The 72,089-nt window shown below is 43.3% G+C and overlaps 1 protein-coding gene across 2 annotated transcripts; it reads right to left on the bottom strand.

The window, feature by feature from the left end:
* Positions 1-26,432: 26,432 nt before the first annotated feature.
* Positions 26,433-62,634, bottom strand: SYT4 (synaptotagmin 4). 2 transcript variants are annotated; one of them, XM_083155361.1, is made up of 4 exons: positions 61,925-62,634; positions 58,203-59,014; positions 57,407-57,527; positions 26,433-28,947 (listed from the first exon to the last, which is right to left on the bottom strand). In XM_083155361.1, the coding sequence occupies exons 1-4, from the start codon at positions 61,962-61,964 to the stop codon at positions 28,640-28,642; spliced, it is 1,281 nt and encodes a 426-aa protein (XP_083011487.1). In that variant the 5' UTR covers positions 61,965-62,634; the 3' UTR covers positions 26,433-28,639. The 2 variants fall into 2 exon arrangements, with proteins under 2 accessions (XP_083011487.1, XP_083011488.1); XM_083155362.1 differs by having other exon boundaries at positions 58,203-58,960.
* Between the last annotated feature and the right edge of the window lie 9,455 nt (positions 62,635-72,089).

Genomic DNA, 72,089 nt, shown 5'->3' with positions numbered 1-72,089 from the left:
AGGCCCCATCTAAAAGGGGCAAAAAAGGGCCCAAATGAGACCTGGGTCACTTCCTCTGTGGTTAGAGGCCAAAGGTTTAAATTGCACTGGACATCCGCTTCCTGAGTTGCCCATCGATCCATTTGCGTGCCATGGGCATGAAAGTTCGTATTTTGACCTCTACAAATGCAGGTTTTTTTTTTTGGTGGTGTGTATCTTGCTTAGTAGTCACCCTGGTTGTTGCAGTACGTATTCTGGTGTCCCCATTTCTTTCACCATTGCATTTGCAGGGTAACACATGTTTGGAGATATGCAACCTCTTGTTCTGGCTGTTTTATTATTTGTGTGTCTATTTTATTTGTTTTTTTTTTATTTCTCACATTAAAGTGTCAAGCTGTGATGCTGAACAGCAAATAAATTTATTTTACAAATTAAATCTAAATTGTGGTATGTGTCATTTCTTGTGTGAAACAAATACTAGATTTATGTGTACTTACTGACCAGGGTATTTTTGAACATTTGTTGAAGTGTGGTGGAAGTTTCCCATGTGTAACCCTCTCCATGGCCATTCCCATGTTCCTATCCAACTTTTCCCTGCTAATTAGTTTGTGTCAGCACATGTGCAGAGCAACTTAATAGGTGAGAAAGCAGTTTGTGTGCAGGTGAGGTAGCTCCTACAGTAGTAGGTAAAAGCAGGTCCAGAACAATGCTTTCCTCATGGAGTGGGTGAGGCAGACAAACAAGGGGGAAAAGGTACATTTGTGTAGGAATTCATATGTGTCCTCCCTAAAAAAAGATGTGTGAATGGGCCAAACATGATAAATTAGCTTGTGAACAAACATGCATAACTTTTAAAATATATATGATTTGACAGTGTCATAAGCAGATGTAGGAATCCTTTGTTAGAGAGATGAGAGTGCAATAATGTGATTGGTGGCATCTTACATCCAGAGTGTAGTGAAATCCAAATCATAGCAGATGAGATAGTGGTACAGGTCATAATTTGGGGTACTATACAAAGATTGTGTTGAAAATAGTGGTCATGTGCTTCAAACATTGCAGAAACATCGTTTGTAGGTGTTAGATGTGGTTTATGTTCTTGTATCCTAAATACAAAACCTATGTTAGTATTAGAGTGAACACGTTGACACATGTCGACTTGTGTAGATTGAGTGTGCTACTGCGTAAAGTCTATGAAAGCAGGTAGTGAATGTGTCTGTTTATCAAATACCTACCTTAGCGTATAAAAAGATTCTTACCTTAAATTAAACAAACCTTTAAATGTGGAGAAGTATAGAAACATAAGCTTCCAATGTGTTTGCGTGCTGCATGTGTGGCTTGCAGGCAGTGAAATCATGGTTTGGAGTTAATAGACTGCAGCATTGCTTATTACATTCAGGTGTATGTGTTTAAGTACTAATCAGCGTTAATTAGCCAACTCAGGCGCACGCTGGCAAGCGGTATCTGTAGGAGTGGTTTTAGCTGGCGGTTGGCGGCCGCCTGTTTGGTGTCCGAAACGAACGGTGCCTTAGTCGATCGTGCGGTAGTAGCACCGCTCATTTCTGGTGCACACCCCCGTGTACGCCCATATTTACGCCCATTTTCCCTCATTATTTCGGCCGCTCCCATCAACACGCCCCTATGCCGCCCCATTACCCGTACGCTCGCGTACAGGTTTTTTCGCACGTTGAGACACCGGCCGTAAGCATTGTGGAGTGTTCGCGCCGGCGCATTAGCGTATTTGCACATGCGCAGATCGTGAAAAACCCCGGGACGTACGCGTACGGCCCGGACGCTCCAAGCAGAATAAGGCCCTAAATTACATAATTTAACTCTGCCAAAAACAAAAAAAAAAAAGTACTGTTACAATGCAGGCCATATCCAAGGGCCAGATGAAGCCTTGGGGTTGCTCGGCGCTCTTAAAACAGTGGGATTGTGATGGAAGGTTGGGGGGTTTATATTAAGAAGAATTGTGTATATCTCCAAACATGACCCATTCTAGTAGCGACAAATGCTCTATACCTGGACTTCCCTTTCAATATTTGATTGGCATCACCTGTTTTTAACTACTTAATTGATATTAATGAAGGAAGTGCAGGTAGAGAGCATTTTGTTCCTCCTGGAATAGGTCATATTAGGAGGTATGGATTGTGTATGTTACATTTTTGTGCATATTAGTTATTAACCAATCGTTAATAGTGCCCAGACACCCAGGTGGGGAGGAGGAGAAGCTGGGTTCCCTATGTCACTTCCAGCTCTGTAATATCTACTTCACAATTATGCTCCCTAAATCTGGAAAAGGACAAAAACTGTCGCTCAGACACGGTACTGTAGTTGAACCTGTTTGATTTAAAAAATTTGACTGAATGTTTTTGTCTGTTTTCCTGGGTTTGTGAGCACATTTCTGATTGTCATTTGCTCCCATACAGTACCATATTTTTATTCCATCCAAGCAACTAGTTGGATGGTTGGAGGAAAGTTGGTCTGATGTGTGGCCAACATTAGGAGTGTTAGATAAGAGCAGCTACTGCATGTGTTAGGAGTGTTAGATAAGAGCAGCTACTGTAAGTTTAAGGAGTGTTAGATAAGAGCAGTTACTGCATGTGTAAGTAGTGTTAGATAAGAGCAGCTACTGCATGTGTAAGGAGTGTTACATAAGAGCAGTTACTGCATGTGTTAGGAGTGTTAGAGCAGTTAATGCATGTGTAAGGAGTGTTACATAAGAGCAGTTACTGCATGTGTTAGGAGTGTTAGAGCAGTTACTGCATGTGTAAGGAGTTACCATATGGTTGAGGGTTGACACTGGCAGGTTAATGAATTTATGAAGTGCAATTGCGAACGTACATGTTATTATACTTACCGCTTATTCTTACCGCTCGAAAGCAAATAAATGTTTGGTTGGCTGTGCTCCGAAAAAGTTCAGCTAAACAACTGAAAAAATATAGTTTGTCACAAGGGTGACATAGGCAGAACCAAAAAGGTTTTTTGGGGCACACTTTTAGAATGATAATGAATGAAGAATATTAAAAATTAACTTTTAATGAAAAACTACTACTAAAATACCAGTACGTATAACATAACAATTCAATTTAAATCTGAATTCTGAAAATGATGCATAAAGAGAATAACGATCACGATTTGAACATTTGGTAGCGAAGAATACTTTAGTACACTCTTGTGAGAAGATACTGGGGAATCCTTTAGATGGATTCAATGTAACAGGCAAAATGGCCGCTTACAAACAATATGTTTCATTGGGGTGTGCATGACGCTTAACACTGTCCCCCTTCAGATGGGTCAATGCGGATAAATGAGGCGGTCTGACTTAACTGGGTTCTTGATAGGAGGAGAGAAAACAGAGTGTTGAAGGGTAGATGGCCAAGTGTTTTCTGCAATCCGGTATGTTACAGCTCTGAGTATTCCCCGTCGGTCACCCCTACGAGTACTAGCCCGGCCAAACACTGCTTAGCTTCTGAGTTCGGAATGAGAATCAGGCGTGCCAGTGAAGTATGACCGTAACCACACCATAGGATGAGAGTATGACCTGGTTGTCAGGAGGCTTATATGTGCTTCTGCTTTTTGCCGAAAAGTAACACCCTGTCCTTTGTTGCCGATGGCCTTGCAAAGAGACAAAGTGTACCTCAGCAAATGAGAGAGCAGCGTAGATAGTATAGGGTGAAGTGTGGGTACCGTGAAACCCCTCTTCTGCTACTCACCATCTATCACTTGGACATCGAATGGTGATTGAGAGTGATAGAGGTGTCACGGGAAACCCAGCGGAAAGGAATGGAAAAAAGATATGGTTGAGGAATGTACCCAAGTCTCCAAATAGGAGTGGTGAAATTGGTCTTAGTATAGTGGTCACTGAAGGCCAAATAACACCCCAGGGAAAATATTTGATGAGTGACAAAGCATGTATCTTTGAATATACATGCAGATGAGATTGCTGTCACCAATGCGAAAAAAATGCAATATGTGAATGGTCACAAGGTTAATGAGAAATAATACATATTAGGTATAACAACACCTGAGTTTTATGCTGACACTGTATCAGTATTGACATGGTTGTCTACACACAGGGGATATTAACGTTATGAACTTAAACATCCAAGATGTGGGTAAGTGCTGTCACCTGTCAAAATAATTAAATTGCAGTGTCTGAATGATCACAAGATTATTGAGACAAAATACATGTGAGGTATAGCAAACCCTAGGTATTTTACTGGTACCAAATCAGTGTTGACACGGTTGTCGACATACAGAAAACTTTGGCTATGCCAGTATGATCACTGTCCTCTGCTAATCCTCAAATACTGGGGGTATTATAGTGTTTGCAGAGTAAGTCAGATCGTTCCAATAACGGTCAGGCTGTTTGCCAATATTTGCATAGCAAGTCAGGCTGTCTTCATATAAGTCAGGCTGTTTGAGCAGTAATTATTGTTAAATATCAGGCAGCAGCTGGTGGCGACTGGGGAGAGTATCACTCTGGCCGGTGTCCGCTCAGTGAGGTGTCTGTGCTGTCCGTAAAATGTAAGTCACGGCAGCTGTACACTCTCACTTGGACAGCGGGAGAACCGGGGTGAGACACTCTCAACCCTGTGCGTGTGCCGCAAATACCTGGTATCCCGTGGGGGAGACAGAAGGACCGGGGTCTACTCCTGTCAGCTGGCTGCCGCGTCCTGCATTCGGAAGGAGGGGGGGCGTGTCAGGGGCATCTCCTTTGACACGTGTTTCGCTTGAAGGCTTGTTCACAGTGATGTGTAAGGAGTGTTAGATAAGAGCAGTTACTGCATGTGATAGGAGTGTTAGAGCAGTTACTGCATGTGTAAGGAGTGTTAGATAAGAGCAGTTACTGCATGTGATAGGAGTGTTAGATAAGAGCAGCTACTGCATGTGTTAGGAGTGTTACATAAGAGCATTTACTGCATGTGTTAAGAGTGTTAGAGCAGTTACTGCATGTGTTAGGAGTGTTAGATAAGAGCAGTTACTGCATGTGTAAGGAGTGTTAGAAAGGAGCAGTTACTGCATGTGATAGGAGTGTTAGATAAGAGCAGCTACTGCATGTGTTAGGAGTGTTAGATAAGAGCAGTTACTGCATGTGTTAGGAGTGTTAGATAAGAGCAGCTACTGCATGTGTTAGGAGTGTTAGATAAGAGCAGTTACTGCATGTGATATGAGTGTTAGATAAGAGCAGTTACTGCATGTGTTAGGAGTGTTAGATAAGAGCAGTTGCTGCATGTGATAGGAGTGTTAGATAAGAGCAGTTACTGCATGTGTTAGGAGTGTTAGATAAGAGCAGGTACTACATGTGTTAGAAGTGTTAGATAAGAGCAGCTACTGCATGTGTTAGGAGTGTTAGATAACAGCAGTTACTACATGTGTTAGGAGTGTTAGAGCAGCTACTGCATGTGTTAGGAGTGTTAGATAAGAGCAGGTACTACATGTGTTAGGAGTGTTAGATAAGAGCAGCTACTGCATGTGATAGGAGTGTTAGATAAGAGCAGCTACTGCATGTGTTAGGAGTGTTAGATAAGAGCAGGTACTACATGTGTTAGAAGTGTTAGATAAGAGCAGCTACTGCATGTGTTAGGAGTGTTAGATAACAGCAGTTACTACATGTGTTAGGAGTGTTAGAGCAGCTACTGCATGTGTTAGGAGTGTTAGATAAGAGCAGGTACTACATGTGTTAGGAGTGTTAGATAAGAGCAGCTACTGCATGTGATAGGAGTGTTAGATAAGAGCAGCTACTGCATGTGTTAGGAGTGTTAGGTGAGAGCAGCTACTGCATGTGCTAGGAGTGTTATAGAGGTGAAAGACAATTGTGTGAAAAATGTAACATATATAAAAACAAAGAATAGGAGTGCTGAAATAAGTGTTATATTGTAATGCCCTAAAAATATATCCTTAATTTTCATGAGCATTTCATCTTTCTTTTTTCTTTGGTTATTTCGGCATATTTACAAAAATACATATTTTGAACAAATGTTCTGAAATCTTGCAGACACAGGTAATTTTCTTCTGGCAAATTTACAGCAATTACAGAAATTTACATTCTTATATTTAAAAAACAAACAGTTAAAAATGTGATGAGAATGTCTCCATAAATAACCAAGTAGCGGAGAATGTAGCTTGTGGGTCCCTGGGACAGTGAATTTAAAGACCATTTTATATATAATGCAATTAATGCCAACCCATGAAATCTCAGAGAGCTCTTGAGGTTCATACTTTGAACTTTAATTTAATTTGGTAAACAGTTTGACACCCTAGAGGTCCCTGGTATACTTTATTTCTTGTATAGTCTACAAATGTTAGAACAATAGCAATGGGAGAAAAAGAGAAGGAAGGATAGCGACAGGGAGAGAGTAAGAAGGAAGGATAGCAACGGGGAGAGAGTAAGGAGGAAAGATAGTGATGGGGAGAGAGAGAAGGAAGGATAGCGACAGGGTGAGAGAGAGAGAAAAGGAAGGATAACGACGGGGAGATAGAGAATGAAGGATAGCGATGGAGAGAGAGAGAAGGAAAGATATTGATGGGAGATAAATAGAAGGAAGGATAGCAACGGGGAGAGAAAAAGAAGGAAGGATATCGATGGGGAGAGAGAAAGAAGGAAAGATAGCAATGGGGGGAGAGAGAGAAGGAAGGATAGGGACCAGGAGAGAGACAGAAGGAAGGATAGCGATGGGGAGAGAGAGAAGGAAAAATATAAGGAAGGATAGTGATGGGGGAGAGAGAGAGAAGGAAGGATATCATCAAGGAGAAAGAGAGGGGGAGGATAGCGACAGGGAGAGAGAGAAGGAAGGATAGCAATGGGGAAAGAGAGAAGGAATGATAGTGATGAGGAGAGAGAGACAGAGAGAGAAGTAAGGATTGCGACAGGGAGAGAGAGAAGGAATGATAGCAATGGGGAGAGAGAAAAGGAAGAACAGCGACAGGGAGAGATAGAAGGAAGGATAGCAATTGGGGAAAGAGAGAAGGGAGGGGAGAGAGAGAGTGGGCTTTGTAGCTCGCCACAGGTTCTATTCCCACTCTATGGGGGTCTTGGACCCCCACGTGGGAGAATAGCCACCTTTAATTCGAAATCCTGACTGTCAGACTTTTAACATTCAGGATTCCGAAGTCTGTCTACTGACCATCAGAAATAGGTGGTCACTCAGCACCCGGGCAACTTTAGAGTCCTTACCAGCATCAGGCCCACAGTTCATCAATGTGAATTATAACACAAAATCAATTTTGCTTTTGGGTCAATGTATGAAATTCAGACAGTTTATTAATTTCTATCAACAGTAAATCAAAATTCCTTCTTATTGACCATAAACTATAGAAAGAACTCGCAACCAGGAATACATAATATGATGAATATTGCTGTAGATTCAATTTTTAATAGACTATCAACATTAAAATATTTTCATTTAGTTGAAATAGCCTTGACCATTGTCGTAGGTACTCTAGACCAATTTCTTAAAATAGGCGTTGAAAACTTTTTTTACAGTACGACCAATTTTATAGAATTTTATCAAAGAAACATGTTCTTTGTTTAAAATAAATTATTACAATTATTCATTACTTCTTTAATGCAGGTAAAGTAATACTGGTGAACTTTTCTTAACATATTTTTTTTTTTTATGCAGAACATTTATTAACGATACCTAAAATATGGAAAATAGTAGGTAGGGAACATTGATTGCTTTGTATTAAAAATTATAATTTTGTTTATTAATTTATCTATATACTTTATACTTTAAATCAGGGATGGGTAACCTCAGGCCCGTATGCGGTCCCTGTAGCCGGTCTGAGTGGACCGCCCACCCGCCCGGTGGCTTTGCTGGGAGTCAAGTACGGGGGAATTCTCGCGAGAGGTCGGTAGTTCTCGCAAGATTCCTCTGAACCAACAGCAGCCGGAGACTGTCAGTCCTAGTCAGCGGCAGCCGCCAGAGTGGGGGACGGCTGCAGCAGGACAATTCGTAAGAGAAATTTTTACATATGGCCCCCAAAGGATTTTTTCCCCATACAAACGACACTTGGCACAAAAAAGGTTCCCCACCCCTGCTTTAAATGACCTCTTTCACAAAGACAATGAAAGTGTGTGAGTGCGTGAATGTGTGTGTGTGCGTGTCTATGTGTTTGATTAATGCATGTTTTTCACATTCGCATGTTTATAGCACCAATACCAACATGGTAGATCTAGTGAAGATGGGATGTTGCCCATAGTAACCAATCATTCTACTTAGCATAGCATCCTATCTTCAGTAGAACTTCCATCTTAGTAAATTTACACCTATGTCTTAGAATTCTCCAGTGGTCACAATCTCCGGATCCTGTGACCCGTCAGTCCGCCATCCGGAAGCGCCACTGATGATCGGCAATCCGTCTGTGAGTTGGTGAAATTAAGTGTGTTCTGATTCCATTATTCCTCCCGGGATCAGGATTTTTACACATATTTAACATTCCCAATCCCCTGACGCAACCATTAGGGGGATTGCCCCAATACCCCACTGGAGTTGGGCACCTTTAGTCGTGGACATGATCCGATTCTGTCTTGTCTAAATAAGGGCCTTAGTTATGCACAAGGTGTTAATTTCTACCAAAGTATTTTATTAATGATGTTATTTTTTTTAGTTAGGGTTAGGAGGTTACCATGGGTTTCATGCTCATTCCCAGGGGTTCACTGCTCGCTGTCATGGGTGTCATGCTCATTGCCATGGGTTACATGCTCATTGCCAGGGGTTTTCATGATTGTTTCCTGGAGTTTCATGCTTGCATGTGCGCCAGTGTTCCCCGATTCCTGTACCTCCGGGTATTGCTATACGGGCTGCACTACCCTGACTCACACTACAAATCTAGTAGGACCTCTGGCCTCAGTCGTCATTAAGGTGGTGGCCATTTTTAGAGGGATATTTTCAGCAGATTCCATGCGGATGGCCAAACTGAATGTAGCCTGGATACACAATGTGTCCGTGAGGGGCCGGCTCCCCCAAGCCACCGCTTGGACTGCGGTGGCACTGTTACGCCATTGGTCTTTCTGAGTCGCTTAACTGTATACTGTGTACTGTATCTACTTTGGGACCTGGTGCAGGCCTGGGGCCTGGTGCATAAGAATAAAGCACAATAATGATGTTGGGAATATCAGAAGCAAAAATGACTAAAATGATTATCTATAATTGTCATCGGTATAACATTACTGTGCACAAAAGAACAATAAAATGTACACGGATTGCTGAGGCTTTTTGATATATTTTTTATTTTTTTTTATTGCTACAGTATAATGAATAAGCAGAGACTTTCTTAATACAAAGGACTATATTATTAGATTAATATTTAAATTATACACATACAGAGTATTTGGGGCTATATGCAATACCCTGTGAGCTTTTGGAGGTGTGTGACTTTGGTGCCGATTGAGACCCGGGTACTTGTTTCCTAGCACGGCGCCAGCGGTTTTTATCTCAAGCATCGGGAACTAAAAAATCTGATTAGTCCATTTGAACAAGACACCCGCTCCCCTCTGTAGGCCCCTATCAATCTGGACCTACAGGAAGCCACAAACCAATGTACCAAAAGAGCGCACACAGTGTAATGCACATATGGCATACTAGGGTTCATTTAGTTAAAAGTACCAGAGCTCTGCATTCTTATTAGTGGGTGAGGGGATGTTTTAGGTTGACCACCAGTAATTCCAGTTCTCTGCACAGGTAAGGGGGATGGACAGGATGTGAGGATTTTAGGAAAGGAAAAGAACCTTAAAACAAAGGAAGAGAGGCAGAACTCACAGGACACTGAACATGGAGATAGCCTAGTGTGCAACAATGGAGCCCAAGCGGGGGGTTGTTGATAACAGGCATGGCAGTCCACAGCCCCAAGTCATAGAGAATGAGGACAGCAGCGTGTGGGAGCAGGAAGTAAGGTCGCAGTGTAAAGGTAGCAGACACAGCAGCACTGGGGATCCCCACCTTCAGGGTGTATCCTAAGAGCAGAATGGGAGGTGTGATTCGTGGGAAGCAGGAAGGCATTGAGTGAGTGGAGGAACCACATTTGGCCCTGAGGGCCCCATGTTAGAAGAATCCAGAGGAGACCCCAGTGAGTAGACTGTAGAGAAAACACACCAAGATGAATCTCAGGGTACAACAAGTGCATTATTGATTCTTAGAAAACAGAGAGGGTGGGTGATGTGATACTGTCCCACCGTTGTCGCCACTGAAGTAAATGAATGAAAATGCTGCACTGCTGTAACTGACGTAAAGATTTTGCTGGAGGGAGCAAGAGCTGTGGTCATGTATATAACCCTGTTGGATCTGTGTTTGTGAAGAAGAAAATGAACTGAACCTTACTCTGTGACGAACTGTGAACTTTTAAATAAAGTTTTTGAAGAGAGAAGACCCTGATCTTTTTGATTTTAATAGCAACCCATTTGTTTACCGTACCCGCCACCCCGGGTACCACACACACTCATAGGGGGTCAATCTGGTTGTTTCCTTCGGATGCAAATTTGAGTCCTTGCGAGTCGACCAGAACCCGCCTTGTGATTGGCGGCACATAAATGATGATTTACATAAACATCCATTCCCATGTCAGTGGGAACCTCCCACATCTTTTAGTGGTCGCCGACCATCGAAAGATGTGGTGCGCACACGCATATATAAAGTTACTCTCTGGTCACTTTTATATGCGTGTACGTTCTCGCGGAAATGTGCGAGCAGCTGATAACTGGCGATAGCGCTAAAATGTGACAAGACTGACTATTATTAACTATCAAATGATCCTTCTCCCGTGTGAGAGCGTGCAAGTACATGTGAGCGCATCAGCTCGTATTGTAATGAGAGGATTCTGGCGGAGTTGGGGGGCGGGCATTCTGGGAAGCGACCGGCGCCATTTACCTGCTTGCTCGGATGTGAATATACACAGGTGTGAATCAGGCCCAATATGTCCTGGAAAATACCTGACTTCAGCATTTCTCCCGATACAGGATTACTGCTTTATACATCGCCGGCCAGCTCCTCGCTCACCAATAAAAGAGGTAATTACATGTATTTATTTTAACTTGCAGGGATTGTAAAATGTCATCACAAACGCTGCCCCGGCTGCTACACAGGGGAACACACAAAATTACAGCTTTAATTTGTTTCCCCCCCTGGTCTCAGTGGGAACGTAATACTGTATGTGACCATATAACGATGCATCAGTGAATGATACGCAGTAATATTGGCCACACGTGTATACGACTCGGCAAAAAGGCAGAAAAGGATGAACAGCGTCAAATAAAAACTAAATAGCGAGCGGTAACTGTTCCAGCGTGGATTCGTGAATAATTCGGAGGGTCGTTGCTGGGATGTAATGGGCTGTTTATGAATTAAAACATTTCTGGAGTTCTGAGCAGCGATGCTGACGGTCTCCGGGTTCATTATTTGGTCCTCCTTTCACACAAAACTCTAAAGCCTCGGTAGACCAGGGAATTACTGGTGCAGATGTGATTGAGACACACGGTATCAGAAATGCACTGGGCGGGGCTATTAAGACGCACAACAATGGACCGTCTTATGGCCGAGTTATGGAAGTGAAGTGTTTGCATATACAGATGCTAATTGCTCACATTGGTGACCATAGTCAGAAGGATAATCTGCAACTACATCTGGGGCAAGTCTCAATGGTGGGACTGATGGTTGCATGGGTCAGCCCAAAAAAGGTCGACATACATTGAGTTGACCACTGAAGGTTGACAGGCCTTAGGTCAACACCTTTTTTTAGGTCGGCATGGGTTTAGGTGACAGGGTCATAAGGTTGACAAAAGCATTATGTCAACAATCGGAAGGTCAAAAGGTCAACACAGGTTTTTCACTTTTTTTTTATCCGACACATGACGTCCGTGCCCGCCCCAAATTTGGAGATTTGCAGCCATCTGAGAAGTAAGAAGTGGCCACATGCGAGTGGATTTGCGCGGTTGGCGGGCGGCATATACCTGTTCCCTAGGCTGCGATTACATGCAGCCTAGCAAACAGGTCTGAATCAGGCCCTTTACAAGGAAGAGAGGACGGTACAATTTTTTGGGTGTGGATCGTATTGTCAACAGCACTTAGGTCGGCAGTCATTAGTTCGACACCGTTGGGTCAACAGGTGGCAAGGTCGATATGGGTGAAGGTCGACAGGTGTCAAGGTCGACATGGGACAAGGTCGACATGGGACAAGGTCGACACATCATTAGGTTGACATGGGTTATGTCGACAAGTCGGAAGGTCGACATGTTTTTTCCCAGTTTTCTTTACCCCAATGTCGACATGGACACAGTTGGAAGTCAACCGCAGCCCCTCGCATTGCTCGCTACACTTTGGGCACTATTTTGTTCTCCCACCACGCCCTATTGGATGGTAGGGCAAGAAATACTGCCTGTCGGCACATGTCGGCTCAAAAAACAGTAAAGAAAAACATGTCGACCTTCCGACCTGTCGACCTAGCCCATGTCAACCTAACGCTGCGTCGACCTAAACCCATGTCGATATTGCCCCATGTTGACCTTGACACATGTCGACCTTCACCCATGTCGACCTAGACACCTGTCGACCTTGCCACCTGTCGACCGAACAGTGTCGACCTAATGACTGTCAACCTAAGGGCTGTCGACAATACGACCGTATCCCCAATTTTGTATGCAAAAAGTCATCCAATCAGAAGGATTGCAAAATAAAATAAGTGGCCATAATGATCCCGCTTACGTACCACCGCATTGCCCAGATGTGTTCAGTGCTGCTGGAAGAACTGTAAAGAAAATGCAAGTCAGTTATAATACAAAAAATGCCATAACTCAACCGGAACAAAACTAAAAAGTTTCCTGTAATGAACAAGAACAAACAAAAGAACAGATAAACGCTTCCTATACAAGTACATGTTTTAATATTTTAAATATTTATGTAGCGAGGCAAAGACAATGATGACAAATCGACACAATAAAATTTAGATTAAAAAGAAAAAACATCCACAGATAACAATAATGCGCGCACTCACGCAGCATCGAGGATACGGCACGAGCAGTGATAGCGAATCCACGCCCCCCCCCCCCCTTCATTGTAAAGTTCCCAAAGCAGCAGTAGCTGAATTTGCATAGATGCAGGTTCCCAAATAAACCCCTGTGGCAAAGTCGCAATAAAAAACGTAATCTGAATAAATATTTGATACACAACCTATGAAAAAATACGACTAAAGGTGAATAATAGAGTAAATGTAATGAAACCAGGGAGAACTAGGGAATAATGTGACTTGGATAAGGAAGCAATAACGCAAAGAAGAAAATTATATTTTCTGCATCGTTATTAATGAAATGAGGAGTCAGATGCTAACTATGCACAAATGTCACTATTCCAAGTACAATACTGTATATGAATAAAATGTAAAAAAAAAGAATAATAGAAAATTTAAAAGTGCACAGAACACACACCGTCTTAATATAGCCCAACATTCAACCACCTAGATACCCATAATCTCTTAGCTGTTGACCTGTCCTTCTTCTTAGACCACCCTTCAACTATTTTCCCCTCCCCTTAGTATGGAAGCCTACATTGGTAGGGCCCTGATTGCTATTATTCCTTCTTTAGTTCCATCCATGCCACCTGTTCTTGCTTTTTGCCTTTAAATCCATTCAATGAATCGTGGTGTATGTTGCCTTTACATTACATCAGGGTCATTGATATCTACCAACAGTTCATGTTTTCAAGAACACCTACAGTATATGGTGCACAGGTGCAGTCATCACTAACTGTCACATTTTCAAACATGCTGCATTCATTCCTAACCGACACATTGTACAAATCCACGTGTAGCCTGGAAGATATGAACTTTTAGTAGCTATCAAGGATGGTTTGGCAAGCCCTATCTTAGATACAGGCTCATCGAGTCTCCCCTCTTTGTGACCTACCATCGCTTGTCCTACAAGATCTTGAGTTGTCCTACCATCACCATGTATCCTTGTACTGAATCTTTCATTTTATTGCTGTATGTTGTTCTTAGATGTGTTTGTGATTAACATTCTATTGCTGAGTTCTTTGAGATTTATATGGAAGAGTTTAACTGGGTTCTTCATAAGATCAAGAGTCAATGTTACAACTGGTAAAGCATCAGTAGAGGTAAAAAGGACTGGTTGTGACAATGAAAATGGACTGGAGTGAGAGGTCAGACAGAAGGCATTTGCAGTAGACAAGGTAAGAGGAAACAAGAGACTGAGCAAGGTTTTAATTGGTAAAAAAAGAACTGAGTTTGGATATGATATGGAGATGGAAGCAACAAGATTTTTTCAGAAGGTAATATGTGGATTGATTGAACCCTCTGATGGCAACATTGGTCCCCCCACACAAAATGTTTATCACTCTCCATTTTATCACTTTTGAAGCTTAGTGCATCTGGCCCTCTATCTAATATTATATCTATTCTGTTTGCCCTCACTGTCCTGTGTGCTTCTGAACTGTTGTGATCACCTTACTCTATAAACTTGCCTGTTACCTTCTCTCTCACTCTGTTTTCTACCACATCCTCGCAAATCTACTACAGACGCTGTCTGTCCTCCCAAATCCCTCTGTCTGCTTTCACTAACCTACCCTCTCACCTCTGGTCCTCATGGCTGTTAATCTCTCAACTTCACTTTCTCCAACCGCTCCTCCCCCCTCCCATCCCATACCTATCCTGACCAATCGCCCCCGCACCCCCACCCTCCCAACGACCCCCCCCTCGCTTCTGCAATCCCAAAAACCTTATCCACATAAATATACAACCCACCCCCTCTCTTGCATGTGCACTATGGAACGCCAGATCTATCTGCAACAAACTCCCTGCCATCCATGACCTATTCATCTCTAGAGCATTCCACCTCCTTGGTATCACCGAGACCTGGCTCTCCACCTCTGATTCTGTCTCTCCAGCTGCTCTCTCCCACGGTGGCCTCTCTTTCTCTCACACTCCCAGGCCTGACGGTCGCCAAGGTGGCGGCGTGGGTTTTCTCCTCTCAGCCTCATGCACCCACAGTGTCATTCACCCTGAACCCTCTCTCCTTTTCTCCTCCTTTGAGTCTCACTCTATCCGTCAATACTACCCCTACCACCTCCGTGTTGCTGCAAGCTACCGCCCCCCTGGCCCTATCTCCCAATTTCTTGACAACTTGGCCGCCTGGCTTCCACACTTCCTCTCCTCTGACCTGCCATCTGTCATTCTTGGTGACTTTAACATCCCCTTGGATAACCCCGCTGATCCTGGCACCTCCAAACTCCTCTCTCTCTGCTCCTCTCTTGGCCTATCTCAGTGGACTACCTCTCCCACCCACATCCAAGGACACTCCCTCGATCTCGTCTTCTCTCGCTCTTGTTCCCTTACTGACTACACTATCTTGGCTTTTCCTCTTTCTGACCATCACCTCATCTCCTTCTCCCTCACTGCTTCCCCCTCTCCCATAACGTCAACACACTTGATCTTGCTGCCTTCTCAAACACGCTGTGTCCTCTTCTCGCCCCAATTGCCCTCATGTCCTGCCCGAACCTCGCCGCCTCCCTCTATAATGACACCCTATCTTCGGCATTGGACTCTGCCTGCCCTCCCTCCTCTATCCCCCTTCGATGCTCCAACCCCCAACCGTGGCACTCGCCTATCACCCGATTCCTTAAAAAGTGCTCTCGCACTGCTGAGCGCTTCTGGAAGAAATCACGCTCCCTTGCGGATTATCTCCATTTCAAATTCATTCTTTCCTCCTTCAGCTCTGCCCTTGCTCTGGCCAAGAAATCCTACTTTAAGTCCCTCATCCTTTCCCAATCATCCAATCCCCGCAGGCTCTTCGCCACCTTCAACTCCTTGCTCTCCCCCCTTCCTCCAGCTCTTCCATCCTCCATCGTAGCCGCTGATTTTGCTACCTACTTTTCAACCAAAATCTCCTCTCTCAGGACTGCCATCACTGCTGCCATGACCTCACCCTCTCCCTCCTCCCCTCCTACATCTCTACTCCCCTCCTTCCAACCCCTGTCCTCATTTTACCCCACCACTGCTGCTGAAGTCCACTCTATCCCTCAATCCGCTTCTCCCTCCACCTGCCCGCTCGATCCTATCCCCTCCAATATTATCCGTCGTCTCAGTCTGTCAATCTGCTCTCACCTGGCTCACCTCTTTAATCTTTCCCTATCCTCTGGGATCTTTCCTTCCTCCTTTAAACACGCTATTGTCTCCCCAATTCTCAAAAAAAACAAATCTGGACCCCAACTCTCCATCCAACTATAGGCCCATCTCCCTCCTCCCTTTTGCCTCCAAGCTCCTAGAACGTCTGACCTATAATCGTCTCCTAAGCCACCTTACTGCTAACTCCATTCTAGACCCCCTCTAATCCGGGTTCCCCCCTTTACATTCCACTGAAACTGCCCTGACCAAAGTCACTAACGATCTACTATCGGCGAAATCCAAAGGCCTCTTCTCTATCCTCATCCAGCTTGATCTGTCGGCTGCCTTTGACACTGCTCAACACCCTCCGCTCCTTTGGCATCACTGGCACGGTCTTCTCCTGGTTCACCTCATACCTCTCCGATCGCTCTTTCTCCGTCTCCACTCCGAGCTCCTCCTCTCCTACTACCCCGCAGCCAGTCGGTTTTCCCCAAGAGTCAGTCCTTGGCCCTCTCCTCTTCTCCCTCTACACCACCTCTCTGGGCACCCTCATCAGCTCCTATGGTTTTCATTACCACCTTTATGCTGATGATACCCTAATCTATCTCTCCTCCCCCGACCTATCCCCATCACTCCTGTCCAAGGTCTCCGAATGCCTCACGGCCATCTCAGCCTGGATGACCCAACGCTTCCTGAAACTAAACATGGCTAAAACTGAACTTCTAATCTTCCATCCCCCGAACATCCCCTCTTCTCCCACTATCTCCATCAGCATTGGTGAAACCGAGATCACCTCCACCGACCAAACGCGCTGCCTCGGTGTCATCACTCACCCCCCACATTTGTGCTCTCTCACAGTCTTGCCGCTTTCACCTACGCAACATCTCACGCATCAGACCATTCCTCTACACTGACGCGACCAAAATTCTCATTCACTCTCTTGTCATCTCCCGCCTTGACTACTGCAACATCCTTCTCTCTTGGCTACCTCTCACCCGCCTTGCACATCTCCAATCCATTCTTAACGCTGCTGCTAGGCTCATCTTCCTCTCCCGCCGCTCTACCTCCGCCTCCCCCCTCTGTCTAGCTCTTCACTGGCTCCCCATTCCTTTCCGAGTTCTCTTTAAACTCCTCACCACCACCTACAAGGCTCTCTCCTCCTCCACCGCTCCTTACCTCTCTTCACTGATCTCTATCCACACTCCCTCCCGTCCTCTTCGCTCCATCGCTGACCGCCGACTGACTTCTCACCTAATCACCTCCTCCCACTCCCCTGTCCAAGACTTCTCCCGTGCTGCCCCCTGCACTGGAACAACCTCCCACCACCCATCAGGCTTTCTGATTCCCTTACCTCCTTCAAGCGCTCCCTTTTTTCGACTAGCCTATCCCTCCTCCTAACCTCTTTTGATCCTCCTATCCTGCCTCTGTTCCCATCCGTTCCTACTTTCCTATTGTTTTTCGTTCGTCCACCCACCTATTTTTAGTATGTTAACTCTTATGAGCAGGGCCCTCTTTCCTCACGTACTCACCCTACCTCTTTACCTCACCTGTCTTCCTGTCCTGTTCTTCCCTTCCTCTACTTCATCTTCAGTCTCCTCGACAATTTTGACACCTACTTCTGAACTGATGCTGATTTTAGTTCTACCAGCTATACCTCTATTTATACTGTATTTTTCAACACACCCTGAACGTTACCTTGTAATTTGTTTTTTTGTTTGCTATGTACGGCGCTGCGGACACTTTGCGGCGCCTTATAAATAAACGTACTACTACTACTACTACTACTACTAAACTAACAGTCATTGCCTTACCTCATATATCGGAGGGATGGGATGGGATGCGCTGTGGTGGATGGTTATTCTATCACCGGGAGCATATCCGACGGGAGCTGCTCCATCTGGACGCACCATTTCTGATGATTGATATGTAAAATGTGCTAAGAGCAGAAGGTAGGGTGTCCAGTGCCCCTCTGGTTTATACACAGTACTGTATGTTCTATTTTTGCAACACAGCCCTATATAGACTTCTAGTCAAGGACAATAATAATCAATTTAAAAAAGAAAGACAATCCTTGTAAAGTGTTTGTTAGCTACAGAAACTCACATATATCTTTATCTGAGTTTCTCTGTTAACAAAAATACAGTAATACATGTAAACACATCAATGTTACGTTAGAGAGAGAGAGGCATTAATAAATGTTTTAATTGGCGCCTGGAGTTTTATACACTTAGGGCTGATTCAGCTTCATTACAGAAGCAAAAAAGCACACACATGGGCAAAACCATGTGCACTGCAGGTGGGGCAGATGTAACATGTGCAGAGATAGTTACATTTGGGTGAGAGGTGTTCAAACTGAAATCTAAATTGCTGTGTAAAAATAAAGTTGTCTAACGAGTGTGGGCTACATGCAAAAGATGCCAGTATTTACCCTGCACAGAAACAGTATAAATGTATTTGCTCACCTTGGTTTGTTCCAAGCACAAAAATACTTACTTTTTTGCTTTACCGAATCCGCCCCTTAATTTGCAATATATAAAACAATCAAAAAAAGAATAACTAGACTTAAATATTTCCGGTTACAATCAGTCAGTAATAATGCGTATATGAAGGTATAATAAAAAAATAAAAAAAATGATTAAACCAAAACTTTGCACCCAGCAGTAATAACCCCTACTTGCTGCCATCTATGCTAAGGAGCAGAGACTTTCATTGATCATTCTCTGACAGATTTATGAAAGAAGATTACACAGTTACATATATATATGTTGGCATAATAATTCCATTTCACCCACAGAGGAGAATATTTGCTTCTCTATTTTCCAGAGTTGAACCAATTTCCTCCAGAGCTCCTTTATATCATGTCGTATTCATGAATAAAGATTCGGATTGTGAAAGCTATTTGCAAATAAACTGTTTTATATGGTAAATATGTATTCAGGCTGAAAACAGTTAAATACATGTTTTGGTAGAAGATGTTCTGTAAATCATCGCCTGACGCTATTTCGACCAAATAAAAAATGTTTGCTTATTCAAAGTGTGCATCGTAATATACAGCTGTCAGCAATGTGATCCCTTTCCCACCTCAGGGCTAGAGGAGAATACAGATGTCCCAATGTTTGTCTTTCTTAGACCCCAACGCTTAAAAGGCGCTCAAGTTGCCTGACTTATTTTGTCATCCAGGTCACATCTCAGCAAAGTTTCAGGCTGTATTTAAAACAGGAGGTTCAATGATCTTTGCTCTCAGATGTCTAATCCATTACACCAATGATAAGGAAAGGTCAGGCCGCTGACATAAGCCCTCATTAACTTAATATATTGGCTTTATCCTCCAGCACATCCATAGAATTATTTTAAATCCAAATGTATTTATCAGAAAAATGTCACCGTATGGAATACATATAAATAATACATATACGGGGCAGTACGGATGGTGTAATGGTTACATTACTGCCTCACAGCACTGAGGTCATGGGTTCTATCCCCACCATGTGTTATATATACGGGGCAGTACGGATGGTGTAATGGTTACATTACTGCCTCAGAGCATTGAGGTCATGGGTTCTATCCCCACCATGTGTTATATATACGGGGCAGTACGGATGGTGTAATGGTTACATTACTGCCTCACAGCGCTGAGGTCATGGGTTCTATCCCCACCATGTGTTATATATACAGGGCAGTACGGATGGTGTAATGGTTAGCATTACTGCCTCAGAGCATTGAGGTCATGGGTTCTATCCCCACCATGTGTTATATATACGGGGCAGTACGGATGGTGTAATGGTTATAGCATTACTGCCTCACAGCGCTGAGGTCATGGGTTCTATCCCCACCATGTGTTATATATACGGGGCAGTACGGATGGTGTAATGGTTACATTACTGCCTCAGAGCATTGAGGTCATGGGTTCTATCCCCACCATGTGTTATATATACAGGGCAGTACAGATGGTGTAATGGTTATAGCATTACTGCCTCAGAGCATTGAGGTCATGGGTTCTATCCCCACCATGTGTTATATATACAGGGCAGTACGGATGGTGTAATGGTTAGCATTACTGCCTCAGAGCATTGAGGTCATGAGTTCGATTCCCACCATGGCTCTAACTGTGTGGAGTTTGTATATTATCCCCGTACTTACGTGGGTTTCCTCCAGGTACTCCGGTTTCCTCCCACAATCCAAAAATATACTGTTAGGCTAATTGGCTCCCACCAAATTAGCCCTAGAATGTCTGTGTGTGTGCCTGTACACGTGGTAGGGAATATAGATTGTAAGCTCCACTGGGGCAGGGACTGATGTGAATGTTCCAATTTTATCTGTAAAGCGCTGCGGAATATGTATGCGCTATATAAGAAACTGTAAATAAATAAATAATATATATATATATATATATATATATATATATATATATATATACTGTATGTAACTGACTTTTTTTTTTAAACTTTCAACTGGTGATGTCGGAGAAATCTGTGGTTCTGTACCAAACAAAATTATAATTAACAACATTACATACAATATGTTTTAGCAGTAAAATGACTAATTTGGTCAGGTTGTGAATGTAACAAACCTAGGGGGTATCCAACCACCCACAATCACCAGTTGGCCAGGTTTAAGGGTAGTTTTGGTCCCGGTTGGACCCCAGGACAGAATGCACATGAGCCTGTTCTGGGCCTTCCACTAGATGGTTTTGAAAGAAAACCTCACAGATAACATGGGATTCCAGAAGACAAACTAGGAGTTTAGGGTTGGTTGGAATGAACTGCAAAGAACATAGACCCAGGCCTGCCATTGGATGCATTTGGAAGAAAACTTCGCAGAGTTGTAACACTGGATCCCAGAAGACATACTAGGGGGTTGGTCGGACCTCTTGGTATAAAGCTTTGGTAAAGAAATGTGACTATAGAGTTGAGGTCCCATTTGGACTACTCGTTTGTATAACGCTGAGCAGAAATTTGACCCAGGAGCCTATTCTGGGCCTTCCACTGGATGGATTTTTAGAAAGACTTCATAGAATGCTGATCTTGGACCACAGAAGAAAAACTAGGGAGTCGGGGGTCCTTGTTGGACTTCCTGTTTGTGAACTCTGGCCAGAACTTTGACACAGAGAGCCTGTTATGGGCCTGCCAGTGGGTGGATTTGGATGAAAACTTGAATGAACTGTACTAAATGACAGAAACAATCCTAAATCAAAGAACTAAACAAAAGCCTTGGAAGAGCAGCATTGATAACAAAAGGAAAACGTAAAACCCATCTCGCATTGGAAAATTTAAGGATAACTCAACAAAACAACAATTAGTTTTAGCCTCTGTTGACCACACCCATGGTGGGGGGATAAAGCATGCCTCCTAAAAAGTGAAGCTGCCCATAGCAACCAATCGTATTCTCGTCGCTATAGTTCTAAAGACTTTGAAAGTAATTTACAGTATGATGAAAGTTTTTTAAGAAATCATAGAGGTGAAACGCAGTAGAATAACATTTCAGAGATAAAACAATACTCTACAGAACAATTGATTGCATTGTTTACCGTCTGTAAATATAGTTTTTTCCCCCCACTGGCGACATTCATCATAGCAGCCTATTATTCTTGAATCTGAATCTGCAAAGAATGTTACTGAAGTGTAAAATAGTAGCATTCCAATCATCTGTCATTGTGAACAGCGCAATAACACTGCTTGACAACACATTGGGCCTGCTGGTTAGTCGTATGTTAACTCGGGGTTGGATTAAGGTCTGTAGGGGCCCTGGACAACAAAATTGTGGGGGCCCCCCTCGCCTGGGACATGGGGTGATTAGGAGGGGAAAGCGGTGTAGGTCCCCCTGGAGACAGTGTGACAAGAGAGCAGGGCAGTGGGGAGATGTGGGGCTGACAGGTGAGTGTGAGAACATGGCATCTATCCCCCAGCAGGGCTGCAAGGCTTCCAACGCTGCAGCGGAAGGGCAGTGGCGGGGTCCATGCGGCAGATGGGAACTAGTCCGCTGACTGTCCAGCCGCCGCAGGGACCCCCTGCCTGCCCCATGCTACCCGGACCTCAGGGACGCGCTGCCTGGACCCCGCTGCCTGCCACCCACTCACTTGGAGTGTGGGGGCCCCTGATGCGTGGGGGCCCCGGGGCGACCGCCCCTGGATCCGCCACCGCGTTACCTGCACACGATACCAATATGTACATAGTCAGCCGATGGTTACCGCAATGGAGGTGCAGAATGAATTTAGATGCAAGGAGAGTGGTTTTCAATTTGTGTTCCTGAGAAGTAACAGCGGATTGGCTATACAGATGTGGGCGTGTCACTGACAGCGGATGCCTCTGAAGGTACAGAACCATGTGGCGAGTATAGATGAAGAAAGCACACCAGCTATAGTGCAGGGCGCACCAGTAGTGCTTTTAAAAATTCAAGTGGGCATCAGGGTATGGAGAACATTGGCTGTGGCGAAAGACCCCTTGTGGTTACTCCCCTTGCTCCAATTCAAACCATTGGGTTGCAGAGACTAATTGTCCAGTTATGGTGTATCATGGACCAGTGAGCAGGTCAGCGCTGTCCCACAGAGAACACGCCCCCCTGGTGAGCGAATCCCGCACTAGCAAGTGAGCGGATGGGAACTCTGTTTGCATGCACCTGCAAGGAGGAAACATTTAATGATTTTTCCTCCCATCATAGAGAAAAGTCAGATGATACGTACTTTTATCCTGGACGAAGTTTCCGGGGATATCATGTGACATCAGCTGTGGGGATGGGGATATCATGTGACATCAGCTGTGGGGATGGGGATATCATGTGACATCAGCTGTGGGGATGGGGATATCATGTGACATCAGCTGCGGGGATGGGGATTTCATGTGACATCAGCCGCCCGCCCCAAGCAGGCATGGATACAGCAGTGTTCTGATGGGCTCACCCAGCATTTCTACATTTTTGTGGGCATGCCCATGCAATTCTGGGCAGACCCCAGTGGCCCCACCCCCTGCCCACCCATCAGTGAGAGATTGTCCCTCTGGGTGTGAAGCGCTATGAAGGTGTTCGCTCTGGGAATATTCAGGAATGCGCATGCACAAACTCCCACCATCGGAAATGGGGGGGAATTCTGACCTGAGCGATCAGGCCTGAATCACCCCCTAAGTCAGTTAACTGCAGATGTTTACTGCTACTTTATTACTGCATATGACAGATTACTATAATGTGACGGGGCTCAATCGCATCACTGCCAGGTCCTATTGAAGTGAATGGGAGGTGGGTGTCTCCCATTCATTTCACTTTCACGCGGGAGCATGTGAACAGCGACTCCTTGCTGTGCCGTAACGTCATTGCTGTATGAGGACACCTCTGTACTGTACATACAACATCTGCCCTGGATCTACCATCTTTCCATTTAAGAAGAGGCCTTAAGGGCACATTGGTGCCCAGCATTATGATTCTTATAGTAACGCTGTCTGTCTGTGCTCACAACATCTGCCCTGGGCTCCCTAAGTGCTCCTATCCCCATCATAAGCAATGTCTAGTCCCACCAAATGGTCAACATGACTGAAGGTCGACATGAGGTTAGGCTACAGGGTCAGTAGATCAACAGGGTCATTCGGTCAACATGGGGAAGTTTGAAGTCAAAAGCGACATGGGGTTTTTCACTTTTTTTTTGAACTGACATGTGTGGACAGGAGGTATTGGGTAGTGTGGTGCCGTGCCTGAAGCATGGTGAGCGCATCGAGCCTTGAGAGGGGACGTGGTGCACTTTTTTTAGTGTCCATGTTGACTGTCATTATCCGGGACAAAAGAAAGTGAAAAACCTCTTGTCAACTTTTTGACTATTGACCTTCCCCATGTTGACCTATTAACCCTGTCGACCTAATGACCCTGTTGACCTAACACCCTGTTGACCTTCAGCCATGTCTACCTTCACACATGTCGACCTAGTGGTGTTGACCTAGTTGCTGTCTTTCCAATGATCCATACCCCAGTCATACAGAGGGTGATGTACAGATGGAGTGCCTGTCAGCCACCTCAGGGTATTGCCAGATTCCCTGAGCTGGTGCAGGCTGGCGGAGAGGCGCTCCATCTGATGGGGATGCGTGAGCAACTCACATGCTCACGCATCCCAGTCACTTGGCGGCGGGGAGCGGAATCCCTGCCTGTCTCCGCTTTAGGGAGATGGGAAGGGGAAGTGGGGAATGTGGGAGGCTACAGGGGAGCAGCAGGGAGGTGGCGGTGGGCTACATCAGAATGAGGTGCGCGTGTGTCTGTTACACGCGCCTCCTTCTGGCGTATGGCGAAAGGCGATAGAATAGCCAGGAACAGCTCCATTTGTAACATAAAGACTAAAATATATCAAAGTTGGTTAGTGGAGAAGAGGCCTACTGGTGTTTAACGCTATAAGGCGGCTAGTTGTAAATCATATTAAGTAGAACAATCATGTCGGACCAGCCAGTGTTTCTTGGTTATCAAGGTTTTGAATGGCTGTGACTAGAAGTAAAAAAAAAAAATAGAGCAATATTTTTGGAAGATACCTGAGACGGCGCAAAATTGCAGCTTAGGGGATGTGTTCCCAAAGGACGCCTCCCAAAGAATGTCACCAACACCCCAAAAAGAATACAGTGGAGAAAAGGAGAGAAGTCTTCCGCAGTAAAGTGTGAATTTTGCTATACTATATCAAAGATACCTTTATGAGCACACCCCCCTCGTAGCTATATGTGAGTGGGGTACACTCCATTGCCTTACTTAACGTACAAACGTACCTAACTTAGAACTGTCGCTATACGATCACCAACACAAACACCAGAAACATACCGCAAAGATTCAAAATGACTTCCTCCACCCAAACCTAAGGGATGTATTGTGTTTTATTGTTTCATTATTCTACAAAAAATATTTGCATCTATAGGTGCTCAGGTTGAATACAACATCTCCAGCTCTCCTTTTCGGTACTGTAAATAACTACTTACAGTATACAAATGTCTTTTATATCTCTTATTAAAGCACTTGATTCCAGCTTCCCATTCACGTACGTCTTTACGTCAGGCATCGTGTACAATAGCAGTCTATGCAGTACGGTGTCAGAGCAGATCAAAATTTGAATTGCTCTGATAGACGTCCATTAGCATAGGCGCCCAGCAGGAGGCACAGGAAATAATTCCCCCCCCCCCCCCCCCATAAAGTTGAGCAAAATAATTTAGGAGTATTGAAACTGAACTGATCTCTTCTTCTGAAAAATTGCCTGAACATTGCCAGTTGACGCCCTGTAACTTGGACAATACAATGTCTGTAGTAGTTTAGTGTAAATTGCAGCCGGGTGGCAAAACATAGATAGCGACAAGTTGGGAACAATAAACTGAATTCGGCTAAATGCCATGAGAATATTGAACCCAAATTGCTCTCTTTATGCAATGCAGTGTGTGCGTCTTCAATACAGAATATTAGATATGTATTTTTAGAAAACACAGGACTCACATGCCGAATTATGTCATGATTTATTTATTACTGTATTAAAGATCAAATAATAAGAGATTTAATAAATGTCATTATCCCTTCACAGGCCTCAAACTGAAGGTGCTGGCTATGTAAGGCACTCACCTCATCCAATCAGCCACACAAGCCAGCCTTAGCAGCAGTCACAAATGTTGAGCATGTCTCATCAAGCGGGCACCTTTATGCCACATAACATGTACAATAGTGGTGTAGTCTAATGCAGCTGGATGGGATAACATAGAGAGAAAGGGAGGGGGAAAGTGCAGAACAATATATAAAGTTGAGTAGAGTACAGATGGCGCCTGCCTTGTACTTGTGATAGTTTCGCCAGCCCCTGGCAGCTTCCACCAGGGGTCGCGCAGGCATGAGGTGCTCATGCACCTTGTGGCGACGGAGCTCCCCGCCACCATCCGTCGCCTCCCCAGCCCGACAGAGCCAGCACCCCCCCCCCCAGCTAACCCTGCCTGTCTCCCTGAAGCGGAGACGGGCAGGGACCCGCTGCCCAGCCGCCAAGAGACTGTCCCAGTTTATTGGAGTCTATCTGCCGGCGCTCTCCAGAGGGGACATTCTGGCAACCGGGCAACAATGAGAGGAGCTTCACCTGTACATCTCCCAAACCCCAAGAGGGACAAAAACAGAGGTTTAGCCATGTTACTGTTTGACAAGTGTACCGCCCCTAACTCATCAAGCCATGAATTTTTTTTTTTACTGGCGCATGCCAAAATAACGCAATCAACATGTTCACGTACACCAATTTTTGATGCAAAGGTAGGGACATCACTGGTGATAGACCAATCATTATTCACTCAATTAATAAAACTGTGGTGGAAAGTAATACCCATTCTCACAATAATGTTATTTGCATCAATAAAAAAAAAAACATGATCACATTCTAAAATGCATAGCCTTTATCTTTAATACAACCCAAATATGCTGTACAGTAAAGTTGAAAACCGTGTCCCATGAATTGCAGATAAAGTATTAAGCCGTACACATAATAGGATATAAGAGGAATAATTTGCCCACTCATCCTAATTCAGTATTGATAATACATTTTTTATATATATTGCAGAAAAATTAACCTTCCATAAACAGATGGCAAGATATGGTGCTTTTCTTTTAAACTATCATCCATCCCTTTCTTTCCCTTTTTCATCAGTTAAAAAACAAAAAAATATAGAAAACCCACCCAAAACAGTGTAACACTTATACAGCAATAGTGCAATTTAAAAAAAAAAAAAACATTCAAAACGACATTAGAATGCAAATCTGCTACACATTTGAAAATTAAAATTTGTTTTTGTTTATTCCAATGACACAAAACAGTTACTACCCCATTATTTGTTATTGGGACATACTGGTTAATAATTTCATATAACATACTTTATGCTACATACTGTACTCTTATAGTGAACAGATTCACATCACCCACAAGACCCACTGATTCTGAGTCCAAGCCCTTTAAATACCTTGCAGTCTTCTTCTTGTGTTTTGCTTATTTTATCACATACTGTATTAAAATCACAATTTCATACAACAATTCACAAAGAGAACGATAATGCGTGAGATGCATTATGTAATGCAAGTTGTTCAATTTACTTAGCGTCTTTGGGTTGATCATGGTAAACTTTCTGCTGACACTACTAGTTTCATAAGAGAACATCACAGCAAAGTGATGGAACATCACAGCAAAGTGATGATTATCAGCGTCGTTATTCATGCTGTCCGGAGAATTTTGTAACCCAGAGATTAAAAAAAATATATTATTCAAAAACGTCACTGTTGCAAATTGAATTTACCCAGTTCTCGTGAGATGTGAGAACAGACAATTAATTATTATAACCAATTGTGTTGGTTATTTAATGAGGATATCAGTAAATATATGATCTGCGCCTTATGCCTTTACAAAAAGTTTTGAACAGTTTACAGTTTTTTATTTCAATTTTAAATATGTTCCTATTCAAAGGATGGCCGGCCACGAAATATCACTTCAGTCTAAAATGATAAGTTTCACATCATTTTGTACTTAATGAAATTACAGCTGGGAAAAATAAAATGCGATCTAGCTCAAAAAAGAGTTGAGGATCACAGTTAAAAAATGTTATTATCTAACCTAAAAAATTTTAAGGAATACAATTGGGCAAGGTTGACAATTCTGAGCACCTAGCAATAAAAAAAAGTGTATCTCTATTTGTCTTGGGAAATTGAACTTTTAAGTTAAATTTGTTAAATCTGAAGTAGATTTTTCCGTATACCGTATATACAGTACTCGAGTATAAGTCAACCCGATTATAAGCCGAGGCACCTAATTTTACAACAAAAAACCTGGGAAAACGTATTGACTCAAGTGGGACCCTCACTCGAGTATAAGCCGAGGGGGGCTTTTTCAGCATAAAAAATGTTCTGAAAAAGTAGGCTTATACTCGAGTATATATGGTACATAAAAAAAAACAGTTATAAATTTCTGTTGTCTAATTAAATAAAAAATTAAATTTTATCTGCGGGGGCTCCCATAAAAGTTTAAATGTGTAAGAAGAGGTCAATTAACCAATATTTATTTAGGATAACTTCATCAACATTCTCAAACACTCTAGTCTATGTCATCATGGCACAATGTCGATGTCGAAAGGCAATGATGGGGATGGCTATACACATGTACAAGTTATCAATAATGGACTAGGAGTCTTAGTGATCAAGAAGTCAAGGAGTCTGGTCTATCAAACAGTGTTTGTGGTGGGAGCAGCCATCCAGTCATAAAGTGGTTTAATAATGTGTTTGTGTCACTAAGCAATGTGCAGTGCACAAGGAAAAAATATTGCGGCAGATTTTTATTTATTTTAATTCTGTAAATGGCAAAAAAGCTTTTTTAAAGAGAAAGTTACGCTGTACTTTTTTTGTTTAGGTGGTCATCCTCTGTATTTATTCTTCTTTTTGTTTTTGTCTTTTATTATTTTCATCTCTTTTGTTTGTATTTGCTCAATTGATCATGTGTTAACATAAAAAAAAGAAATGTCATTGCAAGCTTCTTATTTTACATGGCAAATAAATGTAAAAAAAAAAAATGTAGATGTTTTTAAGTCCACTGAATTCTAGGCTTCTAACCATCACATAACATGTGCCACTTGGCAATTTGTCTCCGAGGATGTTCACAGATTTCCTTCCAATGTTCTCCTCCTGTTCCATCTGCTGAAGGCCCTAAGATTAATCGACCGATAATCTCATTCCTGGATCCCCTGTCTGAATCCATCACCAGAAACTCCACAGTTATGTCATCCAAGCCTTCACAAGGAATGTCAAACACAAACAGTTCATTGAAGACCGCATTTGGGGTACACTTCTTCACATGAGTTTTCTTTTTGGAAATTCTTTTCTTGGCATGATACAGGTTCACCTTCACATACGGGTCTGAAACAAAAATAATGAAATACATGTCATTTAAAAATAAGACTGAAAATGTAAAAAATGATAAAATATAGACACGTATGCTTACAATAGACATCACATTATTCAAACGTTTGTAATTTATTTATATCTTAAATATATGAAAAATGTAAAATATAAAATAATAAAAAAAAGTGTTTTAATGTCAAGGCATATTAATGACCATTTAAATCTGATCTGAAATGAGATCTGAAATGCTGTTTTGTGATGCAAGGCAGCTATTTTCTATTTTTTCTTAACTACAATAAATTATATGGGGAACCACATGGTTTGCAAGAAGAGATAGCATGTTGGTTCAAAGGGTACATTTTTCGGATGTTCCCAGGTTTGCAGATGGACTCAAAGCCTTTTTTCTCTGGCAACAGAATTAGAATTTAACATACAGTATAGATGGTTGTCACTCGGTCAACCACAGGAAGGTCAACATTCATTAGGTCAATCACTGAAGGTCACCCTCAAAAGGTCAACAGGATCATTATGTCGACACAAGCATTGGGTTGATGTGGGGAAGGTTAACAGTTGAAAGGTCAAAATGGGTTTTTCCCTATTTTTGAGCCGACATGTGCCAACAGGTGGTATTTCATGCCCTACCATCCACTAGCATACCCTCCAACTTTACCTATTTAGCTTGTACAGTACCGTTTTTTTTAACGGCATGTACCAGCTAAAATTCACTGTACCGATTGCACCGTTTTTTGAGCTTCAGGCCCCTTAGCTGGGACAGGCTGCGAGTCCTTCCCGTTCATCCACGGTCCTAGCACGTACCAACAAAATCCAGACCTGGCAACCTGTCCGGGAACCCCTTCCCAGAGGTGCATTGTGGGTCCAGGCCAGCGTGAGTTGCATCATGACATCACGCGGGATAGCGAACCTGCCTGCTCTCAGTTGTCTGTGTGAGCATTCTTACAGACGGTGCATGTGCAGTTGCAATTTCTGGACACTGTGGAGCTAAGTTAGGGAGGCAAGGTAGAGCGGCACAGTAGTTACTTGCACCTACTGTCGTTTTAATTATGTGGCGCTAGTTTCTATTTTTAAATGTAGTGTAGTGCAGTGTTTTTTTAAGCATACTGTATGTGTCCATTGAAAGTATAGAAAAGGGGTCCTAATCATGCCCCATTTACCCATGGTCACGCCCCTTTTCTGAGGTTGTACCGATTTTTACTCTTCAAATGTTGGAGGGTATGCACTAGGAAATGGTGGGAGAATAATACAAATAACCACACCCAAAGCATATTGAGTGCATGCGGTGCATTGATACAGTGTCAATGTTGACTTTGATGACATTCATGAAGTGAAAAAACCCATGTCCAGCTTTTGACTGTCGACCTTCTCCATGTCCACCTAATACTTGTGTAGACCTAATGGCCCTGTCGACCTAGACCCATGACGACCTTTTGAGAGTATTGACCTAGGGCCTGTCAACCTTTAGTGGTCGACCTAATAAATGTCAACGTTCCTGTGGTCGACCCAATAATCCCAACCCGTAAAAAAAAGTCCTGATTCCATGATCCCCAGCAGGATTTGGGAATTCATATTTTTAAGCATGTTTGATATTCCAATACTGCCTAGCATGAAGGGTCGGTGGAATTTCCCCAATTCAACACAGCTGTATGGGCCCCTTAAGATGCGTGTGAGTTTTACACACATTTCCATTCAATTAAATCTAGACAATGTATACAGAGAATTCTCAATATAAACGTATTTGATGCTAATAATAACGATTCTTTTTTAGGAAATATGGCAACTAAGACATAGTATTTCAAGACATAGCATGGTTAAAAATCAAATGACATGGAGGCATTCCATTACCTATTATAATATTTTGTAGTTGAAATACAAGACTAATTCTAATCGCAAGTATTTATTTTTATTTGCTAAAATGATTATAGTTTAGATCACATCGTACAAGTTTTTTAAAAAGTTTCTACAATTTACGGTCTTGGATTCTGATTTTGAATTTTTGATATTTTGCTACCTGTGGCCCTTGTATACAAAGTGCAATAAATGTTCACCGCAAAACACTTTTATTGTGAATCTTGAAAATCAGCTCCGCACACCAACTGTACACTCTACCCTCAGGGGATAACTCAGCAAACTAGACATGCACCAAAGATCATTATTTTGCAACTGGTGAAGGATGAGGGCATAGGCAGATTCCCAACAAAGCAACCTAAAAGACCGTTTTTAACTCTATACAAAGAACACACCCGTAATACAGGAAGTCCAACTACAGTATACAGTACTTTTATAGATGTTAAAAAGAAAACAACCTTTCCCCTGCCAATGTATGTATATTAAATGTTCATAAAGTAGAATTGATTGCGTGCTGTGAGAATTGGGCAAAATTAGCAATTAACATGCAGCTATGTACAAGGTATTGATTGGCTGAATGCAGAGTGATTAATCAAAGATTTTCCTAAACAATCAATTTTCGGGTCTGGAAAGAATTCTCTATGTGTTGCTGAATTAAAGATGTGGATTGTCAGTGTACCGTCACTTGTGTTATTTTTTTTAGTTCAAAGGATTACAGGGGAAACACTATGGGAGTATCCAATTAGCTCTGATGTCTTTTTAGCCAATAAAAATGTCCAGTTATTGTATTTTATGACCGATGGTATCCAATAAGAGGCCGTATTTAATCAGTTGAAAATGGAGCCGTTTTCAGGCATTAAGACACATTGGATCAGGGATAAGTTCCCGATCAAATGCGTTATTGTGGGTCTTCATAAACATGGTTAACATGGCTGGTCCTAAGAACTGAGGTCTTGGCTTTCATTCCAACCGAGGGCCTTGTCTGTGTAGTCTTTGCATGTTGTCTTTGTGTTTTCATGCGTATCCTGTGTACTAAGGTTATCTATCAAAATTATACCGGTCGATTCACTGATTTCTGGCCAAAAATTAACCTTAATGCGCATGTTTGTCCATGTGAATGGGCTGTGAATACACAGTAGATGGTAAGAACACAAACTTGTTCTAGAAGGACAAATTACATGTGCACCCAAGCAAGGGCGTAACAAGACCTTTCATGGCCCCTTAGCCAAATTCTGGCATACAACAGGGAGGAGGAGCAGAGAAGGAAGTGCAGAAGCAGCACACAGTCTACCCCACTCCCCTCAGTACGCAGCATGACAATACCCCTCTCCAGCACCACCTCACTCATCAACAAGCTGGCACCCTCTACAGAACACCGGATGATTGATGGTGGACCTTTTCTTCCCCTGGCAGCACACAGAGTCAGCTGCCCCGGAATGTTTGCAGACTTAGTTTGGGGCCCGGCAGTTACTGTGATGAAGGAGTAAGAGATTTCCAGAAACTAATAGAGGCGGTGGGGGTACACGGCTGATGGCCACGCACTGATTGTGCTAATACAGTCAGTCAGCAGTGCACCATCGGCCCTTCTAGTAGCCTCAGAGAAATCGCTAGAAGAAGAAGAGGCTTCATCTCCTCCTCCCTCCCAGTAAGTAACGGCAGGGTCCCCAACCTGTCCTGGGACAGCAGCAATTTAGAGGGTACAGTGAGATTGTAATGGGGCCCCCCAAGCGGGCAAGCCCCATAGCAGCTGCATCACCCTCTATTGTTATACTACTGCACCTAAGTGTACTGTATGTGCTGTACATTTGCATACATTGATTACTTAATATCCTAAAGGGCTTAGTATGATTTCCCAACAGTTGGGATCCCGGGATCTGGCAAGCGCAACTAGGCCCCTTGCAGGCTCGATGCACTTGCCACACTATGGGCAGGGTAGCTCGCCACAAGGGTCTACTCCCCCTTTATGGGGGTCGTGAACCACCATGAATGAGAATAGACTCTGCCCGGCGGGATTCCGGCTGGCGGTAATGTCAGCAGTCGGGATCTTGGCGTCGGCATCCTGACTGCCGGGATCCCGACTGTCGGCATCCCATCCTAAAGACAGGTAATTTCTATACTCACAAAATAGACACAAAGGGGGAAATTTACTAAGAATACAAATACGATATATCGTATTCGTATTCTTAATACGAATGAATACGACTGCATACGGTTGTTTCAGCCATATGCAAATTCGTGTTCCGGAGGGTTATTTACAAATCAGTCAGATACGACTGCTTTGTAACCCTCCAATGTCGTATTGATTTGTATTAGTGGGCGTATATACGGCCGCTAATACGCTATTTTTTTTTACACTGAAGCCTGCACTGATCTGACTGATCCGTGCAGGCTTCTTCCAAATATGACAGGAAAATAAAGTGTATTTTCCTGGCGTATTTGGCTGGCAATTCGCGTCCGTTTTACGCTAATTAGCTTAGTAAATTAGGAATCACCATTCTTTTGAATGGTGATTTCTGTCGTATTCTATTGATGGTGTATTCATTCATATTTGTAAATACAAATACGAATGTCCCATCAATACGAATTCGAAAAACACGAATACGCCCCAAAAATTCGTATTTTACTATGAAAATACTATTTTTTTTTTACAAATTCATCTTAGTAAATTTCCCCCAAATAGCTTCCTTATGTGTGCAAAGCACATTACAAGGTGTTGTCCTCGCCACTAATTACACTTAGGAGTACATTTACTAACGCTTCCAAATATTAAAAGAAGTGATGTAGCAACAATCAAATTCCAACTACCATTTTCTAGAATGCAATAGAGAAATTATAGAATCTGATTGTTGCTACGGGAAACATCACCTCTGTTCATGTTTAGAAAAAAAAGGGGTGTGGCCGCGTAAACAGCCATGGATTGTCGAGATTCATCCACGATCGTGACAATTCACGGCGGTTATCGACAAAACGTGCCAAACAGCTTTTAAAGTCTGGCCGTTCTGTCGATCTGCCTCCAATGCTGTCGGGCAAGACAGCATTGATTAGGCGCACGGCACTTTTTCCCCTATCGGAAATAGTGACAGGGAATGAATACCCCCTTTATACTCATTATGGAGCACCCACATCTTCTCCTACTGCTTCCATTGGACTGTCAAACTCTTGAAGACATGTCATCTCTTCCACAATTGTGAGTGACATCATAAAACTGCTGTTGAATTCCACTTTTCAAATCTCTTTTTTTTTCTTTCAAATTTTTTTAAATAAAATGAAATAAAATAAGTCATATTGCAGTCTGCTCATTGCAGCGTGTTCACATTTTTGAAAAACATTTCAAACAACACTCTTTGAAGGTCAATAAATTAGCACTATCCCTCCAAAACTGGATCAATTGAAAGGTTTGCCAATTTAAGTGATGAATGGCATTAGAAGAAAAGCCTCCAATCCATTTTAAATTAGTTTTCTACCACCCCTTCAGTTGGTTAGGAATTCCACAAATGAATCATTCTTATAGTAGATATCCCCTTCCTATGCAAATGACCCTACAATTAATGACTAGACATGGGAAAGTGTACATATTGTAGGTATTCAAATATGCCAGCAAAACATTAAGATCTCAGTCGTTATATTGTTCCAAACATTCTTACGTCCATTTAACAATATATTTTACTGTACTTGTCATTAGCCTGATCTCCAATGTTACTAAAATGGCCTTCTGCGGGATACATTGCAACCAATGGTCACGATGTTGGATCGCAGCTTGTGATGTCAATCACAGGTGAAATGGTCGTTAGGACGACTACTGAAGGTGGATATGGCTTATAGGTCGACACCAGAAATAGGTCGACATGCCTAAGGTCAACATGAATGGAAGGTCAACACAAGCATAGACACTGGCTAAGTCGACTGTCAAAAGGTCAACTTGGGTTTTTATCTTTTTTTTTGAGCGAACAGGTGGTATTTCATGCCCTACTCTCCATTACGGCATGGATATAATAGTGAGGCAATAACGCCCAAAGCATGGCGAGTTAAGGGGAAGCGGTGCACTTAGACGTTGACCTTCCAAGGATGTTGACTGTAGGCATTTTGACTTATTTGGGGAGTCAACCTAAGCCATGTTGATCTTCAATGGTCGACCCAATGTATGTTGACTTAAAGTTGGTTGACCCAATGACCCATACACAGTGGCAAACGCAGGATTTTTAGAAGGGGGTTTCCAGAGGGGCGGAGCAAAGCACGGAGATGGACACTTAGGTGACCCAGTATATGCCGGGTCAGTGAAAGTATTATATATAGACCAAATGTATATAAATAATAATAATAATAATAATAATACGAAATATACATACATACATACATACATACATACATACATACATGGGCGTCAACAGCAGTGTAGACCCCTGGGCATAGCAATGTATTGGGGCCCCTACCGATGCTCCAGCGGTAGGGGTGGGGGAAGCTTTGATGTCCCGCGGGTGGTAGGGGGTATTATATCGACCGCTCAGCCTGTAGGGCCTGGATCAGTAATCTCCACTAATTACCCCTTTACTGCACAGATGGTGGGAGATGGAGTGGGAGAAGGGGGCATTGGGCTGAATGAAGGGGCCCTGATACATAATTTCCAGGGTGGTAGGGGATGTTTAATATGCAGAGGAGGGGTGTATAGTGGAGTGGGCTTATTATTCATAATTTTCTGGTGGGAGGACAGCTTGCTTGACTGCAGATATCTCCAGTTCCCGGAAATAGATTTATTAGATTTTAATGGAATTAACAACTAGAGATTCCCACCTACCAAATGGTATTGGGGACTAGGGGATCAGAGTTCAGGAGGAAGAGCAATCCGCCAACGAGAATATAAAACTACATACCAGGTGTGTGGAGCTGGAGCAGTAACCAGCTGCTGGCAGGCTGATATCTCTGGTTCTGGGAACAAGCTTCTAGTGTCCTTTAAAGAGGGAGAGTCTCAGCTTTTGGAATATAGCCTCATAAAAACTCTAAGTCAGACAGAACCCAAAATATCTGACTGGGAATAACAATTAACAGGCTTGGATGGGGACCACTGCTTTGAAGTCAGATATCTCTTTCAGCTGAGGGCCCTTAGACTCGTAGGGGGGTTTCTGGGTAATCAGAAACCCCCCCTGCGTGCGCTACTGATACCTGGTCACAGTGCTGGGACAGCAGATACACACAGGAGGCATCTCTTTTACGATACTGAGACATCTCCGGCATGCCCAACTTGGAGATTGAATGGAAATTCAATGAGTGTGGTATAGGGTTCCGACAGCCGGGATCCCAACAGTCATTAGCCCGACATCGGGATCCTGACTGGTCGGACTCAGGCAGCATGGCAAGCACAACAAAGCTCCTTGCGGGCTCGCTGCTCTCGCCACACTGCAGACACGGTGGCTCGCTACCTATTCTATTCTCCCACGAGGGAGAATAGTCGGTGACCGTCGGGAACCCGTCTGTCTGTGTTTTACCAGTCGGGATCCCAACATCTGGTAAATGACTGTTGGGATCCTTACTGTCGGGACCCCGTCCGGCACCCAATTCAATGCGTCTGCAAGGTAGGGGGCGCCGTTGGCGACACTTTCAATGATCTTTTTTAATTACTATTACTTGTAGCTTCCCTCCTCTTTGAAGCCCAGAATCTCCTAACTGCCCATGTTACCTTCCCCAACCCCCCCCCCCCGTATCACATAGCTCAATGAGTAGGGTGCAACAGGTTATGGGTTAGAATCCTGGGTATGGCAGTATAAGTACATTTGTTATTTGCTAAAGGATATTGCAACTGAAAAATAAGGGAGTTTATGAAAGTGGTATAAAGTGGATTTCTGTTCAAATTCATTTTCTTGCAGTGTTCTATGATTATGTATATAATATATGTGAAAAGGGGAATCATAGCATGTAGTGTTGTCATCCCTTTCCCCATGAGGGCATGCGCCTTATATAAATTTTGGAAGAATGAGGGCTGAGTAATTCTTTCTGGCACAGTGCACCAAACAAGTCTACTTACATCACCGTTTACTGTATTTAACATGGAAAATACACATTTTTAGATACTGGCTATAATTTTTCACCAAATGAAGTTCCAGTATACAACCTATTTGCTGAAAGTCCTGGCAAAGTTTTACCAAGCGGAAGTAATGAAGCGGAAACTCTTCATTCTTCTATTCTATTCTGCAGGAACATAACCAAAATAGAAAAATATGTCGGAGCCGCTATCAATGTCTGAGAACCACTCAACCACCAACATCCCAGAAAATCCCTTTAGTGTGCGCAAAAATGTTCTTTATTATACAGTCAAGTCAATAGTTCAGTGTCAGGCAGTCTCCTGGCTGCTCTTTCTACAACACTTATAACCTTACAACCATACCCCAAGGGAGCTGCAAGTCTGTTCTGCCGCCATTGCAAAAAGAAAATCTTCAGTTCAGAAATATTTGATCATGGATAACATTTCAATTGCCGAGTTTAAATTGTGCACAAAAAGAGCAAGTCAGGCTCAACTGGGAATGAAATGCAGAACATCGGCTGTTATAAAAACATGGCAAGGCATCAGTCTCCTTTATCGGAAAGTGAAAGACCTACAACTCGAGACACCGAAACAAACAATGTACTGGGAGTGTACTGGACAATTGTACATGGAATTATATTGTTCTGGAAGAGGCCAATGAGGCTGATACAGATAATGATTTCATGACTGAAGTTACAAGTGATGCAACCTGATAATTCTGATTTATGATTCTAAATTTGAAGTCCTTGGTCATCATCAGTTAAAAATTAGCATAATGCTACAGATTATCATCGATTATCACTGCTAGAAGTATAATCTTGAGTGTAAAAGTAAAGCAAGATGCATCGTAGAGTGATCTCCACGAATGGACACTCTGAAATATTGATCATTTTAGAAATTCTGATTTTTAATTTTGAAGGAAAACTCCATTGCTAGTGTGGATGGACGATTCCAAGGATTTAGGTGGCGTTATTTTAATATTTTGTAAGAAAGGCTTTATCCATGTTATACACACATACACTTATCACCATTGGGCCATAATTCAGAGATGGTTGTAAAAGCAAAATCGTTCTCATATTGGCAAAACCATGTGCACTGCATGTGGGGCATATGTACTGTAACATGTGCAGAGAGTTAGGTTTGGGCGGGTTTGTACTTCAAACTGAAATATAAATTGCAGTGTAAAAATAGATAAGCCACTATTTACCCTGCACAGAAACTAAATAGCACCCAAATATAACTCTCTCTGCTCATTTTACATCTGCCCCACCTGCAGTGCAGCATGGTTTTGTCCATTTGAGAAATATTGTGCATATGCATTCTGGCCTGAATGAGGACCTTTGTTTCCAACATTGAAAGGCATCTGTTGGTTCTCAGGTTCATCCCATAATAGGATAAATGATACTGGCAAAGTCAGGTATAATGATTTCATCCAGATCATTTTTCTTGATCAAATCTAGTCCTTATATTATTACAGGGACAAACATAGAACTCTATGTTCCTGCATTAATTACTTTACCTGGAAGTTGATTACACAATGTAATTAATATACACTTCTAGTGTCAGACTGGCGCATAAAGGGCACACTGAGGAAGTAGAGCTATTTCACACGCTCCGGCTCCTGCCGGGCGTCGAAAAGCCTGCCGCACACTGTAGTAAATAATGGACACAATTGTGTCCATTCACGTGGGAAGGCCACGGCCCGGCCGCCCGGTTGCAGCCGGATCCCACTACTGGAAGGGACAGCTGCCGGGCTATGGCCAACCCCACCATTCTAAACTCCTGAGTGCGGCACGGCTTCTTGGCCATGTGGGGTTTCGCCACCCGGCAGGAGCCGGAGCGTGTGAAATAGCCCGTAGGGTGGTAGAAGCCAATTTTTAGGGGGTGTGGTCAGATAGGACGAGACATCCCACAGAGACAGTTAGACAGCCATGAGAGTCCATGTATCTGACTCACTAATTGTGTAAAAATGTACTGTATGATATCAGTGAACTGTCTGGAACCTGACATTAGAGGAAGGGGCGGGGCACTTAGGCAATGGGACCCACCAAGAATTTCACCTGCACACCAGTGGACCAGTCCAATTTTCTACTGTATGACCAGACCAAAGTTTTATTGGACCAGTCTGCTTTAGTATACTAAATTAATATCCAAGTCTGCTCAGTCCCTTCCATGACATGTGTTTACGTGTTTTTGGTAATACTGTATAATCTCTTTACTATACTTTAAAAAAAAGTTTTCTTGTGCAGGTAGCATTGGAATTACTGAAACAAAGCTTACAGGTGAATCCTGCTAAAGTCAAATCCATTGATGTAAGACATTTATCTGAAACATGTGTTGGTTATTTAATGCTTCATTGACTTTTCCAGGAATTGTCCACGGTCTATTGTCCAAAAATGTTGTTATTTGTCATGGGGTAATCATAAACAAAACTATCAGTCATTTTTACTTCCCAAAATGTAAAATTATTATGAAATTCATAAAAATGTATCAACAATTCCACTCTTGTGTAATAATCCCTATACCACTAATAGCCCTTTCACATTGCAGCTCTTAACTGGTATATTGCCGTTTTTTTAGCCTTTTAAAACGGTTAGAGCTGCAGTGTGAAAGCACCAGTCTGCATTTACCGGTTACAAATAACCGGTACTTGCAAACAGGTAAAAAGCAGAGTCCTACACGGTTCAGAGCCGTTTTTTTATGCAATGTGAACGGCTCTGAACCGGTATATATGACTCAGGCAGCAGTGAGCACGGAGCTGGTTATCAGCGCAGTGAATATTTAATGAGCAGGACCCGCTCATCACATATGCACATATGTAATGAGCTGGAACCGCATTTGCAGGGGTGCAGGTATGGCGGTATGGGGTGGTACGGCGTACCAGTAAAACATATTGTGCCGGTACCCCGTACCGCCATAACAAAACCCCCCAAATTGCTTACTGCGCATGCGCGCATATGTAAGTGGCGGGGGGCGTGGCCACTTACAAATGCACACTATGCGCGCTTTGGCCATCAGAAGGAACTATTGGCAGCTTAGGGGGGAGCCAGTGGCCTCTGCAAAGCAGGGAGGAGCAGTACTGAAGATGCTCTCTCCCTCATGTGATTACGCTGCCCCCCCGGATCGCTGCTGTGCTGTGTCCCTTTGGCGGATGTGAGGTCACTGGCAGGGACCCCGCTGCGGACCTCACATCCAAGGCAGGGACCGGGTGCCTGCCTATAACAATGATAGGCAGAGGCGGTGACAGTGGGGGCGGGCCATATTACTGCGCTGCTGCTGGGTCTGAAGGGAGGCAAAGAGGTGCTGCCTGCTCATCCAGCGCCCCCCAGCCATCAGCAGCCACCTGCGGTCCCCAGAGCATGGCCACCAGGATGCGACTGGCCAGACACTGGGAGTGGGACTCGGGAGACTGCTCAAATTGTCTAAGCAGGAGCCAGGAGACGACAGCAGCCCGGCCTGCAGCTCCAGGAGCCAGAGGATATCAGGCAGTGATCTCAATGTGCCTTGACATGTGGTGTGGTGGGATGTATGTATGTATGTATGACAGCGGCAGTGTGTGTAGTATGTATGACAGCGGCAGTGTGTGTAGTATGTATGACAGCGGCAGTGTGTGTAGTATGTATGACAGCGGCAGTGTGTGTAGTATGTATGACAGCGGCAGTGTGTAGTATGTATGTATGACAGCGGCAGTGTGTAGTATGTATGTAGGACAGCGGCAGTACAGTATGTGTAGTATGTATGACAGCGGCAGTGAGTGTAGTATGTATGACAGCGGCAATGTGTGTAGTATGTATGTATGTATGTATGACAGCCTCAGTGTGTGTAGTATGTATGTATGACAGCGGCAGTGTGTGTAGTATGTATGTATGACAGCCTCAGTGTGTGTAGTATGTATGTATGACAGCGGCAGTGTGTGTAGTATGTATGTATGTATGTATGACAGCCTCAGTGTGTGTAGTATGTATGTATGACAGCGGCAGTGTGTGTAGTATGTATGTATGACAGCGGCAGTGTGTGTGGTATGTATGACAGCGGCAGTGTGTGTAGTATTTATGACAGCGGCAGTGTGTGTAGTATGTATGTATGTATGTATGACAGCCTCAGTGTGTGTAGTATGCATGTATGACAGCGGCAGTGTGTGTAGTATGTATGTATGACAGCGGCAGTGTGTGTAGTATGTATGTATGACAGCGGCAGTGTGTGTGGTATGTATGACAGCGGCAGTGTGTGTAGTATTTATGACAGCGGCAGTGTGTGTAGTATGTATGTATGACAGCGGCAGTGTGTGTAGTATGTATGACAGCGGCAGTGTGTGTAGTATGTATGTATGACAGCGGCAGTGTGTGTAGTATGTATGACAGCGGCAGTGTGTGTAGTATGTATGACAGCGGCAGTGTGTGTAGTATGTATGACAGCTGCAGTGTGTGTAGTATGTATGTATGACAGCGGCAGTATGTGTAGTATGTATGTATGTAGGTATGTATGACAGCCTCAGTGTGTGTAGTATGTATGTATGACAGCGGCAGTGTGTGTAGTATGTATGTATGACAGCGGCAGTGTGTGTAGTATGTATGTATGACAGCGGCAGTGTGTGTAGTATGTATGTATGACAGCGGCAGTGTGTGTAGTATGTATGTATGTATGTATGTATGTATGACAGCGGCAGTGTGTGTAGTATGCATGTATGACAGCGGCAGTGTGTGTAGTATGCATGTATGACAGCGGCAGTGTGTGTAGTATGTATGTATGTATGACAGTGGCAGTGTGTGTAGTATGTATGACAGCGGCAGTGTGTGTAGTATGTATGTATGATAGCGGCAGTGTGTGTAGTATGTATGTATGACAGTGGCAGTGTGTGTAGTATGTATGTATGACAGCGGCAGTGTGTGTAGTATGTATGTATGACAGTGGCAGTGTGTGTAGTATGTATGTTCGACAGCGGCAGTGTGTGTAGTATGTATGTATGACAGCGGCAGTGTGTGTAGTATGTATGACAGCGGCAGTGCGTGTAGTATGTATGTATGTATGACAGCGGCAGTGTGTGTAGTATGTATGACAGCGGCAGTGTGTGTAGTATGTATGACAGAGGCAGTGTGTGTAGTATGTATGTATGACAGCGGCAGTGTGTGTAGTATGTATGACAGCGGCAGTGTGTAGTATGTATGTATGTATGACAGCGGCAGTGTGTGTAGTATGTATGACAGCGGCAGTGTGTGTAGTATGTATGTATGACAGCGGCAGTGTGTAGTATGTATGTATGACAGCGGCAGTGTGTGTAGTATTTATGACAGCGGCAGTGTGTGTAGTATGTATGACAGCGGCAGTGTGTGTAGTATGTATGAAAGCGGCAGTGTGTGTAGATTGTATGACAGCGGCAGTGTGTGTAGTATGTATGACAGCTGCAGTGTGTGTAGTATGTATGTATGTATGTATGTATGTATGTATGTATGTATGACAGCCTCAGTGTGTGTAGTATGTATGTATGACAGCGGCAGTGTGTGTAGTATGTATGTATGACAGCGGCAGTGTGTGTAGTATGTATGACAGCGGCAGTGTGTGTAGTATGTATGTATGACAGCGGCAGTGTGTGTAGTATGTATGTATGTATGACAGTGGCAGTGTGTGTAGTATGCATGTATGACAGCGGCAGTGTGTGTAGTATGCATGTATGACAGCGGCAGTGTGTGTAGTATGTATGTATGTATGACAGTGGCAGTGTGTGTAGGATGTATGACAGCGGCAGTGTGTGTAGTATGTATGTATGTATGACAGCGGCAGTGTGTGTGTAGTATGTATGTATGACAGTGGCAGTGTGTGTAGTATGTATGTATGTATGACAGCGGCAGTGTGTGTAGTATGTATGTATGACAGTGGCAGTGTGTGTAGTATGTATGACAGTGGCAGTGTGTGTAGTATGTATGTATGACAGCGGCAGTGTGTGTAGTATGTATGTATGAAAGCGGCAGTGTGTGTAGTATGTATAAATGACAGCGGCAGTGTGTATAGTATGTATGAATGAGAGTGGCAGTGTGTGTAGTATGTATGAAAGTGGCAGTTTGTGTAGTATGTATGTATGACGGCAACAGTGTGTGTAGTATGTATGTATGAGAGTGGCAGTGTGTGTAGTATGTATGTATGACGTCGACAGTGTGTATAGTATGTATGAATGAGAGAGGCAGTGTGTGTGGTATGTATGAGAGCATCAGTGTGTGTGCTATGTATGAGAGCGGCAGTGTGTGTGGTATGTATGACAGTGGCAGTGTGTGTGGTATGTATGACAGCGGCAGTTTGTGTGGTATGTATGACAGCGGCAGTGTGTGTGGTATGTATGACAGCGGCAGAGTGTGTAGTATGTATGCATGACAGTGCCAGTGTGTAGTATGTATGACAGCGGCAGTGTGTAGTATGTATGACAGCAGCAGTGTGTAGTATGTATGACAGCGGCAGTGTGTGTAGTATTTATGACAGCGGCAGTTTGTGTAGTATGTATGTATGACAGCGGCAGTGTGTGTAGTATGTATGTATGACAGCGGCAGTGTGTGTAGTATGTATGTATGACAGCGGCAGTGTGTGTAGTATGTATGTATGTATGACAGCGGCAGTGTGTGTAGTATGTATGTATGACAGCGGCAGTGTGTGTAGTATGTATGCATGACAGCGGTAGTGTGTGTAGTATGTATGAATGACAGCTGCAGTGTGTGTAGTGTGTAGTATGTATGTATGACAGCGGCAGTGTGTGTAGTATGTATGACAGCGGTAGTGTGTGTAGTATGTATGTATGACAGCGGCAGTGTGTGTAGTATGTATGTATGACAGCAGCAGTGTGTGTAGTATGTATGTATGACAGCGGCAGTGTGTGTAGTATGTATGTATGACAGCGGCAGTGTGTGTAGTATGTATGCATGACAGCGGTAGTGTGTGTAGTATGTATGAATGACAGCGGCAGTGTGTGTAGTGTGTAGTATGTATGTATGACAGCGGCAGTGTGTGTAGTATGTATGTATGACAGCGGCAGTGTGTGTAGTATGTATGTATGACAGCGGCAGTGTGTGTAGTATGTATGTATGACAGCGGCAGTGTGCGTAGTATGTATGCATGACAGCGGTAGTGTGTGTAGTATGTATGAATGACAGCGGCAGTGTGTGTAGTATGTATGTATGACAGCGGCAGTGTGCGTAGTATGTATGCATGACAGCGGTAGTGTGTGTAGTATGTATGAATGACAGCGGCAGTGTGTGTAGTATGTATGTATGACAGCGGCAGTGTGTGTAGTATGTATGCATGACAGCGGTAGTGTGTGTAGTATGTATGAATGACAGCGGCAGTGTGTGTAGTATGTATGTATGACAGCGGCAGTGTGTGTAGTATGTATGCATGACAGCGGTAGTGTGTGTAGTATGTATGAATGACAGCGGCAGTGTGTGTAGTGTGTAGTATGTATGTATGACAGCGGCAGTGTGTGTAGTATGTATGACAGCGGCAGTGTGTGTAGTATGTATGACAGCTGCAGTGTGTGTAGTATGTATGTATGACAGCGGCAGTATGTGTAGTATGTATGTATGTAGGTATGTATGACAGCCTCAGTGTGTGTAGTATGTATGTATGACAGCGGCAGTGTGTGTAGTATGTATGTATGACAGCGGCAGTGTGTGTAGTATGTATGTATGACAGCGGCAGTGTGTGTAGTATGTATGTATGACAGCGGCAGTGTGTGTAGTATGTATGTATGTATGTATGTATGACAGCGGCAGTGTGTGTAGTATGCATGTATGACAGCGGCAGTGTGTGTAGTATGCATGTATGACAGCGGCAGTGTGTGTAGTATGTATGTATGTATGACAGTGGCAGTGTGTGTAGTATGTATGACAGCGGCAGTGTGTGTAGTATGTATGTATGATAGCGGCAGTGTGTGTAGTATGTATGTATGACAGTGGCAGTGTGTGTAGTATGTATGTATGACAGCGGCAGTGTGTGTAGTATGTATGTATGACAGTGGCAGTGTGTGTAGTATGTATGTTCGACAGCGGCAGTGTGTGTAGTATGTATGTATGACAGCGGCAGTGTGTGTAGTATGTATGACAGCGGCAGTGCGTGTAGTATGTATGTATGACAGCGGCAGTGTGTGTAGTATGTATGACAGCGGCAGTGTGTGTAGTATGTATGACAGAGGCAGTGTGTGTAGTATGTATGTATGACAGCGGCAGTGTGTGTAGTATGTATGACAGCGGCAGTGTGTAGTATGTATGTATGTATGACAGCGGCAGTGTGTGTAGTATGTATGACAGCGGCAGTGTGTGTAGTATGTATGTATGACAGCGGCAGTGTGTAGTATGTATGTATGACAGCGGCAGTGTGTGTAGTATTTATGACAGCGGCAGTGTGTGTAGTATGTATGACAGTGGCAGTGTGTGTAGTATGTATGAAAGCGGCAGTGTGTGTAGTATGTATGACAGCGGCAGTGTGTGTAGTATGTATGACAGCTGCAGTGTGTGTAGTATGTATGTATGTATGTATGTATGTATGTATGACAGCCTCAGTGTGTGTAGTATGTATGTATGACAGCGGCAGTGTGTGTAGTATGTATGTATGACAGCGGCAGTGTGTGTAGTATGTATGACAGCGGCAGTGTGTGTAGTATGTATGTATGACAGCGGCAGTGTGTGTAGTATGTATGTATGTATGTATGACAGTGGCAGTGTGTGTAGTATGCATGTATGACAGCGGCAGTGTGTGTAGTATGCATGTATGACAGCGGCAGTGTGTGTAGTATGTATGTATGTATGACAGTGGCAGTGTGTGTAGGATGTATGACAGCGGCAGTGTGTGTAGTATGTATGTATGTATGACAGCGGCAGTGTGTGTGTAGTATGTATGTATGACAGTGGCAGTGTGTGTAGTATGTATGTATGTATGACAGCGGCAGTGTGTGTAGTATGTATGTATGACAGTGGCAGTGTGTGTAGTATGTATGACAGTGGCAGTGTGTGTAGTATGTATGTATGACAGCGGCAGTGTGTGTAGTATGTATGTATGAAAGCGGCAGTGTGTGTAGTATGTATAAATGACAGCGGCAATGTGTATAGTATGTATGAATGAGAGTGGCAGTGTGTGTAGTATGTATGAAAGTGGCAGTTTGTGTAGTATGTATGTATGACGGCAACAGTGTGTGTAGTATGTATGTATGAGAGTGGCAGTGTGTGTAGTATGTATGTATGACGTCGACAGTGTGTATAGTATGTATGAATGAGAGAGGCAGTGTGTGTGGTATGTATGAGAGCATCAGTGTGTGTGCTATGTATGAGAGCGGCAGTGTGTGTGGTATGTATGACAGTGGCAGTGTGTGTGGTATGTATGACAGCGGCAGTTTGTGTGGTATGTATGACAGCGGCAGTGTGTGTGGTATGTATGACAGCGGCAGAGTGTGTAGTATGTATGCATGACAGTGCCAGTGTGTAGTATGTATGACAGCGGCAGTGTGTAGTATGTATGACAGCAGCAGTGTGTAGTATGTATGACAGCGGCAGTGTGTGTAGTATTTATGACAGCGGCAGTTTGTGTAGTATGTATGTATGACAGCGGCAGTGTGTGTAGTATGTATGTATGACAGCGGCAGTGTGTGTAGTATGTATGTATGACAGCGGCAGTGTGTGTAGTATGTATGTATGTATGACAGCGGCAGTGTGTGTAGTATGTATGTATGACAGCGGCAGTGTGTGTAGTATGTATGCATGACAGCGGTAGTGTGTGTAGTATGTATGAATGACAGCTGCAGTGTGTGTAGTGTGTAGTATGTATGTATGACAGCGGCAGTGTGTGTAGTATGTATGACAGCGGTAGTGTGTGTAGTATGTATGTATGACAGCGGCAGTGTGTGTAGTATGTATGTATGACAGCAGCAGTGTGTGTAGTATGTATGTATGACAGCGGCAGTGTGTGTAGTATGTATGTATGACAGCGGCAGTGTGTGTAGTATGTATGCATGACAGCGGTAGTGTGTGTAGTATGTATGAATGACAGCGGCAGTGTGTGTAGTGTGTAGTATGTATGTATGACAGCGGCAGTGTGTGTAGTATGTATGTATGACAGCGGCAGTGTGTGTAGTATGTATGTATGACAGCGGCAGTGTGTGTAGTATGTATGTATGACAGCGGCAGTGTGCGTAGTATGTATGCATGACAGCGGTAGTGTGTGTAGTATGTATGAATGACAGCGGCAGTGTGTGTAGTATGTATGTATGACAGCGGCAGTGTGCGTAGTATGTATGCATGACAGCGGTAGTGTGTGTAGTATGTATGAATGACAGCGGCAGTGTGTGTAGTATGTATGTATGACAGCGGCAGTGTGTGTAGTATGTATGCATGACAGCGGTAGTGTGTGTAGTATGTATGAATGACAGCGGCAGTGTGTGTAGTATGTATGTATGACAGCGGCAGTGTGTGTAGTATGTATGCATGACAGCGGTAGTGTGTGTAGTATGTATGAATGACAGCGGCAGTGTGTGTAGTGTGTAGTATGTATGTATGACAGCGGCAGTGTGTGTAGTATGTATGACAGCGGCAGTGTGTGTAGTATGTATGTATGACAGCGGCAGTGTGTGTAGTATGTATGACAGTGGCAGTGTGTAGTATGTATGTATGACAGCGGCAGTGTGTGTAGTATGTATGACAGCGGCAGTGTGTGTAGTATGTATGTATGACAGCGGCAGTGTGTGTAGTATGTATGACAGTGGCAGTGTGTAGTATGTATGTATGACAGCGGCAGTGTGTGTAGTATGTATGACAGTGGCAGTGTGTGTAGTATGTATGACAGCGGCAGTGTGTGTAGTATGTATGACAGCGGCAGTGTGTGTAGTATGTATGACAGCGGCAGTGTGTTTAGTATTTATGGTAGGAGATGCTGCTATCTGAATCCTGGGGGAGAGGGGATGTAAAATGGAGGTAGATTCTACCTCCATTTTACATTTTAATTTGTTTGCTCTGCATCACATGAAAACATTCCAAAGTGCACTAGTGGAGGGGGCCTTTAAACTTGTAGAGACCTCCTCCATAATGCCATAATGTGAATTTTTGCTCAATCTGGATGCCATAACGTGAATCTTGACTCATTCCATGTGATTTTTTACTTATTCTATGTGAATTTTGGCTCCTGTCATGTGTCCCCCTATTCCTTTGCTCCTGTCACATCTCCCCCTATTCCTTTGCTCCTCTCATGTCTCCCCCTGCTCCTCCTCTCACATCTCCACTGTTCCTCTCTTCCTCTCACCTCTCCCCCTTTTTCTCTCCTCCTCACATGTCTTCCCCTGTTTCTCTCCTCCTCACATGTCTCCCCCCCTGTATCTCTCCTCCTCTCAGGTCTCCCCCTGTTCCTCTCCTCCTCTCACGTCACCCCCTGTTCCTCTCCTCCTCTCACGTCTCCCCCTTTTTCTCTGCTCCTCACATGTCTCCCCCTGTTTCTCTCCTCCTCACATGTCTTCCCCTGATTCTCTCCTCCTCACATGTCTCCCCCTGTTCCTCTCGTCCTCTCACGTCTCCCACTTAGGGTTACCACCTTTTTGTTGAGAGATTCCCGGACAGTGGCCCGCCCCTTGACACACCCACAGCCCGCCCCTTGACCCGCCCTAGCCCCGCCCCTTGACCCACCTTATCACATTTTTTTTTTTTTACCTTTGCTCCAATTCTATTCTTGATTTTGCACACCGTCATGCCACTTTCACATTATGCCACACACAGTAATGCCTATTACACGATATGCAACACACCAACGCTGCCCATTACACATTTTGCCACACATTGCGATGCCCATTACACGTTATGCCACACACCATGATGCCCATTACATGTTACGCCACACATGCCCATTATACATTATGCCAGGGCTTGGCAATTTTTTTTAAAATGTAGGAACCGGGATGAAAGTGTGGGAGCCAGACAAACTAAAAACAGGGATAGTGCGCGCCAAAAATTTACACCATAATGCCTATTACACACATTACACATGATGCCACAGGCCATAATGCCCATTACACATTATACCAAACACTGTAATGCCCATTACACGTTATACCAAACACCGTACTGCCCATTATATATATATAATACTACATGCCGTAATACGTATTACATATAAGTGCTGATTACCTACATGCTCGTTGCTACGGTTTTCACTTTTGATGCTAAGGGTTTCAATATTCCATGCTCTCTGCCAGAGGTTACATGATCGGAAAGGGGTTGCATGCTCTATGCCAGGGGTTATATGTTGTCTGCCAGGGGATATGGGTTATATGCTGTCTGCCAGTGGTTATATGCTCTATGCCAGGGATTATATGCCCTATGCCAGGGGTTATAGTCCCTATGCCAGGGGTCATTGGACGCTGCTGATACCTTGTGGCGCCATATAAATAAAGGAGAATAACTGCGCAAACAAACCAGCCATATAAAATCGTCTGTACATAATGGAATATTTGCTGCCAATGTATAAGGGAACCCTGCATGTACCTTCACCCTGTCATTACCTAGTAGTGCTTTATATGCCAACCCCCTGCCGGGCACACAGACCCCTAGGCACAATATTTTTGGGCGCCGCCCCCCCCTCCCCTCCCTCCTATTAGGCACTTAGAAAATTCCCTGAAATTGTCCCGTGTACCCATTAGCTATTCAGAGGGTGTGACGGTCAGGGATGAGTTGAATAACAAAGATAAGGTTGTCTGAGGGAGCGACGATCAGAGATGAGGTGAAAAGGGAAGATAAATTGTCTGAGGGAGCGACAGTCAGGGATAAGATGAATAGGGAAGATAAGGTCAGAAGGAGCTACGGTCAGAAATGCGATAGAATGGGGAGGAAATAGGGAAGTTTAGGTTGTTTTAGGGATCGGTGGTCAGGAATGAGGTAAAAAGAAAAGATAAAGTTGTCCAAGGAAGTGACAGTCAGGGATAGAATGATAAGGGAATAGACAGTTGAGGGCAGTCACTATGGCAGGCAGATCTCCTACTGTGGGATTACTGTACATACCCCTATTGTGCACCTTCAGTTAGACAGCCCTCTATCCCCTCTAATCAGCATGTCTCCCTCTCCTCCCGCCTGCACCGCGCACCCCCTCCTTTATTCACTCTCTCCAGCCAGTTCACACAGACCCCCACGTAGGTGCTTTCAAAACTCCTCACCTCACGCCTGGATTACAGCGATGCCGGCGCCGTGCAGCCAGTCAGTCACCTGCTGGGATACATCGCGGAGCTCACTCAGCATGTCTCCTGCTGCTGAATCAGAAGCCCGCCCCGGCTCTGAGTGTGCGCGCAGTAATTACTCTGTGCAGTGTGCACCCATCCTGTTCTTTCCCTCACAGGACACCGTATCACTCAGGCAGGTGCTGCTGCTGCTGTCTGGTCTGCGACAGGACAGAGCCTCTGTGTATTGGTGCTCACCCACCCGCCGCTGTCAATGTTAACTTAAATGTGCGCTTAGTGCACGCCGCAGGACAAAGGAGCATCAGCCAAGGTGGGCCGGCTGAGGCGCTCCGCCTCCAAATACACTTTATCCATGAAGCTGCCGATTCCCGGACATTGTATAGTCCGGGAACACCACCCCTCCGGACTCCGGACACTGGTCCTCATTACCGGACTGTCCGGAGTAATCCCGGACGGGTGGTAACCCTACTCCCACTGCTCTTCCTCTCACTTTCACATTTCTCCCTGTTTCTTCACCTTTCACCTCTCCCCCAGTTCAGTCCTGGAGTGTGTGGTACAAGGCGGCAGGGGGCTCTTGCTTTTGATAAGGGGTTCCCCTGCCTTCTCCTCATTAAACGACTCCACCTCTTTCATTGACTCCACCCCTTTTGTAGGGCTGCTTTTAGAAATTTCCTGGGCTGGTTTTTCATCCCAATCCTCCCCTGGTCATCCTGCAGGCTGCCAAGATCTCCCAGTGCTGCTATCAAGGAGGTGCATGTGTCCCTTGGCACTGCCCTGCAACACTAGGATCCAGCACCTGCTGATCCCTGTCAGCAATGACAATGCGGACAGATCAGGCGCGAAGCGGGCAGTGAGTACAAATATATGATTCCCTGCTCTAGAAAGTAAGCCACTGCTCTCCCCACTATCTTGTTCCTGACCTCACTGATGTCCCCTCATCCTGGTCTTGTCATATCACTGCTGTCCTTCTTGTCATGTCTCTGTCCTCATTGGGCACCTCTGCCCTATCCTCACTGTCATGTCCCTGTCCCCTCTATTCTGTTGCTGCCATTCCTCTCTCCTGTCTCTATCTTCTATGTCCCTATCTGGCACTGTGGGCATATCTGGTACTCTCTGGCACTGTGGGGGCATATAGCTGGCACTGTGGGGGCATATGGCTGGCACTGTGTAGGCATATCTGGCACTGTGTAGGCATATCTGGCACTGTGGAGCATACCTGCCACTGGGGGCATATCTGGCATTGTGTGGGCATGTGTGGCACTGGGGGGCATATGTCTGGCACTGGGGGGGCATATCTGGCATTGTGTGGGCATGTGTGGCACTGGGGGGCATATGTCTGGCACTGGGGGGGCATATCTGGCACTGTGGGGGCATTAAGGCACTGTGGGGGCATATGTGTGGCACTGTGGGGGCATATATGTGTGTGGCACTGTGGGGGTAAATGATATCTGGCACTGTGGGGGAACAAGCCCAAACATAAATGTTTTGTCATGTAGCCACCCCCCTAGTGTCATATGACCACGCCCCTAACCACGCATATTTTTCGTGGCTCGCGGCACAGTACCAGTAAGACATTTTTTCTACTTGCACCACTGCGCATTTGTAATGACCGGGTCCCACTTATTACATATGCACTCATTACATATGCACATATTTAATGAGAGACTCATTCATATGCACATATGTAATGAGCTGGACCCGCTCATTAAATATGCACATAGGTAATGAGCGCGTCCCGCTCATTAAATATGCACTGCACTGTCTAGCTAGTGTCTGTCCTGTTCTCCACCCTGCTTTCACAATGCAAACCTGCTTGAGACCCGGTATTTATGTGTGGTGTGAAAGGGGTTTAAAACGGTAATATACCGGCTTTCACCTGCAATGTGAAAGGGGTTAAGTGGCTCAGACCCGTTTTAAATATTGTTTCAAAATACCGGGTCTTAAACGTTTAGGCAATGTGAAAGCAGTATAAGATGGGAGTTGTGTTGACAATGGTATGTTGCGCCAGAAATCAACCAGATTCTACTTCTTATTATTTATCACCTTCTAGAAGGTAAAATAATCTTATTGGTTGTTATAGGAAACATCCCATCATCAAAATAACTCCTGTCTAATGCTGGATGGGAGAAAATGCAATATTTACCTCAGAAATTTGTCCCGAAAATCTGGAAAAGGACAAAAACTGTCGCTCAGATGCGGTACAGTAGTTGAACCTGTTTGATTTTGAATGTTTTTGTCCATTTTCCTGGGTTTGTGAGCATATTTCTGATTGTCCTTTCCTCCCATCCAGTACCATATTTTTATTCCATTCAAGCAACTAGTTGGATGGTTGGACGAAAGTTGGTCTGATGTGTGACCAGCAGTAGTAAATATATCCCTAAATGTCTTATAATTAAAATATACAAAATAATATCTTCATCTATGAAATTGTTTATAAAAAAAAAAAAAAAAACATTCCAAGCTATCAATTACATCAATGTTTTGGAGCCCATGTTCCATTAATTGTGACCACTACATATGAAATCCTTCGCTACTATTTAGAAAAATCAATGTATTGCATGTTATTATGTACAAATTATATATTTTTCAATTAATGACAAATTTGTGAAATATCACATCGTTTCCATATTTACTTGTTTTAGCCTATATGTATTTTATTGGCTATTTTGTGTGTGTTTTTGTCCCTAGTGTATTACTCAGATCATTGGTCAAAATGTAAGGGCTATTTCGCACACTCTGGCTCCTGCCGGACGGTGAAATCCCGCACGGCCAGGAAGCCGTACCGTGCACAGTAGTTGTGAATGGACACTATTGTGTCCATTCACACAGGACGGCCATGGCCCGGCTGTCCGGTTGCAGCCGGATCCCGCCACTGGAAGGGGACGGCTGCCGGGCTGTGGCCATCCCCTCCATTCTAAACTGATGTGTGCAGCACGGCTTCCTGGCTGTGCGGGCTTTCGCCGCCCGGCAGGAGCTGGAATATGTGAAATAGCCCTTAGAAAAATAAAATTGAAACTCAGTTCTGGTTGAATCATACATATCCCTACTAGTAAACTTGTCTGCTACCTTGTGATTGTCGCTTTGCTTTGGAGGAGGTGCACAGGAGGGGCACAGGTGGTGCACAGGAGGGACACAGGTGGTGCACAGGATTTTTCATGAGTCTGGGTGGATTAAGTTATTTGCTTGGCCATCAATTGACTGCAATGTACTCTAATGACTGTAGTTTTTAAGTCTATTCAAGAGCTGTAGAGGATCTGTTTCCATTTGACAAAATAGTTTTTGTGGCACTGCCAGAGACGTTCCTTATTTTATTGTGGCATACAGTACGTTTATAAATGGAATAAAAATTGATCTTGAGGTAATAGCGCCAATTCTAATCCATTTGGTCCATGGTGTGTTCAGACAGGGGACTGGTGGTTCTGTCCTGCGCATGTGCATATTCTCATATGCACATGTGCGGGGCTTCTGTGTGGGTGCTCCCATAGGAAGGGGTGGGGCAGGGGTGGACAGGGGCAGTGGCAGGCCATGGTAATGCCCAGTGCTTCATGGCCATCCCCATGAAAATGCTGGGCACTGAATGGAGATGCGGGCAGGACGCAGTGTGCAGTGGGTGGGCGGCTGACGGCATGGTTGCTAGGGGATATGGCGGGGTGTGTGTGTGTGTTGGCAAGGAGGCGGGGCGGGCACTCCAGGACTCGGTAAGCTGCAAGCTTTGCAGTTTACTGAGTCAACCAGAATCAGGCATGTAGACCAGGCATGGCCAAACTACGGCCCTCCAGCTGTTGGGGAACTACAGATGGAGAAGCTCTCAACGTAGCTACTTCTGGCGATAGAATCGGTAATCGCCGCTGTGCTCCATCCGACAGAAGAGGGCGTGTGTGCACGAGATGTTCGGATGCCCCACTCTGTCGGAGCCCACCACCACCCTCCACCGGCTCCCCGTTGCTCCCCCATAGCCCCCTCTCACCCTACCCGTCTCCCTGAAGCTGAGACAGGCAGGGAAACCGCTCCCCGACGCCGTGCTGACTGGGACACGTCAGCATGTGATCATCAGCATCAGATTTAGCTCCTGTCCGCCAGCCTGTGCCAACTCAGGAGATCTGCAGATTCTTTAGGCTGGCTGACATGCGCTCAATGTGTACACATCCCAGCATGCCGTGCCATAGTTTTAGCATTCCCTAAAAGCAAAACTGTGGCAAGACATTATGGGTAGTTTCACAACAGCTGGAGAGCCGTAGTTTTGCCATGCCCGATGTAGACAGTTGTCATTGTGGGACTACTGTATATATTATGGTTTGTATGTATGAGATGTATCCATCATTGCTGTTGAGAGCATAGCCATTATTGCTGGAAATGCCCTGCTTAATGCATCCAGATGGTATCACCTGCTTGAGTTCCAGGTTTTGTTACTGCTGATGGAATAACATGGCCAGATTTCAAGATTTACAGATTTAAGGCTTTCTTGTTTAGCCATAAAAATGATTTGGGAGATTACGGTGTCAATGATTGACTTCAGAAATGTATTTATAATGTATTTGGCACCAGTTGAACATAATGTCATGATATAAGTAAGGTCCTGGGGTTATATTTTTTTTAAAAAAAGCTTATAAAACAGCCAATTGAAGGTGTTGTCCATAATAACCAATCAGATTTTGTCAATCAGTTTCTACAATGCCATAGAAAAATTATATTTAGGCTTTGGTTGCGACCACACCACCACTTTTTAAGAAATGTTTGTATCTCTTTACCATGATCTCTCAACTGCTTTCCCTAGCCACTAGGGGGCGCAATGCATGGTCATTCATGGTGGAGAGGCTCATTATGAAAAGGTTTTGAATACAGTGTCAATAATGAGCACTGAGCAGCAAATCCTGCTGTAATGAGTCATTACTATAGTGTGTATCCCCGACTCAGCTTCTAGCTGCTCATCTGAAATGATTTAACTAGGTCACAAATCACATTTAGATAACTAAACATCTCTGCATTGCCATGGTTATCAGATAAGCCTTTTAGAACACACACGATAGATAGATAGATTATATATATCATGCAGCAATATTTCCTAAATACAACATTCAGCTGTCCATCACCATCTCACTATGGGAACATATGAACATATCCCATTGATACCCACAGGGCCTTTCTCCAATAACACCAGAACATATATAGTAACAAGCACAGCTCTCCCTTTCCTTTCATCTCACCAACTGTATCCTTCTTGCATTATCAGCCTTCCTTGAAAATAGATTTCTCACATGATACATTTTCTATAACTACAGTTGAATGAGAACAATGAAGCTGGCCATACAATGGACAATTTGCATGCAATTTGGACATTGTTTATGCGATTGCAGCAATCAATCGCATAAAAGTATCCAAATCTCATGTATTTAACATAGCAGCAACTCTGATGTGATGTGCGGTCGTAACGGAGCCCGCTAGTCGCGCCGGCTGCAATGGGGATTCCTTGGATTTAATCTGAGCCAGGTAGGTTATATGTGATATATTGTATGTGAAAGGACAGCAGCTTTTGAAAGGCATGTACTGTACATTCTTACATAGACATTTCCTTTGTGAATGGGAGCTGCAAGAGGCCTCAATCCAACACATACATTTAAATTTAACACCTACAGTAAGAAGCCACCTATTAGCCAGAGGCAGAATTGAAGGGATCTACTGCACCACCCAGTGTCCACATATGGTATTGTTTCGGTGTTACTGACACGTTGCATGAGACATGAAAATCATGCGCTCACCATATTTAGTTTCTCGTAAGTTCATGCAGAGATTTGTTTTATCATGAACTGGTGTGAATTATCTAATCAATGGACAAATGTGCATTGGCTAAATAAAAGTATGGTTGTTTTACAGTCAGATACAATAATACAATAAATAACCTCCAAAATATGGCCTCTTTCTATATACATTTATATACAGGTAGAGCAGAATTCAGTGAATATCTCAATGGTCACAAACAAACACATACAACACAGCAAAGTGTCGATTCAAAGTATAGTGCTTTTGATCTGTCATACAGATGGAGCGCCTCTGATCCTTGGCCGGGGATCGCCAGCATGTCTCCGCTGGTGATCGCCGGCGCAGAGGTGCTCCATCTGACTGTGACGCACGTGCGTCTCACATGCACGCTCGTCCCAGTTTCCGGACGGCGCTGCTGCGGGTCCCTGCCTGTCTCCACTTCAGGGAGATGGGAAGGGATAGGGGGGACAGTGGGGTGTCGAGGGGCAGCGGGGGAGGCGGCAGAGATAGCTCCATAGCCACGGGGCACGCACTAGAGTCTCATGCACCTGCGCCCCTGGCGAGAGCCAGCCGCTGGCGGTGGCTGGCAATAGAATTGCCAGCCCCTGGAAGGAAGTGGCCAGCTCCATCTGTAATTACTGTAAAATAATCATTAACCAGTGAATTAGTCTACATCTTCAGAAACTATACCTTTGCAGTCCACGTTTTCAGGATATCCGTGCTTAGGCACAGTTGATGTAAACAGTAAACAACTTAAGTGTCTGTATACCCTCAAAACTGTGGCTACAAGGTGAGAGTTTAGGAAACTCTTTATAAGTCAATGAGTCGGAAAATTTAAAAAACAAACAAAGCTTTTTAAAATAAATTCGACCTAATACATAGCATTCATAAAAGTCCTAATATTAATACTAGTATTATCTAAAAGTGCATTATGAATATATACCATACTGTATATACTCGAGAATAAGCCTACTTTTTCAGAACAGTTTTTATGCTGAAAAAGCCCCCCTCGGCTTATACTCGAGTGAGGGTCCCACTTGGGTCAATAAGTTTTCCCAGTTTTTTTGTTGTAAAATTAGATGCCTAAGCTTACATTCGGGTCGACTTATACTCGAGTATATACGGTATATAAAAAACCACATCAAACTGTTTATTGGGGACACGGTCATATGGTCAACACAACTAAGGTTGACATACATCGGGTGGACCACTGAAGGTTGACATGCCTAAGGTCGATGGGGTCATAAGGGTCAACACATGCATTGGGTCGACATTGGGAATGTCAATAGTCAAAAGGTCGACATGGGGTTTTCACGTTTTTTTTTTTGCCGACATGCGCCGACGGGCGGTATTTTATGCCCTACCCTCCACTAGGGTGTGGAGGGAGAAAAGAATAAGGTGCCGAGCATGGCGAGTGCAGTGAGCCATGCGAGGGGACACAGTGCACCAATACAGTGTCCAAGTTTACTGTTTGGACATTTGGGACAAAAAAACCATGAAAAACACATGTTGACATTTTGACCGTTGACCTTATGACCCTGTATGTGCTGACTTATGACCCTGTCGACCTTAGTTTGGTCTTCCTAATGACATATACCCATTTATCGATTGACAAACATGGTTTCATCAATTCCCAAAAATGAAGAGAAATAAAGTTGTACCTGAGAATCCTGATACGTCAGCTTTCGGCAAATGACGAGCCTTCAGCACCACCACTGTTAAGGTGGTGGTGGTAGACTGGTAGCAGAGAGAGATCAGCAATTCCCCACGTCCTGACGACTTCTAGAAGGTAATAGAATACATTCCTTTAAAAACGCAATACCATCAAACTAACACTGCAGCGATATAATATAATGCATTATTGACCTGTAGGCCACAATATTCCAGATTAGTCTGAAATGTGTCTGGATAAACTCCCATATAATCCTAAATTATTAACATGTGTTCTCAATAGCAAATATAAATCCATCATTTGTGCTTTCATTCGACAACATGCGAACTTGGAATGCGTCTGTCATGCATCATGAAACAGCTGCACGTTTCAATGATAAATTAGCTAGCGTAGTGCGGACCATTAAAATTCAGCAGCACAATATGTCATTTTCTGTGATTAGGGATTGTGACAGCATTCGGTCAGCTAGCTTAACAGCAGATGTCCATGACTGAAGAAACATTTTTCACAATATGTTCATTCATCATGATCAATAAAGAGTTTTATTCAGAAAGATAACGGTATTAAGTTTGGTCTATATCATCAATAATGTAAATAATCTATTTCATCTGTAATTGTTGCTGAAGAATACAACATAAATATTTGATTGAATATATATTGTAGTTCCATTGTAAGTTAAGTCCATCAGTGTTTTTTCATGATGTGCATTTAAATATTTAAATGTTGCGACATGGATCAATAAACATTTTCTGTAACAATAGTAATGTAATAATTTAGTATATTACCCTGACATTCCTTTTATTGATCTCCCTGTTCATTAAGACTCTTCCATCAGACAACTCAATTCCAGAGAGAGGGAAGTAGACTTCTCCAATGACGTCATCTCTAGAGAACCTATCAAAACTCAGAATCATGAAGTGTAGGACTAAATCTTGCACTTGGCTGTACGGAATGCCATAAAAGGTGAAGGTTTCATCAAAAGCTGGGTCGAGGGTCTTTCGGAGTACTCTTGTTTTAACTTTGTGCTTTTTTTCTGGAAGAATGGTCATTTTAATGTAAGGATCAGAAGTCATGGATTGTTCGTCCATGGCTGGGAGAGACCTTGCCTCTTTGATGTTCACGACAAATGCCTTCTTCTCAAAGTTGTACTCTAATGAGAAGAAAAGTGTTCCAAGCTTATCTGGCTTATCCACAGATGACAGAGATGAGCTGGACTTGATGCTTTCAGGAGATACTGAATCTTTGTCTTTCTCTGGTAATTGAGGCTGGGAGAGATCATCAAGGTCTGGGGAGCTTCTGACTTTATTTGCTTTTGGAAAATTGCCATTCAAGTCTCTTTTCTCTAGATCAAGATGAAGAGATGTCTTTGATATGTGTGACTTGGGGGATAATTCTGTCTTTTCATCTGCTCCAAATTTCTTTTTGCTGTTTAGATTTTCAGGATAGATGTCAACACCTTTCAACACATGTACGAACTTATAAGGAGGAGTTTTGTTGGATTTCGTAGATTTACGCTGACAGCAGATCCAGGAGAAAAGTGACACTGTAAACACAAGGCCAAACGCACTTATGAGTCCAACCATTGTAGGGATTGCATCTAAAAATGATACATATAAAAATAATAAGTAAAATGCTAAAATTTAAAGCACAGGTAGCATACTCGAAGGAACGTATTTTTTTTATTGCAATCAAAATAGAGGATATGCTCCACCTGCTGTTGGTTCTTAGTATTGCAAATATGTTTTATGAAGATTAGTGTTTGGATTCTATTTTTCTGTACTTAAAAAAAAAGTGTCAATTTTGAAAATAAATGTAGAAATATAAATCAAACTTTTACAGTTAATACAAATCTAAGTTAAATTTCAATCTAAATGTAAGAAAAAGATTATTTATTTTGGTTAAAAAATACTTTTAAAAACAAATAAAATTGAAAACATAAGAGACACCATTAAGGGGACAGCTTTTAGTAGATTTGCATGCTGACTATTTTGCACTTCAGCGGAGTGTTATAAATTCAATGCTCAGAAGATATAGCACAAAGTAGAGAAGTGTTGCTCTCTCTGTGATCTGACTGCATAAATTAGCACATCCGGTATATGTACTCTATAAGGTTTATATTCTGATAAATTACCAGTTACCACATCTTCAATGACATCAAATATTATATTAAAATGTCCGTAATTTAGTTTGTATTGCATAATAGTGTGATTACAGGAATAAGTTTCTTACAATAAATAAGTAAAATAACATAAATAAGTAACTAACATAGAGTAACTAAACCATACCACATAATGAACGTTATTTTTTGAAAAGGGAACAATAAATCTTGATTTGGACACTATTTATGCCAACCTTGACACATAATACACCAATTGTATATACATAACAGTGTGTAGTATACTGCTATAAGTATAGAGCAGGGGTGTGGCGTTTGTCATAAATTGTTTCCTATTTTCTTCAAGATGTAACTTCTTATTCCTACTAAAATACTGCGTCCTGTGATATTTTTACTTTAACATTGCAGCTCTATAATGTTTCTTTTTAAACATATTGTATTCTCTGAGAGCCTTTTGTCCACTCCCTTGCTAAGAGCAGTTTCAGATACATTCAGTTCTGTGCTTGCGCTGCCCCCTCCTTGGACTGAAGACTCTCATGTAGATAGGAAGAACACATGCTCCAAGGGTGGGGTAGATGCGACCAGAGTTGGAGCTGTTTTGTTCATGCCCTTTGCTGATGGCTACTGCAGTTTCTGAGACTGGTCGTACTATGAGATTGTGTATTTTTAGATACACTTGTATCCGAACAGCCCCAATGCTCCATATGTAGAGATGACCAGTCATAAATAAGACTTTTAAAGCACAGTGACTGCTGAATATTTGAACATAGATAAAACCATGATAAAACAGCATTGAAGCTATGGAAGTTACCTCCCTATTCATATTAGCTCATCTTTTAACATCGTCATTTACATAACTCTGTCTAAATGTCAACTAAATACTTTTTTTCATTTGCAGTCTTAACCAAATACAACAAAGAAAGTGTAATTTAATCAAGTTATTAATATTATTATTATACATGTGTCCACTATTATTTGGTTTAAATATGTTTAAATATTGAGGACAAATCCGTTTCCATATCTGTAGTATTGTTTATTTATTTTCTTTTAAATACTCCAAGCACTCAAATAAGACTCTAACCAGATAATACTGTAAAGGTGTTATTGGGAAGAGACAAAGGTGCATATATATATATAAGAAGCGGATGTGTTGTACAGATGGAGTAGCCAGCAGGGTGTTGTTAAGTGATACGCAGCAGAATAGAGGTTGCAGTATATGACCGCTTATGCACATTTGACAAAATTACCATTTTGATATTTTTTCCCAGTGGATATTAATTGTTTTGCTCGAAGAACTAAATTCTGCTACTTCTGTTTTACATTGTGGTTGTTCCCTTTTCCCCAGGTGTCTTTATTTTATGGTTTAGTGGAAGTCTGTGAGATTAAGTTTTTCTTCTTCTGTTATGCATTGTATATTGTATTAGGAAATGTGCTTATAACTCAATATAAACCCATTTTATCCTCCCTCACTATGGCTTAAATTGCTGACATAATAATCCTTTGTACTGTTAATTAAGTTACTCGTGACCTGCTCCTTTCATCCCCGCCCCTTTTCTTCTCACCTTTTGATCAATTCCACACCCTAACAATTTACGTGGTGTGCTAAATGCAAGGCAGATATGTTTATAAACAGAATACAGAGATGTGCTGGTGCTGTAACAGTTAAATGTTGATACCATTATCAGAGCAATGCTCGCAGAGTGTACCTGAACATCAGCAGATGTGCACTACAGTATGTTCAGAAAAGCTATTTTTAGTTGTTGATACTTCATGACGTCATTTAGATGGGATGCATTAGCACTTTACATTTAGGTGGAATGAATCATGGTTACAAGGATAAAATGTGAGGCAGAACCACCCTCTAGAAACAGCAGCAATGCACAACCGACCTCTTATTCTCTTAGCAATAGGTCAAAGGGATACGTTGTAATATGTTGCAAAAAGCTGATTTGAAAACACATCGCACAAACTTTAATGCCTCTTTTTTATGTCGAAGAATGACTCAGTCATCTGATTGCCCCCACACCCCTCCAGCATCTCAGAGATGGCGTATATAGCAATAGTGACAAGAACGGACCTCCAGTACTTAAAACATACTCTGTACTAACTAGAACTATGTATATGGATACATATTATCTCCTATACATCTATTTACCATGAATAACCTCCCATGAAACCTCAACCACTCACTCTCTTACAGGAACTGACACATAAAGAACTGTAACATTTGTTTGAGAATATATATATATATATATATGTATATGTATATGTGTATATATATATATATATATATATATATATATATATATATATATATTCTACATGAATCTTCATAATGTATATGGCTTTGGGTGGTTTAGAGCCAGAACTTTAGGAAGAGAACTTGCTTACCATATGCCTCCTCGCCTTCTGTAGCTGTAATTGGAGCCATGTTGCTGGCTCCTCTGTCCAAGGAACTGAAATCTAGCCGGCTTCCTGTTCTCCTTGTTCCCTGTCCACGGTGCTGAAATCTGGTCTGTTCTCGGTACCTCTGTCCAAGGTTCTGAATTCCTGTTCTTGCTTTGCCTCTGTCCAAGGTGCTGAAACCTGGTCTGTTCTGTCTGTGCCTCTGTCCAATGTGCTGAAACCTGTTCGGGTCTCTGTATGCTTCTGTCCAAGGTGCTGAAACCTGGTGGGGTCTCTGTGTGCTTCTGTCCAAGGTCCTGAAACCTTGTCGGCTGTATGCCTCTGTCCAAGGTGCTGAAACGTTTTCTGTGCCTCTTTCCAAGGTTCTGAAATCTGGTCAGCTTGCTTTTCTCATCATATCCTCTGTCCAAGGTTCTGAAATCCTGCTGGCTTTGCGTTCTCCTTTCTACCTTTGACTAAGGTGCTCTGATCTTGCCTATTTCCTGATCTATATTACTGTGAGCAGCCCGAGAAAATGGCAGAGAAAGAGAGAAATAGAGAGAGAGAGAGAAAGAGAGAGAGAGAATGAATCTGTCGGCATCCAGCAGATCTCAGCATGAGGAGGGGCTGACTCTGTTCCCTGCGCTGACTGCAGCTCACCTCCTGCTCTGTGAGTCCTGCTCCAGCTGCAGACACGGCTGCTGGCCAAATTGACGCAATGCTGACGCTACAAGGCTGGAAACAGCACCTCCCCAGCCAGCATCTCCCGGGATTTACAGGATGCTCATCAATTATTTTAACAGCTAGAGATTATCTCACACTTCCTTGGCTGCAGACAGACATGGAAACAAATGGTTAAAAACGTGCTCAGTCTTTTTCAGACATAAAGAAAGACTCTTATGCAAGTACTTTCAGCAGTGTTTTCTGTTTACAAATGTTCTGGATAACATAATATCAAGTTTGTATATAAAAACACATAAAAGACTATACATAACAAAACAGGACTTTATTTTTTTTTCAATTATTATGATGATTATTATTATTTTTATAAAATTGTATTATTATCTTAGTATTAAGTTTCAGCATGTAGTTGCACTTTCATAAGTACTGTATATATATTTTTAAGAATGAAGCAGATATTATTATTATTATTATTATTATTATTATTATTATTATTATTATTATTGTTATTATTATGTTTATAATTATCTTAATGATGGTTACTAATATGTATATTACTATGACAATTACTAATCTATTATTATGATTACTATTATTTAGCAATACACATGTACACGCACACACAGACATTCTAGGGTTAATTTTGTTAGGAGCCAAACAACCTACCAGTATATTATTGGAATGTGGGAGGAAACCGGAGTACCCGTAGGAAACCCATGCAAGTACGGGGAGAATATACAAACTCTGCACAGTTAGGGCCATGGTGGGAATCAAACCTATGACCTCAGCGCCGTGAGGCAGTAATGCTAACCATTACACCATCCGTTCTGCCCCACTGCCCGTATTGCTTACTTTCATAGACTTGCTTTTATTGCTAACAGTAATCCTATTAATATAATCAATGATAATTAAGCTGCAAAGGAGTACACATTTGCACATATTATTGCACTTCAAATAGTTAACATATATTAGGCATTAGTGTGCCTGCATAATTGATACAATTATATATGACAATACATTAAGGTGATTGCTATACAAATAAATGATGCATAATTACAAGAATGAGACCTTAAAGAGGGTACCACCCGAATGACATAATCACTACGTCACTCAGTAGACTGGCATATTGTAGGAAATGATCAATGATGACTCTGTCTAAAAAATAAATAGCTTCTGGGAATGCTTTACTGTTTCATTTGTCTTTTCGTATTGTATGCTGTGCGTTGTCTATTGTCTTCACTGTAATCGTAGTAGACATGTTTTTCCTCCAAGATATCTGACCTGATTCAAGTAGCAGATTGGGTTCTTTATAAACACCAGAAGGAGGAGCAGAGGAAACTAGGACACCACATTTCTTCTGCATAGTGGAGAGTAAAGAACTCTATTCATCAGTACAAATGTGCTCCAAGAAAATGACGATATGCGATGGGCAAAGATACGACAGTATGTGATCATGCCAAATATAGTTGATCTTTTGGGAAAACAGAAATCAGATAATAATGGTTATATTTGGGCTACAGTTCTATATGAATAAACCTTTAGGGGTTCAATACAATCAGTATGTAAAGCAAGTTGTTACCAGATATATACAGTAGTAGAGTGTAGAGATTAATTAGAGTAAGTTCGATTCTTCCCATATTTTATAGCTGTGTCTTTTTTTTTTTTAATACAAAGGGGCCTATAACATAATGTCATTACAGATTGAATGTACAGGTGGAGCAGCTCTCAATGGATAGAATAGAATCACCAATCGCCGCTGTGCGCTAACAGAAGGGGGCGCACATGTATGAGACACTCATCTACCCTGTTCTGTCGGAGCCAACTGCCGCCCTCCACCATCTCCCTGTAGCCCCCACTTGCCCTGCCCATCTCCCTGAAGCGGAGATGGGCAGGGAATCCACTCCTCGCCACCATGCTGACTGGGACTGAGCTCCTGTCCGCCAGCCTGCACTAGCTCAGGAGATCTGGCGATTCTTAAGGCTGGCTGACAGGTGCTCCATCTGTACTTAAGACCACATTGATCAAAGTAGTGGGTTTTTACAGACAAGCACCCTACACTGTGTGATGATGAGGATCTCGACAACTTGTGTTCATTTGTCAGTCAGATAAGCAACTACAGTATTAATGTGTACTCTAATGGTCTAACATTCAGAGCATACAGTATAGGTGTTTGCGCTGAACCTGACCAAGCATACAGCAATTAGTGTCTGACTACTATGGAAGAGCTTACGTTTTGTAACTTAATCCAGTATTAGTAATGATCATTGATATGTACCATATATCTTATTCATAACATAATGATGTAGGTTTGATGTACTACAAATATTACTTTCAGTTCAATATTGCCAGGCACACAGGGGGATTTGTAATATGATCCAAGTGCCTTATGGGGAGGGGGGTGGGGGTGTAACGGAAGAGGTGACAGCTTTTTTAAAAGTGTCAATCATTTACAAGACACGGCCCTTTCAATTATTCCCACATTTGGCTGGCATCCTGCACTTCCATCAAACCATATCACTCATGCTCCCCAATGGTTATAAGTATAAATAAATACTGCAGCTGCTTTCACCCACCATTGTCAATGCAGACAGTTTACAGTACAGCAGTGTGTTGTATAGTTTTGACTAAGACATTGAACATCAGGGAACACATCTCAAGGAGCACTGTCTAGCTGGAAGCATTGATAGTGCTATCAATAGTAAACTTTCTGTAACTTTGTTGTCATCGCGGTCCACACACCACCACTATTGTGGATGAAAATGAGTTCATTAGTCTGACCTGCAATTAAATATCCCATAAAAAGCAGCATGCCATTAATGTAATATGAAGCGCATATCAATGTTGCAGAGATAATTGCCATTAAATTAAAACTAAAATGCCCATCTGAGTGCTCGCTAATTAACTAGTGCATAGATGGTATAACATGTGCAGAGATAATTAACTGTAGGAGAGAGAGGATGAAGAGATTGGTCAACTGCTCATGATGCAGGAAAGGATTTGCTGTATGTACATTATTCATGATAGTGGGAAGATGAGGCTTACTACTGTAGGTGCCCCCTTTCCATGCTGATTGTAACAATGTTAGGTGCATACTGCAGCAATTAAATGGAATTTACGGCCTATGGGACATTACAACAGTAGAAGAATAGAGTGAACACTCATACTTATTGACATGCTGTAAAGTAGGGATGTTCACCGGCCACTTTTCGGGTTTTGGGTTCTGATTACCTTGAGGTTTTGGGTTCTAATGGGTTTTGGCAAAACACCTCCTAAGTGTTTTGTGTTTGGATTTTTTGGGTTTTGGGTTCTGATTTTTTTGTTAAAAAAATCATAAAAACTGCTAAAATTGCAGAATCTATTATTTTTTTTGCTCCTACGCTATATTAACCTCAATAACACTAATTTCCACTCATTTCCAGTCTATTCTGAATGCCTCACACCTCACAATATTGTTTTTAGGGCAAAAGGTTGCACCGAGGTAGCTGGATAACTATGATAAGCCACACAAGTGTGGCTCATGTAAGAGTGGCACTGCAGCGGTAGATACGGCAGTACTAGGCACCAGACAGGTAGATACATCAGTACTAGGCACCAGACAGGTAGATACGGCAGTACTAGGCACCAGACAGGTAGATACGGCAGTACTAGGCACCAGACAGGTAGATAAGACAGTACTAGGCACAAGACAGGTAGTTACGTCAGCAATACTAGTATGTGCACCAGCAGAATTTATAATAATTCATTTTATTATTATGTACTGCTTGGCAGTGGCACTCAGTGGCACACGTCAGTGCACAAGCAGCATGGAATTATTTTTTACAGTCCCACACAGCACAAGTATTATTTTTTTAATTAAATTAGATATAGCAGCCTAGTATGTACTTGTACTACTAGGTTGGTACACTTAGGCAGTAACACTGCCAGTGGCAACAGTGGACTGGGTAAATAATACTGGCAACCTCTATTCACAGTATTCAGTGCAGGCAGGCAGCACCAGTGGACTATATAATATAATTCAATTAATTTATAATAATGTAGCAGCCTAGTAGGTAGAGAAAATAAACTACTAGGTACTAGGTAGGTAGGCAGTAGCACTGCCAGTGGTCACCACAAAAGGTAGTTATTATATTACACACCACCAGTAGATTATGCATTGCACCAGCAGAATTTATATAATAATTACTTTTATATTAGGTACTGCTTGGCAGTGGCACTCAGTGGCACACGTCAGTGCACCAGCAGCATGGCATTATTTTTTACAGTCCCACACAGCACAAGTATTTTTTTTTTTTTTAAATTAGATATAGCAGCCTAGTATGTACTAGGTAGGTACACTAGGTAGGCAGTAGCACTGTCAGTGGCAACAGTGGACTGAGTAACTAAATAATACTGGCAGATTCAGTGCAGGCAGCACCAGGGGACTATATATATAATATCAGGGCTGGTGCTAGGGTGTTGGGCGCCCCCCTGCAAACTATAAATTTGCGCCTTTCTTTTCATACCTTTATAAAAGAAACAGCCCAAGCCAGAAGCATGCTGCACAAAAAAGTTGTGCATGCTCACACGGAGTGTGTTCTCACATACAGTAGCATAATTTTATTCACATTACACACATAAGTCTCCTTTATTCACATTACGACACAGAGCCCATTATTTATGTTACTTTGTACATCAGTATCCCTTATAAACATTACTCCACACAGTATTGGCCCTTATACACATAATGCCAACAGTAGTAGATCCTTTTACACATAATACACACAGTGATGCTGCTAACAAATAATGCCAACAATAATGCCATATATACATAATGCCCAGAGTAGTGGCCAGGGGAGTAACTAGAACTTTGTGGGCCCCATAGCAAAAACTTGAAAGGGCCCCCTCCCACCATTGTCACTACATGGACCATTAGGTGAAAGCAAGGAAAAGAGAGAGGAGTGAGAGAAGGAGAGGGGTAGTCAGGGAGAGAGAATGTTTAATGTGAAAAGAGGGAATTAGAGAAAGAGCAGCCAGAGAAACTCAGGGAGGGAGAGACAGAGAAAGTGTAGCGAGAGGGCATTATGACAATTTAATGTGATAATGTGCACTTGGCATAAAGTGACTTGGTGGCACTTTGTGGCATAGAGTGTACTAGCACACTATAATGGGTCATATTGTTAACTAATGCAATAAAGGGCATACCGTAAACTAGTTTGTAGGGCTGTGAAGAGAAGCCATGGACGGGTATTGAGATGGGGCATGGCATTGGAGCTTAATAATAATTATTTTTAAATGAATAAAATAGCAAATATGCTGCCACTCTGGGATGTAGAACAGCAGAGCTGGTGAACAAACAGGGATGGGGGGTGCACTGGTGGCCTCAGCAATCGCTGCAAGCTGCACCCACTGGTCTGCGGGGAGGAGGAGACATAAGGGAGGGAGATGTCTCTCCCCATAGGTACAGGCTGGGGGTACAGCTATGTAATCTGCCTCCAGCAGCCACAAACACAGAAGCCAGCACCTATAGGGAGAGACTTCTTCCTGTGTGCACATTGTTGCTTGCCCTCATGTCCACTCCTCCTCATAAGGGTTCTCAGTGGCCAGAAAGGGGAAAAAAGTTAGGCACAGGAGGGGTCCCATCGTGTGCCTCCATAAGCAGTGTATGGTAATTAGTGCCTGATCAGCTCAGCAGAGCTGTGTATGCTGCTCACAGGCGGAGGAAGCAGTGGCATCTGGCATGGAATCTTGGCAGCGCCACTGGCCGGGGAGCATAGGATGTCAGCGTTGCAGCAGCGCCACTGGCCGGGGAGTATAGGATGTCAGCATTGCAGCAGCGTCACTGGCCGGGGAGCATAGGATATCAGCGGTGCAGCAGCATCACTGGCCGGGAAGCATAGGATGTCAGCGGCGCAGCAGCGTCCTGGACTGATAGTGGGATATAGTTGAGCCGCCGCTGCGCTGCATGTCCTCTGCGCTGAGCCCGCTTCCTGTCATATATTTTGACAGGAGCAGGGATGGGAAGGGAGTCGGATGCCTCAAAGGGCCGGCGCCTACCTGCTTTGCAGGCTGTGCTGAGCGGGTAGCGCCGGCCCTGTATAATCTAATTAATATTATTATTAATATATAATATATTACAGGCACAGCACAGCACCAGAGGTAGGCTCCAGCACAGAGGAGACAGTAGTACTACAGGTACACAGTTAGACTGTTCTCCTAAGCAGAGAGAAGAACAGAGTACACAGCAGCACTGAGGGAGACAGCCCCAGCGAATAAAATAATTAATTACAGCACAGCACACCAGAGGTAGACCGCACAGAGGAGACAGTAGTACTACAAGTACACAGTTAGACTACACAGCAGCACTGAGAGACAGCCCCAGCGATTGAAAAATATTGCATTCTAGCTCAAGGTCAAGCTCAAGTTTAAGCCCCAGCAGCAGCACCAACACACCCTCTCCCAACCCACTACTTGACTGGAGTGAAGATGGTGCAACAGCCGCTTTTAAAGCCTCGAGAAATCCGAGGAATCCGGCGCCGGGAGATGACGTTCTGACCACGCGGACGGACCCGAGTCAGGCGGGAATCTCCGAGCACTGCTCGGAACCGGGCTCGGAGTGATGACGTCCGTGGGGCTCGGATCTCTGGAATCCGAGTCTGCACATCTCTACTGTAAAGATATCAAAAGAGAAAGAAAATTCCCCCAAAACCTCAGTTGTGGCGCTATGAGTGGGTATTATACCCACTCTTGTGAGTAAACTGAAAGAGGGGAACCCCCGACTTTGTCACAACCATCATCTAGTTACATATATAAATTAATTTAGACACGGCATAAATGTGAACTAGAGGGGGATATTCCCCCACTTACAGATCTTCATCTACACATATATATACCGTGTCAGTTTTATACAAGGGATGCTACAGTATGTTTCTTCTTTTTCATATATAACCTCTGAGGGAGGTACAAAAGAAGGAACTAAACACAGCCTCCATATACCAGGGGAGTATTATCAACTCATTGCACCACAACTGAGGTTTTGGGGGAATTTTCTTTCTCTGCATGTACTATTTAAGAGGTCTGGTGTTACCCTCCCTCCTCTTCAACCTCTAATTTGGCTGCTCCAGCACGATCTTTCTCTCTCCTACTTTGCTCTTTTTGTGCAAGATATGAAAAGGTTTGGAGGCATTCTAATATACCGTATAGGATTGTGTATGTAGACAAATTAGCCATTTGTGTAATCTTGAGCCTAGTCAGAGACAAAACTAGACATATTGGTGCACTGTGCATGAAGACGCTTTGGTGCCCACTACCCATACTCATTTAAATTGCACTTCAGTAGTGCAACCTTATTCATATTAGGACCAAGAAGACAAAAAAAGAGTATGGAGCAGCGCTGTGCTGAATAATTAGAAAATCTTTTTATTTTAAAATATAAAATATAACAATATTATGGCCAACAGTAGACACACAAGACTGACAACATATAAATTGTTAGTCCATTCCCATCCCTCAGAACTGATTAATAGTTGTTAGCATGCATGATTAGAATTTTTATGATTTGTAGCAGATATAATCAAGTAACAGTCCTCTCACTTGCTGTGCACATACAAGGTTTTTAGAGTAATACTTATGATTTTCAAGCTCAGGAGTAGTGATGTGGTATAGCAGGCTATAGATACCGCGATGCTTCTCCGACCGGTGGTTCTCTCCAATTAAGCGGTCATATCCGAGAATTGATCATTGGTGGTGTCTAGTGGTAGCCACATAAAGATCCCCCTTTGTTCCTCAACGCGTTTCTCCGCCTCAAAATACTTATCAGCGGCTTCCTCATATGTTGTGAGTCTTGTGTGTCTACTGTTGGCCATAATATTGTTATATTTTATATTTTAAAATAAAAAGATTTTCTAATTATTCAGCACAGCGCTGCTCCATACTCTTTTTTTGTCTGCTTGGTCCTACTATAAGGGGTTTAGGTAATCCCCCTTTTTGGTGCAGCTGCAGTGCAGAATAATTTGATCAGCGCTCAATATCACCTTGTTTGCCAGTTTCTTATTCATATTACACTACTTAGTTGTGCCCCTTATTCACATTATGCCACACAGCAGTACCTCTTATTAATGTAACACCACACAGTACTACTTCTTATTCATGTTACACCAGACAGTAGTACCCTTTATCCATGTTACGCCACATAGTAGTTCCCCTTATTCACTAATATACTAGATATATCCATGAGTTACAGTACACATAAAGATATACAAAATACTTGCAACTAATATTACAGTATTTTTTAAATAGAAAACTGTGCCATAAATGAGGTTTTCTCTTGCTTATACAGTAGGTTATGTGGCTCACAGCATATTAAGGACAAAACAGTCGTACAAATATACATATTGTTTACAGCTTACAGTACACATGGTACACAGGCCACCTGTGACTCCCCAACCATTCTGGAACTACAAGTCTAAGCATGTTAAACTTTAGCAGAGTCCTGTATTGCTGCCAATGGGGTGGGGTGAGTGGTGGGGGTGGTGGTGGTGGTGGGGGGGAATAGTGGTTGTGGTGTCTCCGACCTGGGTGACAGAGGTCTGTGCTGTCTGTCACTGGAAAGTGGGGATAGTGGTGTGTAGTCAACACGGTGGCTACTCACTGGACAGTACCTGGAAAGTCAAGGGTCGGCAAAGTCAGCAGGAGGATGCTCAGGCGGGTGGTGCGGGGGGCTGGCGTCCCATCCCCTTGCCGCAGTACACCTCTGTCCTGGTGTCCAGCATGCTCCTTCCGGTCCTCGTTCCTCTGGTCCTGGTCCTGGATGTTTCCAGCCGGGACTTGGTTAATGGTGGTAACCAGTCCCCGTTCCACAGAGCTGGTGGTGCGCAGCTTCCGGGTGGATCGGATCGTGCGACCCTCGCCGGTGTCGCGCCCTCCGCTGGCTCTATGCGCTCGACTTCCGACTTCCTGTCGGAAGGAGACTTAGGTGGGTGTGCTGTACATGTGGTGGGTGGTTCAACGCATTTCGGCACTGCGTGCCTTTCTCAAGGATTTGGCACCCAATTGCCAGCAATACAGAACTCTGCTAAAGTAGCACGATTGTACCTGGTTCTGTGCAATAAATGTTATGTGCATCACACACCCCTGTCTATTTTGTTTTATAAGTACTGCATCCTCTAAAACCCAATAGTGCACACCTGGCACCACAGCATCACCGCACAGACCTTTTGACCCTGTAGACCAGGCATGTCCAACGTTGGCCCTCCAGATGTTGTGAAACTACACATCCCAGCATGCTTTGCCACAGTTTTGCTATTAGAGAATGCTAAAACTATTGCAAAGCATGCTGGGATGTATAGTTTCAAAACATCTGGAGGGCCAACGTTGGACATGCCTGCTGTAGACCTTTGGACCCTGTTGACCAATAGTGGTAGACCTTATGACTGTCGACCTAGAGTCAATATATCATAAGTCTAGATACCAAAAATATAAGCCAAACAGATGGGGTCCCTCATGTGAGTGCTGG

This window comes from Crinia signifera, chromosome 1 (assembly GCF_055691185.1).
Source record: "Crinia signifera chromosome 1, ASM5569118v1, whole genome shotgun sequence".
In the NCBI taxonomy this organism is placed as follows: Eukaryota; Metazoa; Chordata; class Amphibia; order Anura; family Myobatrachidae; genus Crinia; species Crinia signifera.
The sequence above is the reverse complement of the archived record's forward strand: the minus strand, read 5'-3'. Positions and strand labels throughout refer to the sequence as shown.

Excerpts from the sequence above, each read along its gene's own strand:
- SYT4 (XM_083155361.1), bottom strand. The coding sequence starts at position 61,964 with ATGGCTCCAATTACAGCTACAGAAGGCGAGGAGGCATATG. Across the intron at positions 59,015-61,924 it reads AGAAGGCGAGGAGGCATATG|ATGCAATCCCTACAATGGTT; the intron begins GTAAGCAAGTTC and ends TATCATTTTTAG. Across the intron at positions 57,528-58,202 it reads TCAATAAAAGGAATGTCAGG|AAGTCGTCAGGACGTGGGGA; the intron begins GTAATATACTAA and ends ATTACCTTCTAG.